Below are 72,089 nucleotides of genomic sequence, written 5' to 3' on the forward strand. Positions count from 1 at the left end.
CACCCCTGTCCATCTGCCAGACATCCCAAACAAGTCCCTTAGCCATTAGACAGGCAGTCAGGAAGCCAAAGGTTTGGGTTTATCAGACTTGCTAAATAATTGTGGCTGTCACACATCTCCCTTCAACCCACTGCAGGAGATGTTTATTTACACCTCAAGCTCTTCTGCACAGGACCTTTCCTTTGTTGCTCAGTGGGTTCATAGAATCATAGACTATCCTGAGCTGGAAGGAGCCCACAAGGATCATCAAGTTCTGCTCCTAGATCTGCACAGGAGGATGACCCCAAGGATCACATTATGTTCCTGAAAGAATTGTCCAAATGCTTCATGAATTCTGTCAAGCTTGTGCTGTGACCATTTCCCTGGGGATCCTGTTCCAGTGCCCAACCACTCCCTGGATTTCTGATCTATAGATGGGGACCAAGGTCTTGCTTTGGCCTCTCACCACCACTGCCCCACAAAAGACTATGTATATTTTGATTAATCTCTTCCCAGTGTTCTGCTTCTGGCAGCACTTGGCTCTAGGATCATTCTCATTTAAACTTCTCATGATACTGATTACAATTTATTTTCTTCATTTTTCCCCATTTTGACCAGCGAGCACATCAGTCTGGTAAGTGTGTATTAGTGTTTGTGGAGAACAGGTTTCTGGCAGTGGTGTCCCCTCTGTGCACACAGCAGTTCCCACATGCAACAAGGTCTGGAAAAGTACAAGGAGAGGGAGTGCTCTCAGGACCGATGGGACAACAGGGGTCTCCTCATTCCCTCAGAATTCATAGCTTTTTGTCCCTTTTGTGGTGTTCCTGCCAAGTGGCTATGTTCACAGTCTTTTCTTCAGCTTTTCTTCATCAGTTTTCTTCATTCAGCTTCTGTAGGTAAAGGTTTGACAAGTTTTGCTTCCACTCTTGTGCATAAGTGCTCCAGAAACAGGGACTTTCAGATGTTCTGGAGCACTGTCTGTAGCACCCATTAACAATATGAGCCTGATGTGTGTGCTGCCAGCTTCCAGGCAGCCTCTGCACAAAGCAGGGAATTCTCTTATCCCTGAGAAGCCACATGCCATTTCAGTGTGGGCTTCTCAGAGCCCATCTGACAGCCTCTCTCAGCCCTGGCTGTGTGCTTCCCCTGCAGCAAATGCACTGACTGGTGATGGGGAAGAACAAGCAAGGCTGTGAGGAGTGGAAGGAGTGAAGTCCAACTCCCTGCTGGTTTGTGCTGCCTGGTTGTTCCCTCTGACACCTAGCAAAATCTGAGCTCAGATCTTAGCAGTTCCCCTCTGCTAGGGCAGTCAAAACATTGCTTTTCTGAGCATAATCTGGTGTCTAATAAAGCCTGATTAAGAGAACAGCCTGCTTCTCAGCTGGGTGCACACGTAAGTTGTATCTATACTAATAAATTAAACAATACTCAGGAAAGTTCCCAAGCACTGGAACTTTACCAACTATGCTGTTAAATTGTGAGAATGTTGGCTGGCATAGTTTTGACCAGACAAAACTAGCACTCTTTTAAACAATTCCCAGGAACTGCTTAAGAGTTAGAAGAGGGCAAGGTCCACCAAAATAGGCACTTGGACACAGACATTCTCTCTGGGAGGGTAAGAGTTTAATAGCATGCAAACTGTGTGTTCTGTGCCAGTTGGCTTCAGGAGCAGAGAACAGTATGAGGCATGATTAATTCACCACTGTAGATGTAGCCATGGTGTATTTTTGCTCCACCCAGTTACTGATTTTCATAACACTTGTGGGAATATAATGTCTTTGAAATTACCCTGCTTTTGTTACACTGGATTCAACTGACTGGTAGAGAGATGTGCACCTGCATCCATAAGCACATCTACACCAACTCATGCACACACCCAGACACACTTAAATATCTGCTTGCATATGCTCCTCTGCATGTGCATAGCTAAACACATATTTACAGAATGGATTTACAGAATTGTGCATGTCAGTTCTTTTTTTACTTAAAGACTCACAAAATCTTACCACAGCTCCCTACAGATATGTGGCTGAGAAACCATGTCCCAGTTCACAAGGGCAGTGATTGACAGTATTTCAGGGGAAGATCTATCCTTTTCTACACTGGATTTATTTCCTAGGATCTGTAGGACTCTTCCATTTAACAAATTTCAAGTCAGCCCAGGCATTGCTGAGATGCCCTTTGACTGTTTGCAGGACGTTAGAGTTTTGTCTTGGGCTCCTTGGAGCTGGAGGAGCCATTGATGTGAAGGTTTTTGGGCTAATGAGTCATGTCAGGGACACTGGTGGATCTGAGCCTGGCCTGTGCAGTGCAGAGCCCTGTACATCACCGTGCAGAGAGCTCTGCACTGACAAGTGATTCACCAGCAGCCAGAAGGAGCCCAGAGCAATGCCATATGCCTCTTTTCAGCTGGGCAGGTTCATACAAGGCTGCAAAAATAACAGCCTTGTATTTGCAGACCTGAAATCAGGCGATGATACCATGCCCATAGAAGAAGCAGAAACTTCATGTCCCAGTCAGCTTCCAAAGGGATAAGTGAGCTAAACCCACTGAAACTCACTGGGCTCATTTTCCATGACTTTCTCTGTTCTAGCTGTATCAGGAGTTACTTTGGGAATCCTGTGTCACACTGATTCAGTTCGGAGGCCACAAGCTCATGCTTGGTTATGTTATGTTATGTTATGTTGTGTTATGTTATGTTATGTTATGTTATGTTATGTTATGTTATGTTTGTTATGTTTGTTATGTTATGTTATGTTGTGTTATGTTATGTTATGTTATGTTATGTTATGTTATGTTATGTTTGTTATGTTTGTTATGTTATGTTATGTTGTGTTATGTTATGTTATGTTATGTTATGTTATGTTATGTTATGTTATGTTTGTTATGTTTGTTATGTTATGTTATGTTATGTTATGTTATGTTATGTTTGTTATGTTTGTTATGTTATGTTATGTTATGTTATGTTATGTTATGTTATGTTATGTTGTGTTGTGTTATGTTGTGTTGTGTTGTGTTGTCTTGTGTTGTGTAGTGTTCTCTGAAGTCCACAAACCTGCCAAACACCCCTCAGTCAACTTGTGTGCATATCATCACTTTGAAAACCCCAGGTCTGTCTGTGGTTTGAGGGGATCCTCAGAGCCTGCATCAGCGATCAGCCTGACCCAAAATGGAAGGAAAGTTTTATGGGATTTAGATTGCTCAAGCTCCACAGGCTGCAGAGAGGATTTTGTCCCAAGTTATTTATTGTTATAGGAGGGGTAATAACCTGCCCTGTGAGTAAAATGCAATTAATTCCCTTAGTTACTATTTTTATAAGCAAATCAAGTTTTTTAAGGTGAGTTAATGATGACCTTTCCTCTACAGCTCTCAGCCCTGAAGACACCAAGTTGGAACAGATGGGTAACACACTGGTATTTCACAATATGTTCAGAGTAAAAGCTGAACCCAGAAATTAAAATAAGGCTTTAGGTGCCAAATAGCAGAGAAGTTGTTGTTTTTGTTTTTTTTTAAAGCATATGTTCTCGTAAGCAAGCAGAAGAATTCCGGCAGCAGCCTGAAGGGGAGAAACGCCGTCTGTCAGGCAATTCCTCCGACATGCAAAAGCCAGGGATTTAGCACGTGAGCAGCACAGAGTGAACTTCCAAAGGCCTGCAGCTCCTGAGAGGTTTTGCATATGTCTTGCAGTGCCAAACGGCAGCTCCAGACTCTGGGCAAAACATCTGCACCCTGCCCACACAGGAGGAATGCTGGAGGTGACCTGGAAACAGGCAAGTGCAGAAAATTGCTTCCATTCACTTCACTACCAGGAGGTCTGAATTCCTGTCACCATTCTGGTCACCAATCTTCATTTTTCCCTTTAAAAATCTCGTGTTTGGGAGATCCCTTTTTCTTTCTTTTGATTCATCTATGATATGAAGTATTTTTTAACCAATGAATGAAGATTTTTGAGCCTTAGTTGCTAAACTGGATATGAGAATGTTTCACAGAATTCCCTTTTCCCAGTCCTTGGTCAGATATCTGAATTAATCATGAATCACTTTGATGTGAATTAATAAACACTGGAACAGGTCTTTGTTATTTGTTCTTTTGTTCTTGAATTTTTTATGAAATGCTGTGTAGACAAGTTTATAATCTTTGCTATCAAGACAAGATGTGTAATGTAAAATGAAGCAGATGTGTTCAGAGAGGGGAGCAACATTTTCTTGTTTTTATATATAGTTTTTTGAAGAAAGCAGAATACACATTGAAGCTATTTATGCCACTTCAAAGGTCACTATTTTTAAAAGTTGATCAAAAAATAACAGGAAAAGAAACTGGTTGAGACAAAAATGAGAAATTGGATTTCAAGCACCTTCATGAACCTCAGGTGATCTACACTAATATAAGCAGTTTGTGCAAAAGGGAAAAATGACAGATATGTCTTTTGAACATATCAGCTAAAAAGTGCATAAAGAAACAGTAGCAGCTACAATTTGTCAGAGTTTCTAAAAGTCTCAGAAGAATCTTTGCAGGAGAGTTTTTAAAGAATTGAAATAGTCATACATGAGATGTCAGGCTCTTTCATGAATTTGGAACTGTCAAAAAAAGCTGGAAACAAAGAATAATGATTTCTCTTTTTTTTTCAGCATAGCATAAAGTAAAGCACTAGAAAGCCGAAGGGGCTGTTGCACTCATGATAGTTGTTAGGTGTACTGGAAAGTTGAAAGAAGCAACATGTAGTGATCAAAGAAGGAGCAAATCTGGAAGGTAATACAAGTATTTACAGAAGTTGTGCTATTAGCCAACACCAAAGAGCTTTATAGAGACCTAGGAAAGACAAGTGAGTGGTCATTTATGATGACCAAAGAGTTTCTGTGCTTTGATAAAGGCAAATTTAATTCATTCTAGAAGAAATAATTTGAACTGTGTTTGCTGTGAGAGTCTTACCCATTCAGGAATGAGATTTTATATGGCACTAGGCTCTGGAAATTTTTATAAGAATGATTAAAGAATCTCTATCTCTAAGATATTTAAGATCAAATATGAGATATATCTCCTAAAGATTACCTGATCGAAATTCAAAGCCTGGGGAGAGACAGAACTATCTCCTATGTCTCTTCCCATTAAAATATGATCAGGAAGGTCAATGTAAATATTTGCTGTATAAATAGCATAATTCAGAAGAGTAATTCAGTACATTAATGATTTTACATATATTTCAATACTCTCACACACTCATATATATACATATATGTATAGAATATATATATATATAACTTACCTGGAAAGAGGCACAGGCACACACAGCTCAGCACATTATTGCTTCATTATTGCTTCATTGTAATCAAGCCCTTGTACCTCACATGCAAAAGAGCTTTATGCATAGCTACCATTTCTTGGAAACATAGCTGGAAATTCTCCCAACCCCACCAAAATGTGGAAAAATGTAAGCTCATTTCTGGCCAAAGCATGTTCTTCAGTGTCTGTCCTCACTCACTGCAAGCTCCCTGGTTGCATCAGCCTCAACACAGCTTTACCCTGCTGAAATGCCTCTGCAGATCACAGGGCAAAGAAAAAACTGGTTGCTTTTACCCTCCTTTACCAATGTGGGTTTTCAGAGGAGGAAATTCCCAATCAGTACTGACCTCCAGGGGAGTAATGGCGTTACTTGTAACATTATAAACAACACAAAATTGGTGACATTGTATTTTGGGGTCTTACCAGGATCTTTTTCATGCTACAGATAGAGGTCAAATTGCTAAGTCTTGATCTTTAACCATAATTTTGCATGTTAAATATGTTATTAATGTGCACAGATTTGTAGGGATTTTTGTTCTAGGTACATTAGAAGTGCCAGTAAATATTGAGAGACACAGTTCTTGCACTACTTCAGAAAGCAGGACAAGCAAACACTTTAATATGCACATTAATAGTTAAATCCTACTCCAGTGCTATCAATATTTCCAGATTTTATTAAGAAATAAGCCTGCTCATCAGTCAAAAGGGTGTAGGTCAGCAGTTCTGTTAACTCTGATGCAGGTCTGCCTACGTTAACTAAGCTGCAGCAGGGTGTACCAGCTGAGCAACCACCTTCTATAAATGTGTTTTCTTACCTTGAGCTCAAGCTGTTAGGAAAAGGACTAACTAGTTCTAGATATACTTATTCCCAGAGTGGATTTTTTTTATATTTGATTTGCTTTCTCCATCAGTTACATGATTTTTTTTTTTTTTCTTTGGAAGGAGAAAGTTTTAGGATTTTTTAAAAACCTCCTTAGTTTTTAAGCATACAAAACCTCATTCCTAAAGCAGCAGTGAATTTACAAAAGCATATATAAACTCTATCAACCAATGGCAGAAAAAAAGACTAGGAAAACATAAAAGACATGGAGCAAGGCTTCTGTAACCTACTTTAAATGCATGAAATGCTTCAGATTATTTTGAATGTTGGTAGAAAGATATCAAAAGTATTTTGTCACCATATGTGTGTTTTAGTGTTTTGATGGAACCCTCTGCTGTGATGTCTGGTGTATAGTGGATTGTTATTGAGGTTGTGCTGGAAGTAGACTGGAGTGGAAACATCCACTCAGATGAACTCAGGTACTGTCCTCTGGCTCACAGCCACTTGAAACACACAAAATTAGGAGGAAAAAGCAAGGCTGATCCTTTTCTAGGTGAGGATTCCATTCTCTAGTCTCTTCATGAGGATAAGTAATGAAATGTTCACTGGTTTTGATGTGTGAAAAAAAGACTGAAGCCCTACTGAAGAAAAGTTCCATGATTATTGCTCTGCTATACTGGCATAATGCCCCTTCTTTTTATTTTCTTCACTGTGTTTTCATTTCTTATCTTCTTGTAATTACCTAGCAGTCAAGAACACTGGAGCATGCTCAGAGCAGGTTTCAGGGGCTACAGAGGAGTGACTGCAGAAAAACCTCCCACAGAAATCATGGGTTTAAACAGAGTGAGGACTGTGGCATGGAATTATGTTTTTGAAAAGCACAGGATAATCTGATTTTCATGGTGTATAGCCCTACCCTTAAATTCTTTGCCAAAGGGTGCTTTCTGGCCATTAGGACTTTATTGTGGTTACTATTAAATCATTAGAATGGCTTCTGGGATCACTTGTCCCAAAATTGCCAACTCCATAACAGATCTTTGATATAATTTGGATGTTGGCACAGGTCAGAGGTCATTTCCAGCAGACTTTTGCATGTAGCCATCACATATTGACAAGGAAGGGGATTTAACAGTATGGACACAGATTCTGCTTCCAGGAGATCTTGGTCCTCAAGAATGGTCCAAGATGTAGCTGTTGAGAGTAGAAACTTATATCCAACCTGCACAAACACTCAATATCTTTGTTCTACTGATTGGTTAACACAGAACTGAATTAACTTTGAGTGAGGCTCACCCATCTGCATGTCTACCCAAACATACCAAAGCTCTCTAGAAACTCACTTAGTGTCCTATGTAATCTTCCTCAGAACCATGCTTTCATAGCCTCCATCAGTTTCTTTCAGAATTTCCACCTGAAGCAGAGAGAACAGGCTGATAGAGAGCCAGAGGAGGGCTGCTGAGTAGACCTTAGACAAAGCACCACAGGGCTGCTTGCTCCTGATTTTCATTGGGAAGCTTGGGTCCTGACTCTGAGGCAGCTCACCTCTTCAGCTTCAAGCTCCTAATTTCAATTCTTTCCTTCTAGCTGGTTTGAAAGGAGAAATCTTTGATAACAACTCACCCCAATGACTGTTTTTTGTTTTGTTTTGAAAGCTGAACTAAATGATCTTTATTTACCCTTAAATTTTCCAGGAATTCAGCAAAGGATATACAGTCTGTGAACATGATGTTTTTTTCCCAGAAGTTTTATTTTCAAGGCAAAAACACACAACTGTAAGAGCCCTGTCTTTTTGTTGGTGGTGGTGGTGGATTTTTTTGCATGCTCCAAAATGGGAGGACAGCCAGTCCTTAAATGAGAAAATCACCAGTACTCAATATAGTGCCATTTTGCATCCACTTGAAATTCACAACTCTCCAATGACTTACTCCTCAAAGAGGTAGCAGAAGAAATAACAAGTGATCTACTCAATGCTGGTTTATACCTAAAATCTATAGATCCTTCCTAGAGAAGGTAATCTGTTTTGTGTCAACTTCTGAATGAAAAAAAATAACCCTAACACTTTCTTTATGATCTCCTTCCATTAGGAAAGGAAATAATTGTTTCTCCTTGTATCAGGTTCCCATTTTATTTATGGCAGTCTTGCTGATTTGAAGGTGCCAAATAATCTTCTGAAAAAAACTTGAAGAAAATTTGACTAAACAACTTTTTTTAGTTGGATAGGAAAATAATTGCACAAGGCATATTTGTCAGATTATATAAAAAGAGGTCATTTTGTTCACTTGAGCAGTATCTTCACAGACCAGAGCACTGTGGCTTTGGCTCTTACACAGTGTAAGGAACAAATCACAAAGCAAGTGCCTACATCATATTTTTTGAGCATCAAAACTCAGGTTGCTGGTCTGACAGTGCATGTCTAGCTCCAAATCACATCTGTTTACTTGCTGTGCTCCAGCCCTGAACTCTGACAGGACAGCCTGGAAAATAATCTGTGCAACTCCAAATGCTTCTGATTTACTGTGGTCTGCCAGAAAACTGACAGGACACGTAAAAGATAAAGAGTAGTAACTTAGCACAGGCATCATTGCTGTTTTTGAAGAGATGTCTGCCAAACTGTTCCCACTGAAAAACAAAGTCCCAGTATATAAATGCCTCACTTTTTTTGTAGGGTGAAGGAGCCTGCACCATGAACCTTGGAGAATGAAGTCTCATGACATGCAGAGAAGGTGAAGAAGTTACAGAAAGTTGAGGCCAGGTGTGGTGCAGATAGACCAGAGTTCATGCCAAGCTGGAAAAGGAACTGCAAGTTCTAACTCTCCATTTCTACCTCTAGGCATTCATCTTTCAGTAGGGTAACCCAAGGAGAGCTTTGTTATTCACCACATCTCTGATGAGATCAGAGGAGCCATCCAATTCCTCTGGGAAAAGTGAGGAATCCTGGAAAGACCCTTTCAAAGAAGTGCAATATAATCCCTTCCCCCTTTGTTTTCCAAAATGACTTTTTTTTTTTTAAAAAAAAAAAACCAAACACATTGCTTTGTAATTGGCATAATGCTTTAAAGAGTAGTAGACTTGGAATCAACATTATTTATAGGAGTTTTTAAGTCCATTATGGAGTATGAGGTATGTATGAGATAAAGAGAGATTGTAAACTTTCACCCCTGTTAGTTAAGAAGATGTACATTTGTGTCAGTTTCTTTTCTTATTTAAGGAGGAGTTTGATTATCCCAAGGATCCTATTGCCTGGGCTCCTTCCATTAATTCTTCCTCTTGATCTCTTTCTTTTTCAAATTTATTTCAAAAGTCATGTTCCACATCAGAAATAAAAGGCTAAATATGTAAAAAAATGTCTATGAGAGACATATTTTTTCTTGACACTGATATCAGCCTAGGACAGAGCCATGTTTCCATCTCTGCTGACTGGAACCACATTAAAGGTTTTGACTTTATTTCTGCATCCCAGCTGGCAGATCTATTCATGTAAGCAGGAATGCTTTTTATTTCCTGATTCTAAAGGTCTTGTGCTAAGGTATAAAGGGTCCAAACAAGCAATTGAGTATTTCCTACTTACAGTGAAAGTGCTGTTTCAGACTCATATATAGACTCTTGGTTATTCTTTTACTGCTTCTTAGTTATCCTGTAGATTGTCTGTTCTTATTATGCTCTTGGCATTTTTGCCAGACAGTGGTTTCTGGCCCCATCAGGCTGCTGTGTTTGTGAGTAAGCAATTACCTAGTGAGATGTGCTAATGGAACATGAGTTTAAAGAGTGTGTTCTCCCTCCCTGTATCAGGAAGGGAAGGAAGGGCAGGAAGATGCACCAGGCATAAAGACTTATTATAATTTATTTTCTCAAATAGCCATAGAATCACAGTTTTCAATTAAAAATTGCATTAGTATTGAACTCATCACATACCTATGCATTTTTGATGATCTGTTAATTCATATCATATAGTCAGACCTCTTCCTTATTAACTAAATTTTTCATTTCACATTCTGTAATGTTTCTAAGCTCACCACTTAATGAATCAACCACAGATTATGATGTCAGTAACATTCTTGTGTCCAGAAAGCTTCGCAGATGATGTAAAAAATGCACTTAAGTCCTACAAAGACTTAATTGATTTTAAATAACATCACACCATTTGACAGGAGAGGCTTGAATAAGTGATCTTTCCAGAGAACACATGCGAAGCTCAGGCAAATAAGTCAGAGGCAATTTTATGAATCCTAACTGTATGAGGCTCAAACTCCAAAAGATCTTTCCATTCCTGGACCATCTACAATGCTGTGGTTTCTGTTCTGCCATGTTACACCCATTTTTTAGTTCTGTTTAGAGACCCTCCTGGCTTCTAGGGATCAGTGTTTAGGCAAGCTGTTCCTTCAGATTAAGGAAGTGTGTTTTATGAATTCTACCTTTCATTGAACTGCCTATAATATCTGCAGCTGCTGGATTCGTCTTTGAATTCTAGCAAGCAAGACCATGAGGAGGGCAGGAGACTTGAGAAGTTATTCTGTTCATGTTTGGGTTTCTGTGAAGGAAAGAAATTATAGTTCCTTGATCTCTGTATGGTTCTTCATATACTCTGTCCTTGTCTTGTCATATTTAAGTGTTTCAAAATCACTTCTCATGTAAGATAATCTAACTTTATCTTCTGTAAGCATCTGCTTCTCTCCTTTGTTTGAAAAGGGCTGATTGAAGCACAAAGAATGAGCTTAGCCCAAATGCTCTTTTTTCAGATGGTTAAAATGAAGCAAAATCCATCCTTCTTGTCTAAATTAATCCTTATTCTCTAAATCCAGGTTTCTGTCCCTTTCCTCCTTTTTACAGACTCCACCTCCTGAGCCATTAAAAGGCAATTTAATTAATGATACTCATTGTTAGTGCTTAGTCTAGTGTTGCAGTAGGAGGAATTTTGAGCAAGAGTTGAAGGAGAAATAGGTTTATGTAAGTGTTTTATCTACTGTTGACTTTACTTAGAAACTGGTGGGGCTGTGCTCAGTGGAGAGGCTGCATAATTGAACTTGTCCCTAAGACTGTAGAACTTATGGATGTGCCTCTGCATCCAAGTTGTCCAGCAGTATGGAGGTGACCTTCCTCTGTCCTTTTATGTTGCAGTGTAACTTGGTAAGAGGCAGAACTTGGCACATTGGCTTGTTCAGAGATCAGTTAAATCATTATCCATTCTGTAGCTGACTGAGGACAATGATGGGAAGTGGTGAAATAAATAAATAAATCCGCCATCCAAGAATTTAATATTTGGCAATCTTCCATTAGGGAGGAGTTTTTGATGCTCTGTCAGACACATGGTAGCATAGAATGTTAAATTTTCTGTGAGGCCTTCTCACCTCAGCTCCTATCCTTGCTAGTGACTGGGGCCTGGGAAGTACACGGGATGGATTTGTCGGAAAGAAGTTCCCAGGCTCTGTTGTTCCACAAAGATATTTTGCCAGCTTCCTGAAAAATAGTGCTAGAGACACAACAGAAAGCACTGTGCTAACCAAGAAGTTTCTGTTTCAGATTTTATATAGCAATGGACCCATGAGAGACCTCAGATTTTCTGGATTGTCTCACTTATTGATTATTGCTACTTGGCAAAATGACAAGCGTGCCTGTTCCTGCTTAGGTGAGGAATGTATTCCTGTAATGGTCAGGAATCTGTCACAAATGTCCACAGAAACACCTTGGGCACATTCTCAGCAGGTGTGAACACTTCAGCTCCAAGTCAACTTTTTAAATACATTCCAGCTACTAAGATGAAGTGCACGATCACTGACTAAAAATAAGGACACAAAGGCAGGAGAGAATGTGAAAACAGAGTATTACAAATTCCAAAAGCAATGGCAGAATCCTTCCCATTATTTGCCAGCATCTAGGCAGTATGGACACTGGTTAGGGTTTGATCTAGTGCACATTAATAAGCTCTCTTTCCAGTGCCTTGAATTACATTGTTTCTGAGCAGAATATAAGGTAAAACATCCCGTTTCAGGTAATGCACACCCTTGGAGTGTCGTTCTCCAAAGCAGTTGTCTTGAGAGTGAAGCCTGCACACAGAAATTGCTCCCTTGGGCCATAAACAGGGCATAAATGGACAGCAGATTGGCAGCAGATGTACAGAGCTGTGTGAAGCCAGTATCAGTGTGATGTTTCATTGGATCTTGTTCTGATGATTGCGTTAGTTGGCACTTTAGGATGATGGAATATACATTTCTCAGTGGCAGAGCCATTTTCTTCAGAGTGATTTTCCCATCTGTGTCTCTGCCAGCCCAGCTAGCAATGCAAACAGAGCAAGATAGGTTTGCTGAATGAGTGTGTTCCTCGTCAGCTTCACAAGTTTCGGGAGGATGCAGTAAATACGCTTTAATTGCATACTGTGTTTCAATTATTGCAGTAAAGCCATTTAGGGCGAATACAGTATTGCTGTCCTGAAAGGCTTCAGCCTGTGTTTGCCCAGTGTCAGTGGCAACCAACTGTATTTCATTAACTTCTAACACTCAGCACATTTGCTCACTGTGCAGGTTGTTCCTGCCTTGTTCACTCTCCTGCTGTAATCTCTGTGATCCAAATGGCAACAACACACAAACTTCACAGCTTTGTCCTTTGTTATTGTCAGTAGACAGCAAGGAACATCATTGGGATATCTGCTGAGGAAAAGCAAATTTCTTTGGGATCATTCTCTTCCAGGTGCTCAGGAAAATACATTTAGGGAATGGACACTTTACTCAGTGAATGACTCCCACTGCAGTTCAAGGGGATGCTGAGCCTAAGATGTAAATCCAAACCAATAGATGACACAGCTGCACTGTCACCCATAAGCAAGCAGGACTTTCACACTGAGTTTAGCAAATAGAGATAGTCAGGAGAAAGAGTGGACTGATGGCTCTTCCACGGTTCCCATTTTATGCTGTATGTCACCATCCTTACCAATCCCAAACACTGGACTTGGTCACCAGCTGGTCATACTGACCTGTTTACTGACCAAGAATTGATGGGGCAGAAAAAGTCAAGACAGACCTTCCCCTCTGCTTTGGAGTACTTTGAGAATAATAAAATCAACACTTCTGCTCAAATGCTTAATCTTACACATTGGCTGGTAGCCAGAAAAAAAGGGGCTTTAAGTGCCTGTCTTAACACCACAGTAATTTCTGTGGGCAGTGTGGATGTCCCTTCTGACTCTATCATCTCACACAAGGTGACACCATAGGTGAGCCAAAACCAAGGCCAGCTGGGGGCACGCCTAGAGAGGCAGTGAAGTGGAGTCAGCTTTGCTCTCAACAATGTGTAACTTCTCACAGCTTTTCTCCAGTTCTGTCTAAAGCATAGCTTTACATCCAAAAAATGTGAGTATGAGTGGCTCAATTATATATAAACCAGATGGCGTATATTTTTGCAGTCTAAAATTATACCACTCCCCAAAAGAGTCTGAGAAATGGAAAGAAATAGATTATGAGGAGCTGTACCAGTAATTCATTTGTCACTAAAAATAAAATAGAAATTAGAGACCAGGAATGCTATTACGTTTGAAATGAAGTAAAGAATTTTTGCCAAAGCTTTTGCTGTGGATTTGCTTATTTTCTTGTAATTCCTATGCCTCAATTGAGTTTCCAGAGCATCACTGATGTAATTTTTTATTGAAGATGTGCCAACTAGCTCTACAGTCATTGGGACAGTGGGGAATTCTGAGCGTTCACCAGCAGCCCAGAGTCTAAACATTCTTGTTTTCTGTGTGTGTGTTCGCCTGATAAATTCAAAGCAGACACAGTCTGTCTGATTTTCCCAAGCAGGCCTCTATATATGAGAACCAGAAAGCAAAACGAACCCCAAGCAGGGAGCAGACCTTGTCTGGAGAACTTTCATATGCCTCCAGATTAGAGACTTGTTTATCTAGATTAGGTTTTTTTTTTGGTTGGAACAGCTGTCTGATGTGGAACTTGCCCCTCCTACTGCAGAGATCCTGCCATGATACGGAATAAAACCAAACAAAAGCAAATAATTAAGGAGAGAAAGAAAATTCCTCGTAAACCAGGGTAAGGAATAAATGCAAGTTAAGTTCAAAGCTATGTAAAGTGATTTGCATAAACTACAATTTGGTTAAACATGTTTGTTGGTTCCACAGAGAGTTCAGCTCAGCTAACTGATAGGTTTGTGTGATACCATGGATAGCTTTCAACATTGCATTTAAGGTATTTATTTACTCAAAGAAGCCAGACCCTTCTGTTCTCTCATAGGTTTTATTCTACCTTCATTCACGGAATGATCCTGCTGGTGATCCCTTTCAGCCTGATCTTTTTTAGCAGCATTATACTAGATCAAAAATCTAACTAAATTCAGAATTTAGACATCAGGAAATTACACACATATATATATATAAAATCCACTCATGAAAACAAAAAGAAAATCTATTCCCAACCACCCTTCTGAAAGTGAGATGGGGAAAACTGAGATATCAAAGATTGCCTATCAGATGCCATGAAACACCAAGTGTTGCAGAACACCTTCAGCAAGTCTATGCTTGACCTGTTCCTAGAAAGTAGGACATGAGACACTGCACCATGAATGTCCTCACCCAAAGCAGCTTAGCTGGAATGTCATCTCTGAGGGAAGGATGAGAAAAAGGGATCAGAGATGAGTACAGTTACCTTGGACCTCTCCAAAGCACAGGCAGAGAAGCTGAAGGTCAGTAGAAAAGATGAGTTCCTCTTTGTGCACGTGGCAGGGCAAAAATTCTTCCATCTAAATGCTTCTAAGGGATTTGAAAAATCCTATTTCAGATCATGTAGGTGATGGGACTTTTCCCATTTCCTTAAAAATTTAATTCATTGAAGCATTTTGAGGCTTGTGAGGGGTATGTTGTAGGTATTAATAATGATAATAATGCCAGACATATGTAAATTTTAACCTTTCAGTCAGTACCTTTTCAAAGTCTTTTTTTACTTCTGCAAAGTGGCATCTTTAGAAAATTTAATGAAATAAGCTAAAATAATTTGGTTTAGAGTTTTGGATTCATCTAGAACTTCTGGAAGGAGAATTATGGGCCAAATTCAGCAGTCCATGTATGAAGAAAACTCCTATAGATTCAAAGGACCTTAAGATAAAGAGATGAACAGTGCTGGTTTAAGTTTTCTTTAGCGTCAGAAAGTTCACTCAGTGTCTATGACTGCTTCTGTTTTCTTTCTGTGAATGTTTGCTGCACTGAGGTTTCATTCACAGAAATATTCATGAAAATAAGGCATGAGAGATATTTGCTGGTGTGTATGCAGGGATGTGCTTGGGTGTGCTTGGAATGTTTACACTGGCAGCTTTGACATAGGCACCATGAAGGTGTAGGGTAGATAAGAGGAAATCCACCTTGGGAACACATGCAACGATGTGGGGCCTCTGTGCCTGAGCCAGTAGCTGCTGGAGGTTTTGTCTGCACAGCAGCAGTTGGAAAAACTTTCCAGATCCTGGATAAAGAAAGCGCTTTTCAAGACTGTGTTGCGATGAGATGCCCATATTTGCAAGCATATCATCACCTTTCCAAAGCTTGGTTCCCATGGGAAGGGAGTGCTGCAGGCTGGAAGGGGCACAGAGCACATCTGTTGGCTCCTAACCTGGGGAGCAGAGCCCACTGTGAGCTCCTGGCACTATACATCATTAGCTAACCCAGGCTCTTTATCCTTCTGTTGAATCTTCATAGCACTACTGCTGCTGGGTGATTTTCAGGGATTCTCTAGAGCAAAAAGGTGTAACTTCAAACTTTTCATTGGAAATGCACATTCATAAAAATTAAAAGGATTATTAAAAAAAAAAAAGCAGCTAATTTTTTTTTTTCTAACTGCAATAGCAAATGAGCCTTGAACCACCTCTGTGGTAAGAAAGGTGATACAAAATGTCTGAGTTTTCCCTCTTGGGATTCCCCTGAGGTTTTGCCCATGTGTTACCCAGAGAGGACTTTCTCCCCACAGTCTCCATGGAAAAGCCTGTGCCTCCTAACCATAAACCTGGCAGGTTTCCCAGGAATCATCCTGAGTAAACACCAAGCAGAACAGCTGGGCTTTTACCTTTACTCTGAGCCCACAAACCCTGAGCCCTGTGCCTGCACATGACTCTGCTCCCAGCTGGAGTGTCTGGGTGAGAGCTCTGGGCTGTGCACAACATGGGCAATGCTTCCTCCCATTGATCAAAAAGTTTTGGCATTAAGTGACACTGATCAAAATTGCTGTATTAAAAACCCTAATTCAACAAAGTTCCTAAGAGTTTTTCTCAAATTTTTGGTAGCTGGACTGTACTGCCTTATTTCTTACATATATTTCTTACATATGATATGATATGAGATGATATGATATATAATATACTATATATATATATATATATATTTCCTTGTTATCTTTTTGAAAATTTGTCTCCAGGGACAACAACCATTTTATTCTGAGCCTCAGCAGCTACAAGATGTTTTCAGGGAATCTTATTTACAGAGTAAAATCACCAGTCTCAGTGAATTGACAATGAACAATATGTGTGAACATGTGCAACCAGTATGTTTGCATAAACCTGCAGCTTATGAGTTGTTTCTATTAAAACACTTTTTCCTCACTCAACAGCAGAGCACAATTCTTCATTAAAAATGCAATTTTTTGAAAGCATGCACTAAAAGAAACAGATTGTAAATGTAATCAATCAGACTAATTCACTAAGAACACATTTTCTTGTCTCCTTGAATATTTATTTCTTCCTGCTAATTGAACAAATCTTTCTGAAGAATTCACCAGAAAACAGACACATCATGTAAAAGAGATAACTCTCGTGGGCTTTCAACTGTTGTTTTGTAATAATTGCTTTGTATTATGTTTTTTAATGTTGATGCCTTGGAAGCCAAGACCCTCTTTTTTCTGTACAAGCCAATACAGCTAATACTGGATATGGCCCCCTCTTGATCTCATTCTTCCAAATGTGTACCTATCACAGGCATGGAGATTCAGTTCAGTATTTTTTTGATGCTAGACTCCAGACTTCCTCTTTTTCAGTGGCTATGAAATAGCAATCCATCAACTCCCACAGACTCCTTTTACTCAGGGTGCAGCCCCTGCAGTGACTTCCTACAGCAGTTCCTTCTATTCTTCCCACTCTGTCACAGCCCCAGCTTACCTCAGATTTTCCTTCACTGTTTTAATTTCTTTTTTTGGAGATCTTGATATTGTCTGTATCATAGAGTAGGAATAAATCTCTAATTTTACTCAGTCTGTTCAACTCCTACACATATCTTTATACAAACACCCCCTTTACTTGCTTTTAATTTTGTCCTGCCTTGGACACTTAGTGAAACAGATGCAATTTGGAGTCTCTTATCCATGTTGTTTCCTTCACTGGTACAATGGCACAACTTTGAGGTAGGAAGCTCACTCTGTATTGAATAATTCTGCCTGATGGTGAGGAATCTCTATGTGTACTTGAGATGAATCTGACTTGGACTTGGCCAGTCTTTTCTTGAATGTAGAATGGTTCAAAATGCAGATGAAGAAGGAAAGCAGGGTGAGGAATGTAGTCCATCACAGCAGCTGGGATCATAAATCTTGGTCCTGTTCCTAGTTTTCTAACCATGTAGTAATTGCCTCACCCAGTCCCTGTTCCTGGTGCTGTGTTCTGTCCTTGGTGTCCTGCAGGAACTTCTTCATGTTCACTTCTTTCTCCATTTCTCAGATCACTTCTCTTTCTCTGTTTTTCCCTGGACATTTTGACTGTTGATTTAATATCTCTTAATTCAGAAATTACCCTAAGTTTGGCCCAAATCCTCCACCCATGTAAGTGAGAGTGAGCCTGCTGCAGTCAGTAGCACTGTTGACAGCAAAGGACCTGAAAAAATAAAACTGGTGGGAAAAAACCCCACAGCACCAGGACATCTGCCAGCTGCTACAAAGAAGTGTTGAGAAAAATTGACTGTATTAGTCAAAACTAAAAAAATATGATGTTAATATTGTTACATGAGGTCTTCTCCAAAAAAGGTCATATTTTATTTTAGCTTTTATGTTTTATAATACCTACAACTTCTAAAGGAACTAATAGTGGTTTTCTGCAACATTTCATAAAGTTCATACAAAATTAATAGTTAGATATTGGGTACTTCTGTGTGTCCCACATTTACCCTTTAGTTTAGCTTTGGAAGTAGTCAGTGATTATACTACACATGTATTTCAAGCAAAAAAGATAATTATGACATATATCTATCTAATCCTTAAAAATGGTTCTGATCTCACTCTCACTAATGGTGGAACTTTGACATATATTTTAATATATATATATTCAGATATGTGCATAAGGATGGCCACTGGCAGAAGAAATGTAGGGAATTACCTCAATTTTAAGCTATTTGTGACTAAGACATTCAGACATTTGCTATTAAAGTTGTTTTATTTTATTCTTTTTACTTCTTGTGTAGCTCTCACTTCTTGTCTGGATGTCTTAGGACTGACTGCAGTGTAAATGCTGAATAATAATAATAATAATAATAATAATAATAATAATAATAATAATAATAATAATAATAATAATAATAATTTTTTTCAGCACCTGATTAAGCTTTTGTTAGTTTACAAATTATGTGAGACTTTTAATCAGATGCCCTAACAAATGAAGCCCATTATGTCATTTAGAGACCTGCTGCCTTGCCTCTGCAAATATAAACACTGGCATGTTTTTTTTTCTCAAAGCCATTAAGCTGTCATATGTGTTTTCTGCCTTTTTGTGCTTCTTGTCAACCTTTTTGTGTATCTATATCTTGGAGAGCAGTGACAATGAGAACGGAAGCACAGGAAAGAGGCCTGGCAGTTTAACGAGGCCTGGGTAACTTATGCCTCACCAAGGGAATCCCAGACACTTTCATTGGAGTCAGTCCTTCCCCTGCCTGCCCCCAAGGCCAGGGCACAGTCTGAGCACACTTGGATTGTGAACACATCCTCAAGACAAGAATGGGCCAAAAGGTGGAATAAGTGGGGCAAGAAATAGATGTGCCAGTATACTTCTATGCTTGCCCCTTGTAAATGGGGATTGGAGGTATTTGTAAATTGGAATGGGTCACATCTTACCAATTCTCACCCTCCTCACACCTGAAGAGTAGTGCTGGGGGTGAACTTTTCACTACACACAAGATTTCTTCTGTAGAGAAGGAGTTAGTTTACTTGAAAATTAAGTAATGTATGTTTAGTGTAGGTGGTGAAGATGCCAAGATCTAAGAATGAACCAGTCAGATAAAATATTTGACAGAAATAGACACACCCAGTGAACATGTGCTTTCTATAGTGGGAGATATTCCTGCAATACAAAAGGTCTGCCTCAAACCCATCTGTACCCATCTTTCAGTTAAATCCATTGATTGCTGTGTTTGGACCCAGACACTGGGCTGGAGCTGGAGCTTAACTCCCAGATTAAGAAACACAAATCACAGTCCAGGTGCTTATGTGATTCACTCAGTCAGTACACAAGGAATCATTAAAAATGGCTTGCAGAATAGTTCAGTCCCTGGACCTGAAGTTACAGACATAAAATGTCTGGACGGATAGATAAAATACTCATTGAAATGCATTAAAGTTACACAAAAGTAAGGTGGTCATTTTTTTCTTGAGCATACTGTGCTACATAAAATCCCTGTATGTATTCACTATTATAGCTCTAGTAATGTGGTTTATTTTGCCACCAGAAGCCTTGTGTTAAGATGCTGCAGTGAGGCACATCACACAACTACATCTGCTTATTCCGTATGTTAAATAAATGGCCTTTCAGCTCCAGGGTGTTTGATGCCTGTAATTATATTTGATAGCAGTGAATAATCTTTTTTATTATTAATAGGCTTTCAATTGGGGAGGCTCCACAGGCTCTGCACTTGAGTTTCCTGACCTTCTGGTTTGCAGACAACTGAATCCTGTCTCTTACTGACTGCAAGATACCCTTGGTGTCCTTTTTCTGATTTAAGGAGCATGAAAGAACCATTGCTCCTTGAAACTGTGTGCTGTTTAAAGACACCTTTGTCTGCTATTGTGAGCCAACTTGTCTGTTGGTGGGGTTTTGGGAGGTTTTATTTTTGCTTTGTTTTGTTTAGTTGTTTTTTTTTTTAATGTTCTTTAAGATTTCATTTATGAAAGGGAGGGAGACATGCTAAGAAAGGTTTGTACTGATAGGACCTGGCTGATGTGGCACTGAAACCAGCTGTAGCAGCAATGTTAACTCCACCACCAGACCTTTATGCCTGTTGATCAGGATTGTCAGCTCCTCGGGTCATATTGTCTTTTCCTATTTTAAAGAATTTAATGTACTAGCAAGGTATTGGTACTACAATTAGAAAGACATCTATCCAAGATTTTTCAAAATTGCTGGTGAGACTGTAATCCTCATGTCTGGGAAATTCAGAGTGAAACACCTCAAATTTTCAAGCCAGCTCGACACCAGCACAGTGCATGTGTCAGCCAGTATCATCAATGCTATAAAAGTTTTTCTGTAAACCTCTGCCCACTTTGAAGCTAATACAGACACAATTTTTCAGAGGTAAGTAAACCTATTTTCCACTATTAGTCAGTAGACTGGCAAAGGCAAAACACCATTTGAGATGCGAGTTCCTAAACTTCAAGGAGGCTCTTGAACCTCTCTATGTGGCCAGTGCAAAAATCGAACTGATAACCGATAACAGTCACATTCCACTTTTGTACTATCATGAAACACCCACAGTATATAGTCACTATATAATAATGCAAATATTTATCAGCGCAGGAGTTCAGAATTTAACCCAGTCACAGAAGAATTTAAGTCACAGAAGGGGTGCTGAGCACTCAGTTCTTCCATTCTTGGAACATGCTGTCTCTGTGTCTCATGGGAGGTCTGTAAAATAACAGCTGCATTTGTGAAAAAGAGCACAAATAATATCACTGGGACTTGTTGAATTCCATGATCAAAGTTTTCTGCACTCTATCATTAAGGAGACTATAGCTGTGGGTTAGATAAATGGGACAAGAATTACTTTGACCATTTTATGTTCAGTAAAGCTAGACATCCAGCTGTTTCAAAGGTACCTGGAGACTTTCCATGTCTCAGCTTTTATGTGCTCAGTTTGGGGTATTTTATGCTGAAAAGTGCCATCAAGTGAGAAGTTCAGCTAAGTGAGAGCTGATAGCACTGAGCATCTGGGGCATCAGAGCCAGTCTCAGGGGTCTGCATTCCATCAGCCCAGCCTGCAAGACACAGCCTGATGAGCTATGAAATCATACATTGTGTGACTCATCCTAGGTGGGTGCCCAACAGGCAGACTTGTAGTCTGTGGGATTCCCTACAACCATTGGCTTTTGGATCCAGTACACAGCATTGCTTTTTCCATAGAAATCCCATCACCCCACTGTGCACAGATGCATGGAGCTGTCTTAGAGCAGCTGCAGCTTCTCCACATACGAGCTGTGCAGGTGGTGAAACCGAAGCTATTTGTTTCCCAAATGTCATGGCTACTCCCTTCCAGGAACTGCAGAACAACTCTTAAATCTTTGCCATAATGAAGTGGTAAACACCATTGTCAAACCTCATGAATATTCACATCAGAATAATTCAACTGAAATCCCAAGGGACCAGGGAGCCAATTGAAAGCTCATATATACAGTTGTCTGGTTAAATGATGGGTCTGAACAATAATTCACCATCCAAATGACTCAACATGACATGTAAATAATTGCTCTTGATTGCAACATGCACCAAAGGTTTAGTTATTGATTCTTTAGCTTGCCTGTCATCGTTGGCTAAATATTACAGGAAGCTGTCAAAACAGATTTCATAGAGTGTGTCAGTGCATATGTAGGTGTAAAAGAGCTCAGTTTTTGGCTTCCTTCAATAAGACAGACTAAAATTGGATTTTTGCAAAATAAGTGCAATTTGAGTTGCTGCTGAATGTATGAAATGGCTAAAAACCAATTTGTTACAACTTTAATTAGTGTTGCATGATTGTTCTCATATATCAGTACTGACTGTTTTTGTTTAATTAGTCAGTATATCCCAGTCTGCCAAAGATACTGGATTAGGGTATGATCTGGTCATTAATGAAGTTGAGACTGACATCATCAAAGAACACTTCTATTCAATTTTTAATTAAAGATTAAAAAGACCCTCCTTCCTTGTAGCAACTGCATTGATTTTTGTTTTCCAATACATGGTATAATAGGAATACGTAATTTGTGAACATGCAAATAACATTCTAGGAAGCATCTACATTTAAAGGCACAGCACATACACATTTCCCTGTGCAATATTCATGCAAATTAATTCAGTGAAAAATTCAGTGCACACTGTAACACGTATCTTACCTTCAGGCAGAATTATACCGCTGCCATATCTTTTCTATTTCCCCATTTCTTCTAACAACCTGAATTTTTTTTTTTTCATTTTCTATCTCTGTTATAGGAAAACAGATTTCATTCAAAAAGAAAGAGCTAGCAACTCAGCCTCTTTTGTTGCCTCCTCTTTAAGGACATTTTTTTGCAAAGCTCTGAGAAGGGGCACCAGAAACATGTGGGATGATTTTTCCCTTGGAATTTTTCTACAGCACTACTACTTTTCTACAGTACTATTGAGACTACCTCCCTACCCTCTGAAGAAAGCCTAGATGACTCAGAATAGCCACATTAGCTTCCAGAGAGTAATAGAGAAGTGCTATGGATGTCACTACTTAAACACCTCCATTTCATGGTGGTGTGTGTGGTTTTCTGTCATCTGAGTGGTCCAACACACCTGTAAGTAAACCAGAAAAATAAAACAGTGCAGAAAGATAAAAGCTTAAGAAATAAAAGGAAACAAGCCAAAAATAAACTGTTCTATTGTAAGCAAAATCTGCCTTAGATGTAGTTGTCTGCTATGGTTATATCCCTTTCTCCATCCAGGTCTGTAACTCCAAAGCAGTAAAAACTAGATTTACTTATATCAGCTCCTATATGTCATGGCCCAAATTGGGCCATAAAAGGGGTTCCTCAATCTAAAGATTCAGTGTAAATATATATTTTCCTAGAAAAAAAGATATTACAATTACACTGCCAGTGGCATAGGGTATCTTTTATAACAAAATATTATGATTGCCTAAAAATGCATGTTGATGTTGATCAAAATAATTTGTGAATGGTTTAAAAAGAAGTAATGTGATGTGACATTCTTTTCCTGCCTTTTAAAGAGATTTGTTACAGCAAATGGCAGAGTGGGTTTGAGTCTATTGGTAAATACTATACACCATATTTACACCATGCAAAAAAAGGGGGAAGTAGTAATTTCCTTATAATCTTGCACCTCTGTGAGTGTCAAATGGGTAACAAAAAAGGGAGGGTCAAACTCACTGGTCTAGATTCAGCTTTTGTAAGTGCTTAGTTCAGATGTTTCCTGAATAGCCAAGGATGAGACACACTGATCAAAGGAACTTGTCTCAGGAAGTGTCCATTTCTCCTTTTACAGGAAGCCTTCCAGCATAAACATGCAGATGTTTAACATAAGAGAGATGGATCTCTGCCTTGGTGATTTAATTCAGTAAGTCCTTAGCTAACTTATCTTCAAAGTTGTAAAATGTTTGGCCGTCCATTAACACCACCTCAGCACCTCTGGTTTGCTAAATTAAAGCTACTGGTTTAGTGATAATCCCCTCCTAACATCACAGAAGGGTTGTCTTCATCCATTTTGCAATAAGCAATCAAAAATGCACCGTGAAGTGTGCAGCCCCTCTATCTGATCTGTTTGTGCAGCACACCTCAACCATCAGGCTGCATTTTTGTTTCATGTTGCCCCAGATCAGCACCTCTTTTCCTCTCTCCCCACACCTGGTCGGTTTTCATGTTTGCTAAGACTGCAGTGCACAGAAGTAATTAAATACACCTTACATAGTGTCAAATGCTGGAGAGTGCTGTTGGAGACAGGTGGAGACACACAGCATTCCAACAGATTATTGAGTCCATTCTATGAAATGCACTCACCAATATTGCCATGACTTCTACAATAATTTTTTTAACGCATTTCAGGATAATGAATAATGCTATTTAGCAAAGAGGCTTTATAAATTGTAGCATTTTGCAGAATACCATTTGGCAGGTCTGAGTTAGACATGGCAGTTATAATACTTGGTTCTGGCTAGTCTGGTTTAACTTTATCACCATTACAAGTACAGATTGTACAGCTGGTGTCTATCCAGTACAATTTGTTCTATCACTTGTCTTTACTTTTTAAAAGTGAGGCAACTTACTGACTCAAAACAGACAAAAGTAATGCAACTAAGATGTTATGAAAGACTTATCATAAACATGTCACGACTTGAAAGGGGTGTTTTCCTCCTTTGCTTATTTTCTTTTTTTGCATCCATTCATTTTTGAATCACTGAAGTTAAAATGTAGAGCTAAAATACATTCTTCTTTTAAATTATGCTACAGGAATATTTTTCTTTTCTACTCCTGTGTTATCAGATACACCTGGACTCTTCTTTCAGCTTTTTGCATATGACAATAATTTGAAGAAAACTTTATGCTAATTTCCTAGTGAAAATGGACCAGATGTCTACAATATATTAAAAACCCCTTGGTTCCTTATTTTGTTTGGAGCTCACACTTCTATTGCAAATATCTATGGCAAACTGTCCTCATGGACCAATCTATCATTTTAAAGAGAGGACCAAAGAAAATAGATTAATCAAAAGGCCTGCAGTTATTGTCTCCCCTGTTAGCTCCAATTCATATATCATTAGAGAAAAAAGCCTGTCAGCACTGTGGGATGTTATCTCTTTGGAAAAAAAAAATAATCTTCAGCATAATAATTCATTTTTTAAAAATCTCATAAGAATACACAGTATTAAAATACTGGCTTTCCTGACATTTCTGTCAAGGAAAGCCAAGTCAAACAGTACAATAGAGCACTTTCAGACATCACAAATATTTTGCCTAAGCAAGGCTACAGCACTTGCATACAGTGCTGATAGTTTCATACAGCACTGTTCATTTTAATGTAATGTCAGAACAAGCACAATATAGACTATACTATAGATACCCCAAGGGGTTTGATAAAGTGCAACCAAAATGGTAAAATTTAGGAGGAGGAGCACAGAAAATAGCTTTTGGAGGAGCCCTGGCATTGAATTTCAATCATTTTTGCCATAAGTGTATTCTCACTCAACACTTGATCTAAGCCCTTTGAAGTCACTGGCAAGAGAAGTGGTCTTTGTTTCATGTAGCATGTTCATTAACATAAGAGATTGCACATTCCTAAAATTCCTAAAATGAAGAAGTTTCTGACTCTTTCTTAGAAGAACTAGGTAGGAAATGCTGGACTTTCAGCTATGTGCAACACACAAACCTCGTTTCAGCTAGATCCATCTCAGTGAACCTCAGACACCAAATAAACTGCACCCCAAGCATATCTGTGCAGGGCAACTGCTGCTTCAGTAATTCCATCCAACTTTTCTACTTATTTGGGACAGAGGTCTACAACTACACCACACAGAAATGGGATGACTGTTTTCCATCTTCATGCCATCTTCTTCACAGATAGTGAACATATTTGTCCAGCATTTTCCAGAGCTGTTTAGGATTTTAAGTGGCTTTTTAAGTACAGGAAAATTTTGGACAACTTATTCTATTTAATTTATGTCCCCAGTAAGAGTTTGGGTTTTTTTTACTGGCCAGCAGAATATGCTTTAGCTCATCTCAAGCTTGGTTTTTACTGTGGTGTTTTTCATTTTTATGACACCTGCTTTTCTTTTTGCTGACATTACTGCTGGGTTGCTTTAAACATGGTGATCTTTCACCCATGTGCCATTTCATATAGAAGGTTACCTCCTATGGCAGTCTTCACTTTCATTTTGGATATTACCAGCTTATAAACTACCATTAGCCTGCTCTCCAGCAGCTGCCAGACGCTTGGCAGTTCTCTAGGGAGAGGCTCAGTTTACATATAAACACATTTGTAACCAGGCTGATGCTTTTAAGTTTTAGACCAAGGGTTCTGTGGAATTCTGGCCACTTGACTGAATAGCTCATGTAACTCAGTATGCCAAAAAATGGTTTTGGTGTTAAAATTAGAATTTTTGCTTTAGTAAATCTGTCCTCAGTCAACAGTAGTGGGAACTTATTTTTTTACCTGTTTCCTACTATATAGTGCAACTTTCCAAGATGTTGTTGCTATGACTACTATTGGACCACTCCCTCCCTTTGAAAAAGGGTCCAACATTGGTTCATATCTTTGCAGCCTCTCTACTCCCATTTTTTTTCAAGTGGAATACTGCATTTCAGTAATCTAGTGAGATAGCATAGGGCTCACTCTCTTTTCAGTGTTCCTCCAAGCTCCATTGCCTGTTAGCCATTGTAGAACTGCTAGAACAAAACCCACTGAGAAAGTTTTATCTCCTCTGGTCAAAAGAGGGCAAATGTGTGATGCCAGATGCTGCATTTGCGTTTCCTTGTTGCTTTTGATTGTGTGCATGTGAACTCTCAACTATAACATTCAACACTTGACTGTCATTGGTCCAAACTCAGTTTTACAGAGCACCTTCCCTAAAAGGGATGCTTGTCACTGGTGGTGCACTCATTCCACAGTTCAGATGCAAATCAAATTGGTTGTTGTTGCAACAGTTTAGCTGTCCATTACAAGTACTGACATCCTTTTCATCAGACTGGGCATCTGGCCTCTTCTTTCACTAGAAACCATCATAAGAATTCCATTGTTTTTCTTTCTTAGCTCCTGTTTCCCAATTGTTTTTGCACTGCTGGTAAAATTTGGGTTATTTGAGTTTTCCCATTTATTCTGTTTTCCACAGTTGTGTTAATGGACTTTTGTACTCCCACACAGCCCAGCTTTCCTCAGTGGGATATGATTCCTTATGATTGCTGTAGGATTCTCTGCCCCCCTAAGTGCCTGACCCAGTTTACCTTGTTTTCTGGATATGTTTTCCCTGTCACCCCCAGGCACTTTTTCTAGAGTAAGATGAGTGTCTCTGTTCTCTGTGCTATATGCAGGCAGCAATCCTGCAGCGATCTTGTCTCTAATGAGGACATCTTTTCTATTTCCAGAACTGCACGGTATCCTTTGAAATCCTTTGTAAAACTTATTGAGATGCAGCATTGAAAAGTGCTGTGAAGGGTGCTTTGAGCTCTCCTGTTGTTCTGTTGGGTGGTGGGGATTTTCACACAGTCAATGTTCACATTTCAGTTGGGGGATTGGTAGAATCCAGCTGGGGATGTCTTAACTTAAACTGTTATCACTTGATCATTTGTGATGGTCTATCCTTCCCCTTCAGTTTTTACAGCTGTGCTACTATTTGCTATTATGTTGAGCTACAAAATTACATTTGCTTCTTATTCTTTCCCTCTCATGAGGTAGTGAAACAAAAATTTTACTTTTATTTTCTTATTTTGATCCCCTTAGGCAGTCCTCTATACCAATTAAATTCTTTTTTCCAATACTCCAAAGCTTTTGTTATACTATTTTGCCTGAATTTTTTCATTCCCATTGATCTAGATTTTTATTTTTCCCCTTTTCTAGGTACTACTTTATTCATCTGCCCATCACCTGCCTTCCTCTGCTGGTTGAATAGATAATCACCTGCCAAGTGCAAAAGCTGGACAATAACATGTGGCAGACTCTTGCTTCTAAAACTGAGGTGGATTTTTACTGCATGTTTCCTGTATCTGCAGGTACCATTCTCACCATCTGCACAGACTGGCTTCCTGGAATACACCTTAAAACAAACAACCTACCTACGCCCTCTGTTTATCTCTGAAAGGTCAATGCAGGTTACTGGAAACCAGCTCTAAGGCTGAAATGGGAAGTACTCAAATTTTGAAGTACTCAAATTTTAAGAAAAGTTCTTTGCTTATTTCAATCTGCAACTCTCCTGTTTTAGTAATAAACAAAAAGCTATATGAGAACTATTGATTATGTATCCTGAGCGAGCTCATGGGTGAAGTGTCCATATCATGGACATGAGTCGTAATTGGCACTGTGGGTTTGTTTTCAGTCTCTGTGTGGAGGAAGTGTGGGGGGAAGGCAAAATCAGAAAGCAAAGATTGAAGACATTTTTGGACTGCTTCAGCCTTCTACTGGGAATCTTCTTTTGCTCATTTTATCATTTGTGGCAGGGGTGCAAATCAGGAATCTGAACAGTTTCTCTCAGAGAGAGCAGGGCAGGATGTGAAAGAATAACTGCTACCCTCTGCCTGCAGCTCTTCTACTCATCACAGCCCCTCTATCTCCAGGCTTCAGCTCTGGCATTTTCCCTCTTTGAAGAAATAACAAGAATTTCACAGTTCAGATTTTGGTCAATCTGGAGCTGGAAGCACATGAAATCCAGGGGTATATCTTTTTCTTTTATTACAAAACAATAAATTGGCTTCAATTCATTCATAAGTAGCCTCAGGTTTAATCAAAAGATTCAAGCCTTTTGACAAAACATGGGCTGGATACCACATCTGTAGGAAAAGCTGCAAACAGCTGATTTTTACTTTGCTTCGGGTTTCCTAGCAAACATTTCACATTGCTCCAAAGCAGACTTTTCATGAGTTGAAGGCATCATCCTGAATAAAGGTTAAGGGGAAAGAGATTATATGACAAGCTTTGTTACCTCCTGCCATTTCTATTTCTGTTTGTATTCAAAGGCTAGAAAGAAAGGAATAAATGATATAGTCAGACCATAGGGTTTCCAAAAGGAATCCTTTTGGAAAATAATGTATTAGTTAAATAGTACTGCATCTTGCCAAAATGACATTATTATAATATCATCCCTTACAATTACTAGCACAGCTGAATCAATAATGTGGATAGTATAAAGAAAAACTGGCTACAATGGCACTATAAATTCTGCAGAAATTATTGTAGCAATTTTCTAGTGGTTTGGAATAAGCTTCCTAAACCTCTCAACCATTTCAGCAGATTGTTTGCCCCATGCAACAATTCTGTTAAAACTATCATTTGCTTGTGGCAATATTTTTTAGCTGGTACGCATGAGCTAGAGGAATTTGCATCTCATGGAAATATAGCTGTGTCAGGAAAAGGTCACTTTTGCCTGCAACTTCTATCTACTGGCTTAGAGTATCCTAATAGATTTGATCTTGTTTTTCTAGTTAACTGGATCAAATTTGCATTGTGTGACAGGCCTTAACTTACAGGAATTAGCAAAGAACAACTGAAATTAAAAAAGTGACATAATTTAACTCTAGATGAGGAACTATTCCTTGTTTTCAGCTAAGTGCTATTTCATTTCCATTCTGTATGCAACAATGAATAAAATTTGGAACATATTAAAATTAATTGCATGAATATATTTTGTCTGTAAAGTTAGACTGACACTATAGTAATTCTTTCCAACACTTCCTGCTGTTAATTAATGTGCCCATAGCTCAAAGAAATAGTACTTTGCTGCATTTACTTCTTATGTAGATAAAACCCAAATAAAAAGGATTAAACAATACTCAGTTTAAAAAAAAATTGATGTTTTTAAAGAAACTGATTTTCTTTACAAGATTGTATTGGGCTGGTTCAACTAATGGCAGCACACACTGGCCAATAGCTAATTGTGGACTGAAAAGAATGAGAAGATTTTCAGCTAGAGCAGAACTCCACCCTGTGCTTCAGTGGAGTTGAAAATGCTCAGCACCTGTTTCATCAAGCCAACAGATGGTGACAATTTAAGGAAACCCATAGGCAACACAACTTTCATTTACTTCAGGCTCTCATGATGTTCACGTTTCTGTGGTTGCCTTAAATGTTTTGTGGATGAAGAAATTGTGTTATATAAAATAAGCAATGTATTCTTCATTAACAGATCAGAACACACAGATTCTCTACACTTGTCATGGGCCTAATTAAAAATCTGTTAAAACTAATAGAGAGATTTCCAGGGGCTTTAACTTAACTTGGATCATAGCTAACAGAGATATCAAGCTCTGTTATCTAGTTCAATATGTCCCTCCTCTTTGTAGAGGGGGTAGACTAGATGATATTTAAAGGTCTCTTCCAATACAAACTCTTTTATTTTTCTATAATATTGGTCCTTTTAGTCTATGGGCTTCATGATACTGATCTTTTTGTTGAAATAATAACTGATGTCTGGGTACCAACCTCCTTCTGCTTGGTTGTGCTCATACAAGCACAAGCACCTGTCCTTGGTGTGCATAAACGATTCAGGTGATCTAACCTAAAAGCAACAGCATTTGTTTTTTGCTTTATTTGTTTTTGTTGTTTGGGGGTGGTTCTTATTGTTAGTTTGTTGGGGTTTTTTTAAGATCATGTCCTGATCTTCATCACAGTGCAGGTACAAAAACACTTTCCAGTAAAAGAGCAGGAATGAGTAAAATAGAAAGAGCTGGGAACAGAAATCAGCTGGAAATGAAACCATATATTATATAATCTTTCACTGTCCTTCTCAGTTTCCCAATGCAACAAATTTATTCAGAAGTATAAACTTTACTCAGAGAGGTGATTCTATCTGCTGACATATGGCTATCCCATAATGACATACAAATACCATATTTTCCATTTCTTTATTTAATGCTGTGAGTAATTATTTACATTATATCACCTAAAATCTAAATCAAGGATATCTATTGCATGATTATGTGTGAAGCTTAGAAGACATAACTCTTAAGAATACAAGTCCTATTTATAATTCAGCTGAACACGGGCTGTCATTAATTGTCAAGGTTGAGTTCTTCTTGCTTCTTTCATGATGTTTAATTGACATGACTTTTGACATTGTGGTAAAATAATGCTCATATTTTGGGACTGAAACAAAAAGGACAGTGGATGTAGAGGGTGGAGGAAAAGCCAGTGGAGCAAGTTTCAGGATTCATTACACTCTATAAACAGTGACATTTCCGGATCAGCTGCACAGGAATGTTAGGGCATATCGTACATTTGGCTGTTGACATGAAAAGATTAGGCTCAACAATCATAATAAAGAATTGTCAGTGCCACAGTTCTCTGTTATCCATGGATATAATTGTTTCTTTTCTTACACACTTTCTCCTAAGCCATCCATCTGAATACAGCAGAAAGATTCAAACACACTTTTCCCCAATAAAATACAAACATGTAAGTAAACAGTACAATGTTCCACATTGTTTGATATTGATTTGTTTTGGTACTAGTGGGAATTCATACTTGAGAAAGAGTATTGAAAACTTCCTTGTACTTATGGAAGTCAACAGCGTCTTCACCTCAGGCAAAGGAGTTAGATTGGTGAAATGACATGTTATGCAGCAGGACAGATCTCTGCTTGCTTTACAAGACATCCTGGGAGTCCCAGTCAAGATAAGGATCCAGATACTGGTGTGATATGTCCTGGGTCAGAGACAGCAGGACACAACCCACGCAGGTCAGAGCTGGTGGAAAGGAGGTGTCTGAGGATGTTGCAGGAAATCTACTTCTCATATTAGAGATTTTCTCTCATGATATCCAACAGCTGTTGTAAAAGGTAAAAGCGTTTCAGTCCCACTGATGGAGGAGGGAAAATGACTGGTAGGTGTGAGAAGACTTTAAAAAAGAACTGAACTGAAGGAAAACATTGAACTGAAAGCTCCTTCAAGGGCAGGGCATCTACATTTTCTGTTAGGGACCAAGGAAACACCTTTGACTGATATTAGGAAAACAGGGTCCAATGAAGCAGAGGCTAAGATGTTTCAAGGATATCACTGCACAGGTAATGTTCCTACAAACATAATTGTGACAGAAGGAGTCAATGTTTAAAATGCCTTTTTTTTTGTTCAGGATTTTTGTTTTTGCGGGGTTTTTTTGTTTGTTTTTGGGTTTGGTTTTGTTTGTTTGTTTGGGTCTTTTTAGGTTTTGGTTTTTTGTTTGTTTTTTGTTTGGGGTTTTGTTGGGTTTTTTTTTCATGATGAAAGCTGTTCTTTATTGCTTTTAAAAATAAAATTTTATAATTCTTTAGAAGCTAGCAGTTGTGGACCTCTTGGCCACTATGGGACAGACATGAATTAAATTTCTACATGAGTTGCTTGGTGGAAAAGGACCTGGGAGAGCTGATCAGTGGTGGCTGAACATGACCAGCATGTTCCCAAGTTTCCAAGAAGACCAAGGGCATCCTGACCTGCTTCAGAAACAGAATGGCCAGCAGGTCTAGGGAAGGGATTATCCCTCTGTACTCAGCACTGGTGAGACCACACCTCAAATACTGTGGTCAGTTTTGAGCCCCTCACGTCAAGAAGGACACTGAGGTGCTGGAGAGTGTCCAGAGAAGAGCAGTGGACCTGGGAAGGAGCCTAGAGGGTCAGTCACATGAGGAGCAGTTGTGGGAGCACTGGAATGGGCTCCCAGGGAAGGGATCACAAGGCCAAGCCTGAGTTCAAGCAGTGCTCAGGTAACACTCTCAGGCACAGGGTGGGATTCTTCATTAACAGATCAGAACACAGATTCCCTACAGCTGTCCTGTGCAGGGTCAGGAGTTGGATATGATGATCCTACTGGGTCCTTTCCAACTCAGCATGGTCTGTGATTCTATAATTCTATAGAATCCTGGCTTAGCCTGGAGAAAAGGAGGTTCAGGGGGAACCTTATCACTCTTTACAACTGCCTGAAAGGAGGCTGTGGCCAGATTGGGGTCGGTCTCATCTCACAGGCAGACAGAGACAGGATAAGAGGCAATGGTGGCAAGCTGTGCCAGGGAAGGTAATTTCTTCACAGAAAGGGTGGATAAGCATTGGAATGGACTGTTGAGGGAATTGGTGGAGTCAACATCCCTAAAAGTGCTCAAGAAACTATTGGGTGTGGCACTTAGTGCTGTGGTTTAGTTGACAAGGTGATGTTCCATCAAAGGTTGGACTCAATGACCGTGGAGGTCTTTTCCAACCTTAATAATTCTGTGAGGCTATGATTCTATGATTGCTGATTTAGCACTGTGATGACAATGGGAATATCTGTCTTTTAAAAGCAGAGTTCTCAAAGATGGGTACCAGTGCTGTGTAAGACTAAAACTGATGTGATATTTTCCCATGAGAAGGTCTCAATCAGCCTCCTTACGAGATGTTCTTAGTGAATCCTGAATCTTAGCAGGTGACCCATAGCCAAACCTATGTACTAAGTATCTATCTCTTGGCTAAAGTCTCCTTGTGGTTTTCAATTAAAAATATATTTCAGCCTTGTTCATACTCAGATGAATCAGGTGTTTTGCTGAAATTATCTTCTGAACTGTTTTACACTGGCACAGAATTAACATAGAATATCTGTTAGGATTTACTATATGCTCTTTCAAAACAGATCATAATAATAGAAATCCTGTGTAGACCAGGAAACTTGTAGCAATGTTTCCTTCCTGTCACATGTGTACCCAGAATAACACTTAGTTCCCTCTATGAAAGCAATCAAATACTTTGATAAAACTAAAAAAATGGTGTAGAAAACTAAGGTACTAATAAACAATAAATACTGATTCTATCAGGGATTACAACATAATTGAGGAAGCTATATAAAGGCATCTTTTCAAGACTGAGATACAATATCAGCTAAGTTAATAAGAAATAAAATCGTGTTGACTTCAGTGTGCATGGGACCAGACTGTGGATATTTGATCAATGAGTCCTCAATGGTAGAAAATGTTATAGACATAAGTGGAAAGTGAGGGACTGATCAGGTGGTCTCCCTGAAAGCTTGCTGGCACTTTTGGGGATCTGAGCATTTCCAGCAGAGCTATTGTGATTTTCAAATTGGACAATATTTCTTCTTTTCTCTAGGTTTGCATTTCTCATGTGCTTGTCCATGAAATAAGTTTTTCTTTTATTTGAAAGGTTAGGAATCTTCTCCTTCAAGATACTCCTAAACCTTTTCTCATCCTGATTAGATTATTAGATAAGAATATTTCATAAGGACAGAGGGAGTGCTATGACCAGCTATTGTGACATTATGAATAATACAGGAGAAACAATATTTATTCTGCATTTCCTGCATAGACCTCCTGTGATAATTCTTGCAAACTTGTCTCTACTCAGTTTTTTCTTGTATGACTTTCAAGGAGAGGCAGAAGGCTAAAATACATCTTCTATAAGTTATGTCTAGTGCATGTAGACACAATAAAGATGTATCCCTAATCATGTCCTATGTGTCAAGAAGGAATTTCACCCAGGAAAATGCTTCCAACAAAATAATTTTATCTATTAAAATATGCCTTGGAAGTTAATAATTTTTTTCTCCATCATTGATGGTTGAAATTATATGAATTCACTGTACTCACTTGTATATCAATTTAGTAAAAGAGTATATCAGTTCCTGTCCTTCCTGGCCTTTTATTGAAGTAAAATTAAACAATTTCAGGATTCAATTATTAATACCTTCCATCTATAAACCATGTCTTCATCTATAAACCATATTGACATTCAGTCTAGACATCTCAAGAGGGAATTCACTTCATGAATATCAATAAACAGGTTGTAAGGAGACTGGGAATATTAAATTATTTCAAAGCGTTTGACAGTTGACAATGTTAATACAATAATTAAAAGCTCACATCCCTTAAAAAAAAAAAAAAAAACCTTCTCAGCATTTCCATGTATAAAGCTGCAAAGTCCTTAGAAGGTGAAAATCAATGCTGCTGTGCTGTTAGTACTGGATCTGTATGCATTTCCAGCAACCCCCACAGTACCTTCACAAATAAGGAAATCTTTTTGCCCCAAAGATGGCTTCAAGACCTGGCTTAATCTCAATTTATGACCAGTTTGGCATTAACTTTTTAGCCAGAAGGTAGTAAAAAATCATTTGAAAATGCAAATCCTAGCCTGCATTAGATCACTGCTTTGAAAAGGAAGCAGCAGATAACCCAAGACATGGCAGACCTGGCTCCCCAAGAAACAGTTTGCAAAGCATTGAGTTGGAGATAAAATGGTAAAAAATCCACAGTAGATTCATTCTGCCTCTCTCAGTGCAGCTTGTGTAAAACCTCCCTGGGTAGGAATCCATCAACTCAGAAAAATCTAATGATGAAAGACAGCAGATTTCTGTCAGGCATTTGTCTTAGCAATGACCTTCTGTGAGAAAATAGAACAATTGACCACTGGTACACAAATCATGTCAGGAGCTTCTTCGAAATTACTTCTTGAGGTGGCTGGAACCTGATATCAATACTCCTTGTGTGTGAAAATCAGGAAAGCAAAAAAAAAAAAAAAAGAAGCAGCATTTAGGGTTCCTAGAAATAAAAAGCAAATGCAGTAATTATAATGCAGTCCTGTTGATTAGTATCACACAATGTTTTAGTTTATTTTACTTAGAAACTGCTACTTTAACATGTATATAGATTTTCTTGTGTAATGGACTGCTGAGTTGATCACTCAACTTTCCTTGCTTGGACTGGAGACGGGCTAATAATTTGGTTATAATTTCAGATAGGAATTGGGCAATGTGCTGCTTTTGGCTGGGGTAGAGTTAATTTTCTCTGTAGCAGCTGGTTTGGGACTATATTTTGGATTTTTGCTGAAAACACTGGTAATAACAAAGAGATGATTAGCTATTTCTGAGCAGTGGTGACACAGAGTCAAGGCCTTTTCTGCTCCTCATCATCAGTTTTCCCAGCAAGGAGGCTGGAGGTGCACAAGGACTTGGGAGGGGACACAAGGGGACACACCCAGAACAGCTGGCCCAAAACTGACAGAAGAGATACATACACAAGAGTGTGTTGATCTGCTGGAGAGCAGGAAGGATCTGCAGAGAGTTCTGAACAAGCAGAGAGGATGGGCTGAAGCCAGTGGTATGAAGTTCAACAAGGTGAAGTGCTGGGTAATGCACTTGGATCACAAGAGCCCCAGGCAGCACTACAGGCTGGGGCTAGAAGAACTCCCAGAGGAAAAGGACCTGAGGGGGCTGGTCAACAGTGGCTGAACCTGAGCCAGTGTGTGCCCAGGTGACCAAGAAGGCCAGTGGCACCTGGCTTGTATCAGAATTAATGTGGCCAGCAGGACCAGGGCAGTGATTGTCCCCTTATACTCAGCACTGGGTGGGTGCACCTTGAATCAGGGTCCAGTTCTGGGTCCCTCATTACAAGAAAGACATTGAGGGGCTGGAGTGAGTCCAAAGTAGGGCAACAGAGCTGGGGACGAGTCTGGAGCACAAGTCTGATGAGGAGTGGTTAAGGCAGCTGAGGGTGTTTAGCCTGGAGAAAAGGAGGTTCAGAGGGGACCTTATTACTCTACAACCACCTGAAAGGAGGCTGTAGCCAGGTGGGGATTGGTCCCTTCTCCTAGGTAACAAGCAAAAGGACAAGAGGAAACGGCCTCAAGCTGTACATGGGAAGATGTGGGTTGGATACCAGGAACATGTTCCTCATGGAAAGGCTTACCAAACATGGAACAGGCTGTCCAGGGAAGTGGGAGTCACCCTCCCTACAGGTAAAAGACGTGTAGATGTGGCACTTGGTACAGGATTTAGTGCTGGCCTTGGCAGTGAAGGGGTTAATTGATGGACCCAAGGATCTTTGACTTATTTTCCAACTGAAACAATTCTATGACTCTGTTTCTATGATATTCCATACTATATGGCATAATGCTCAGCATATAAATCTGGAGGAAGAAGAAGAAAAAGGGATATGTTGGAGTGATGGTGTTTGTCTTTTCAAGTCACTGTTATGCAGGATGGGGCCCTGGAGACAACGAAACACCAGTCCATGGGAAGTAGTGAATTAATTCCCTGTTTTGCTTTGCTTGAATACACAACTTTTGCTTTATTAATTAAAATATCTTTATCAAAACCCATGAGTTTTCTCACTTTCTCACATTTCTGATTCTCTCCAGTCCCCCCAGGGTAAGGCAGTGAGAGAGCAGCTGTGTGGAGCTTACTTGCTGGTCAGGGTTAAACCACAGCAGGCAATTATATGGATAACATGGACTCAGAATTACTATTGTTATACTAAATAAATCTTGGGAGAAATATTCAGACTTAGGTATGGGTTAAGATGTTACTCACTTCAGTGAAATTAAATCATGGTGACATTTAATTTGAGTGAACTGAGAGCTTTTCAGTGCTTACTGCTGTAACCTAAACTTTCCATTGTATATGTTAATTAAAATTAGCTCTAAGTTTTGCCTTTTGGAACATGACTAACAAGTATTGAAAACAATGCCATGTGTGCTTATTTTGCATGTAACCCACATCTCCTACAGAAGATCACTGGTAATTTCAGCTGTAATCTGTGGGTGCACAAAAATGAGCTGGGTTGTATGCCTAAGATGATGAGACTTTAATAATATATGGAAACAGCCTGCAGTGTGAACTTGACTTCATGAGGCAGACAGCTCAAACCCAGGTCAAAAGGTGTGCTCAGGCTCACCTGTGCTGTGCAGTCAGTGCAATCTGGGCTCCCACTGGCCATCCACCACTGCCCCCCTGATACTTCCCTCCTTATCCTCCTTTTCTGCCACACTTCCACATCCCCATCAGCAACTTCAGGACTGCCAATACAGAGCCCAACCCAACTGACAGCAGTTTGGGCTCTGCCCAGACCCCTGTTGATGAACTTACTGTGTTCTGCAAATGCAGGATGTCTCTCCCTGATCCAGCCAAGTAGTTGCACTCCTTTAAGAATAAAACTCTGGCAGTCAGTTCCTAGAAGGAATAGCAGGGGAGTAGTCCTGGGATGTTGGTGGTACCCCTAGATCTTGCCTGGGGTGCTGGTCTATCCTTAGGAATGGGATGCTGAGGATGGACACTGAAGCTGTTTGTAAATGAAGGACTGTATCTGTCTTCATCCAAACTCTTAAGGAGATTGATTCAGATTTCAGTTGTATCTGGGGTGATTTTGAAGAATTATTGGTCCTGTCTAGTTGAAACATACTAATTATTGTTCTGACATCTGTCTTCACTGAAGACAAATTGTTTTTCATTGTGAGGGAAATGCTGCCCTCCAGCTGTCAGGGCAAGTTATTTGTAATCCTGACCAATTTTGTGCTTTAACAAATGTACTTTATTAAAAAAAAAAAAAAGTATTAGGAAAAATAATGATCAATCAGGATTAAAAATTATTTTTATTAAAATATTTAGGGGGTGGTATTGGCTTTTGAGGTGGCTGCAAGACGTCATATCTGAGTACACTGCTTTTCCACCAGACAGTGAATGCAAATGACTCAAAAGTTTCATTGTAAAAAAGGGATAAAGTGCATTTAAGATAATATTACAATAAGTTGGACAGGACTGGCTTCCATTTTATTCTGGCTGGGGCTGTTTTTCATTCTGGTTTTATCAGAATTTAGGTGAAATAATGGTATATTTTCCTTTAAGGAACAGTGTCTTGTGGAACATTGACATAACATATGGGTGTGTGTTTCTTGCAAATAAGTCTGCATCTGCACATTTATTTAATGATCTGATTGACTTAAAAAGTACCCCTTTGCTTGGTGCTGCTAAATGTAGGTGGGGGCACAGATGATTCTGAGCAAGGTCACAGGCTACTAAAATGCACCACTGTATTAAGAACACATGTAGAGTGTTTCCTGGTTCCTTACTATTTCCTCTACACCACTTCCCTTTCCTTTTGTAAGTGCTCATTGAATTAGGCATGGAAAAACATATCCTGGGAGGTATTTTAATGATTTAGGAACTTTAGTACCACCCTAAAAATTTTTAGCCTTGTTTTTCCTATTTTGCATTTCCACATAAGACAACAAGTTTAATAATAATTTGCACACTTAATTCTTTTCCCCTCTAATTTACATTTCCACTTAAACAAGGCTGATAAATAGCTTTGCAACCAATAGTCAGAGTAGCTGTCTTCTGCCATCAGGCTCTCATGTAACTCTCCTATGCTAACAAAACCAGTATGTCAAGGTGCCTGTCACTCCTCATGGCTGCTGTAGTATATTGACAGCACCCAAATGTCTCCTTGGATTTGATGGCTGGCACATGTGGGGCTGGTGAAGGGATTTGCTCAGGATCACAGGGCTTTCCAAAAATCTTTTTGGGAGCCTATTACAATTCTCTCCTTTTGCAGTGTAGAGAAAATCCTTCTACAGTGTAGATCAGGACGCTTTTCTTCAAGTCGGTAAAAAACTATCAGCTGACTTCAGGTTTGAATCTGAACCATGGTGTTTATGAGTTTTTTTAGAAGGAGGAAGGATGGTGCTCAGTGATGTTGGAGGTAGTGAAGTTCCCAGGTATTGTACTGTTAAAACTGAGCAGAGTTACACTCTTTTTATACACAGAGTGCTGTGTGAGGACACAGAGTTTTCTATGTGCCCCTAATATTTTGAAGGACATTGTTGAAACCTTAGAAGATTATTTCTTAATTTATTTCTGATAACTTCATACCAATAAATAAAGCCCCAAACAGGCAGAAATTCCCTGTTAGTTTACATATCTTGTACTCCCTGATTTGCCATATTTGCTTTAAATAGTACACAAAATGAATACAAGTAACTTAGGTATTAGTGATCCAAAATAGTATTTACCTGGTTTCTTCCTTGAAAAAGCACCTCTGGAACCAATATGGGATGATATCAGAGAGAACACATAATTTTGGCATCTTAAACCCTATGTCCCCATTAAACATAAAATTAGAACCTAATACCTTGAAATTAGGAATTAGACAGTAAGGGAAGCACATTACTTTGGTATGAAGTAGAATTTTTAAAAAAATGTTCTAATTCCCAATGCATTTCAGAAAAGTCTGAGTTGTATCCTAATCCCAGCTCCACAGGGAGCAGCTGGACCAGTAGACTTTGTATGTGACTAAGTTTTTTGGAACTCATAAACTTTCCAAGACATTTTTAATTGCTCAAAAGAGGAAGAGCAGTAATTGGGAGAGAGAATGCTGGCTCATATTTTCTGAAGGCTTATGTTTTCTGGATGTAAGTGTATTCTCTCTGTCTCAGCAAATCAGTATCTATTTTTTTGTTTGTCTGTTCAAACATCCTGCCTTGGTTGGGAACAAGACAGTCAATTAGGGTAGGTAGGTAATCACCAGGGATTAGATCCACTTGTAATTGGTAGCGTTAATTTGACAGGAAACACTTTCTTTAGGGAAGAAAGAAAAAAAAAAAAAAAAAAAGATAAAGAAAGAGAGAACTGTGCTGAGCTTTCCAGTGCCTGGAGCAGAACATGTCAGTGTCTCAGTTCCAAGGGTGGGGAAGTCCGTAAATCAGAGGGATTGCTGCTTTCTGTGGGAATACTGAACCTGTGCTTCGGTGATGCATGTGAGAATTAAAGGTTCCCAGAAGACTTGAAACTGTTTTCAAAAGGTGCAGAGCTTAATTACTAGAGGGGTTGTTAATTATCAACACCGAAAGGCTCTGTGTGGATCTTTTTGCTGGCTATGATGTGAATATTGTGTCTGACACCCTGAATATCAGACTGCCAGACCTTCTGGGCAAAACAAGCTGCTTTTTAGCAAGATGTCTCATTGTAGGCAGGTTCTGCTTCACAGTTTACACTTACTGTGGGGTACCTGCTACCAGCTGAACTTCCACACTGTTCACGTGCATTTTCACTCCAGGGCTCATCTCCAGAAGTTACTGGGCTGAAGGGTAAGGTGGGCATCTATAAGCCACAGTCTGGAAGAAGAGTTACCTCACACTTTCTGTACACTAAGAGCATCTCCACAGAGTGTAAGAGAATTGTAACTGACATGTGGCAAATCCACCCCCAAAGTGCTGCACCAATCTACAAGACTGTCGCTAAAGGACATGAAATGGTTCACACAAACACTCTCAGTGTCAGAACAAAAAAAACGTCTTTTATTCTCTGACTCCAGTATTTATAGATTCTCGACAATGACCAGGGATTGGATAATTAAGTTACCACCTTCCCAAGCACACTGGTCATGAGAAACATCTTTCAAAAGACATTTCTTAGAAGGAATGTGATAAACAACTTATGTTTATAGGATTTTCATGGGAAAGTAAATAAAACTATGAAAACATTATCAGAAGGTTTAATTTACAGGGCAACACAAGACCCCTTTAAGAAGACAGGTTTGCAGTGATGTATTTGCACAAAGGCTTGAGATCCAAGTGATGCAAATTTTGCCACTCTGCTATAGGTCAAGGACAATTGGAAACATAAGAGTGGGCAGCAGACACAAAATGCCCAAAATACAGTGACCTTCTCATTTAAAGATACTCTTTATTTTTTCTGCCCATGAAGCCCAGCAGAGCTCAGAAGCATGGCTCAGGGCCTGTTCTCCAGGGTAGCATTAAGCAGAGCATTGCCAGCAGGTGGAGGGAGATGATCCTGCCCCTCTGCCCTGCCCTGGTGAGGGATATCTGGGTGCCATGGGCAGAGCTTGACCACTCACAAAAGAAGAGATATAGATATATTGGAGATCAGAAAGATGAATAATAGAATGAGAATCATAGAATATATCAAATCAGAAGGGACTCATAAAAATGATCAAGTCCAACTCCCTGCTCCTTGCAGGACTACTTCAACCTTAACCAGATGACTGGAAACATCACTCCTTGAACTCTGGCAGGTTTGGTGCCATGACCACTTCCCTGGTGAGCCTCTTCTAGTGACCTTCTCACCTAAGAACCTTTTCCCAGTGTCCTATATGAAGTTCCTCTGATGCAGCTTTATACTACATCCTTATGCCTTACCATAGGTCACCAGAGAGAGAACAGCACCTCACTCTCCACTGGCACCCTTGAGCCTTCAGGTTAGACTGTGACAAGAGAACCCTTCGGCCTTCTCTCCTCCAAGATGAAGAAGGCAAGTGACCTCAGCTGCTCCTTGTAAGCCTTGATCTGGATACCTTTTATCAGCTTGGACATCCTTCTCAGTAGGATGAACAAGATCAGAGTCAGCTGTGAGTATACAATTCCCCCAGCCATGATCTTCCAATACAAGGTTCACGGTGTATCAGGGCCCATCATTGGTGCTAAAGGCAGAGGTGGAGCAGATAATAAATGTCCCCATTTGTCTACATCCCTATTTTTGAGGTGATTGACCTCATCAAGGTGTGAGAAATGTTATCATTGTCCTTCTTTTGCTGTTGATGTATTTTAGGAAGTGTCCCTTGCTATGCTTGTCTTTATCTCTAACTGACCTTTGTCCTGTAGTCTCCCTGAGTCACCTGTTCTTTCATCCAATGTCTATGTACCTTTCTTTCATGTTTGAGTTCTAGAAGATCCCTGCTCATCCAAGCTGGTCTTCTGTACAACTTTGGGCATCAATCACACAAAGGGAAGTTGAGAGATCTGTTCAGCTGTTCAGCCTGAAGAGGAGAAGGCTCCAGTGGAATCTTTTCTGTGTGGATAAACAGTTGATGGGAGGGAATGAAGACAAGGGAGCAATATTCTTCTCACTGATGTCCATTGACAGGAGAAAAAGCTATGGTCACAAACTAAAAAAATAGGAGATCATGTTTAAAATAAGAAAAACAGGTTTCATAGTGAGGGTACTAAAACACTGGTGCAGGTTGCCCACAGAGATTGTAGTCTCTGTCCTTGGAGGTATTTAAACCCAATAGCACGGTCAAACAACTCAAGGTCACCCTGCTTGAGAAGAAGGGTTAGACCAGAATACCCCCAGAGGTCCCTGCTAACCTCAGCTATTGATTTTGCAATTGTGTATCATGATTGAAAGGAAGCTGCATCTCCTGTTCCCAGATGTCAAGGGCTGGATTATTCCTGATTTTCACATCTTTTGCTACCACAGGCCCTGTCAACGTTATGTTTTCCCAATGCCACTACCACAACATCATCTCAGGTACTGCCACATGCTATCAGGGGTGCTGATGTGCCCTATCTTGCTCTGTCCTGCCAACTCACTGGACTCTTTTCATATTCCAACAGGGTCTCAGAAGCTGAGTGAAATGAAAACAGTGGCCCAGCCCCAGCCTGCTCTTATAATCCTGTGCTTGATCTTAACTGAATTTAAAAGACTCATGGCAATAATAAAAGGAAGAGGCACTACTTCCCCCCCATTCTCTGTGATGAGGGGGAGAGAAATCATTTTCCCTAAAGATAATTTAGATGTGCATTACGCTGATGCAATGCTGAAACTACCGTATTTCCTTGTGCTGGAGGTGCAGGATGTGATGATAACAGTGCTTAACTTCCAAAGTTAAAAAATGTGCATCTCTGCAGGTGATAAATGCCTGTGTGCCTGTCTGGTCATATGACTGGTTTCTGCTTGCTTCCTGGAGAGCTGTGACTCAGAGCTGGGAGGGACAGGGAAATAGTGGATCTCTGGGGAAGAAATGCACTTTTTAGGCAGGAGCTCCAGCCTAACCAAAGGAAGAACATGGCAGGTGAGGGAACAGCAGCCATAGAGAGCTCAGAGAAGGAGACCATCCTGTTGATTTCAAAAATATGACAGCAAGGGTCATGCACTTTCTCTGAGGCTGATATTGGAATTGAGTCAAGGGATGACGCCAGCAGAAGCCCTTTGATCAGAATCCTTGTGCAAAAAGACTCAGCCAGGTCCAATAACACAGAGGTATATATTTCACTCACTCTGATTCTGTTAGCAGTGTGCAATGCTAGAAGTGTCTTCATTTCTGCTCTGGTCCCATAACTACCCAGTAAACAATGAGTACAAGATGCACAGACAATAAACAGGCACTTGAAAGAGTTGTCCAAAATGTACCCAGAGCAGGGATCATGACTGCTGAAACCCCCACACAGCCTGGAACATGAGTGTCTGTGGCTTGCACTGGCTCTACAATTTTGAGTTTTCAAAAAAAAACAATTTTGGGGAGCACTGATGGCAGGAGGAATGTTCTAGGGCAGGATTACTTTGCTCGATTGCTTCACATTGATTCAAAACATTTGGCATGAAACACAGTGAATCACTAAGCTTGTTTCTGTGTAAGAATTACACTGACATGATTATGCCTGATGGTTCTTGATGCTATTTTTCCTTTGTAAAAAAGTCTCCTCCCCATATCAAATACAAAGAGACCAAATCCATGGTGCACCAAATGCAATGAAAGTGAGGACTGGAAAGCGATGTCTTAAGAATGAGGAAAGGTTTTTTCAGCAGTGGAGTCTGTTCCCTCAGGAAAATCCTGTGTTGCAACACAGGTTTATCTCTTTCTCCAGATGCTTCTCAGCACAAAACACAACCTGTCCCTAGTGTGCACAGCATTTGCTTAACTGAGCGCAAACTATTCCAAAGGTGTAGTTAAAATCTGAGGGAGAGGAAATGTGGTTTAAAGCCTGAAGCCAGGAGAATTAAAGTTCATATTCTTTGGTGCTACAAAGAAAGGGGAATTCTTGGTGGGAACAATCTACAGGTTTCCATAAAACAGGATAATTTCCTCTTGAAACCTCAGTAATTCAACTCCTGTCTAGTAAAATCAAAACATTTCTAGTAAGATTTCCCTGATTAAAATGTTTTTAATAAATTGTTTAACCTATCAGGATGTTTTTTTAATAAGCCAAATATTTTATTTCGTTTTAGTGCAATAAATCATTATCCTTCATTTTCCTATTAGCATACTGATTTATATGAGGTCTAATCTAGGTACTCCTTCAATCCTGCATCTTGGGCTCCCAGGAATAACCTATTTCTCACAACAGGCTGTGGACTTCATGTGGCTCATTGATGGTTACTCAGATTTCAAAGAATGAAAAATTAAGATTTCCAAGCACAAGGTTCTCCAAAGCATCTTGCTGCTGTGGGAAGACAGTGGTGAACATAATAGTTTAAAAAAATAAAGCAGTTATTGTTCATTAAGTAAAAGGAAGACATTTTATGAACGGTAATATATTTCTTCTAAACTAAAATATCTCAACAAAATAGCTGCAGTTGCCAGTAGAAATGCAAAAATGTTATAGCCATGATTTTTAAAGATTTTAAAGTTTTGCTCTGATTAGAGGCAAAACAAATTAGAAACTCATGTCTCACAGGACTGGTGTGCAGTTGCTCCTTGTCCTATTTGCTGACTTAAATACTGGTTCAGGTAAAGATCACTGCTTACTTATGAAGTAGAATAATTGCAAAACGTATGTGTCTAGAATAAGGTGCATTTAAACTTGATATATTTTCAATAAAATTATAGTCTATAAATCTATCTACTAATGAGATAATTAATTTCTTTCAAAATCTTTGGGTGAAAAAGATATATCTTAACCTATAAATCAGAACATGGAATATTCTGAATTGAAAGAGATCCACAAGGATCAGGTTCAACTCTTCAGGTGAATGGCTCATATGGGGATTGAACCCACAACCTTGGCATTATTAACAACATGCTCTACCCAATCTATCATTACAGTCCAAAATCTTTCTCAATATTTTTTTCAGGAATAAAACAACTTGCTTTCTCAAAGTTTTCCACTTACTCTTAAATGGCTTTTCCCATTGCTTTACCAGAGACAATGACCTCCTTTGCTAAACTCTACCATCTGCCACATTTACAAATAATTTTAATTTGGCCAGGGTTTAGTTATACTAGCAGACACAATTTGGGTTTTGCCTGTATAAACAAGATCAAAATAATTTCATAACTCATTAGGGAAGTATATGACAGCTTTAAACAATTGCAATTGTAGAACAGTTCCTTTGGTCATGATGTTAATATGATCTGGCCTGCTACACACAAGAAAGAAAGAACATCTGGAGAGGGTGCATTGTAATTTGGATTGTAATTATGGTACAGGCAAAGCCAAGAGGAGCAGAGCAGGAGCAGTGTTCGTGCTGGTTATGGGGTGCCATCCACCACAGAGGAAATTCTGGGTGAGGCTAAGGTGAACTTAGGACACCTTCAAGTACCCATTTTACATGTTACTACTTGCTCTTTGTTGTATGAGAACACTCAGTACCCAACTCCTGGTGCTCTTTGTGTGAGTGAACACAGCCACGGCGCCAAAAAAACATCCTGAATACAAAGGACATAAAATTGTCAAGACATTCAAGAAGTCATCTTCCTGCCTTGTTGAACTAGAAAATCATCTTGTAAGAGGACCAGAATAGTAAATCTAATAGAAAATATCTTAAGATCTTTCTGAATTATGAAATTCAGGCTCAGCTATTCCTACCATGTGACGTCTGTTTTGTTTGACTAAGAGAAAATGCGGATTGGAGGAACACACACATTTAGAAAAATAAGAACAAATCCTGTAGACATTTGAAATGTCCTCATTCTTGTTCTAGGTCAAGGTTTAACATTAAAAGCACAGGCTGACAAGGTTGGCATTGTCAGTGTAGAAACGTTAGGGGAACAATTGAGAAAACAGCAGAAGGGACAAGATAATTGTGTCCCAGATAATTTTCTATCTCATTTACTGTATGAATGCATTATGATGAAAGTTCACTCATTCTGTCCAAGAAATTGGTATATCTTATACGGACAATTAACCAGGCTCCATGTTACCTGCTAAAAATCAAGTACTCTTGGAGAAGAATATGCTCCTACAAGAAGAATGTGCTGCCTTCAAAAAGATGTTTTCTTTATGTGTACTGGTTGTCATAAGACTTACTCTTTTCAGTACATCAGTTGGCTCCATTATAGTGTTCTTGATAGTATATTGTGATTAAGGTGAAGGATCCACAAGTGGTTCACCAGCAGGGTTATAGAATACTAAATTATGAAGGACTCAGCATTAAATCTATCAAAAAATACTCCTATAAAGGAGTAAAAAATATCCTTTCATTATAAATAAACAATGAGATGTTAAACATTAGAACTTCCTAGAAAAGCAAATCAGGAATTTTAGGAAGCATATTCAATAGATTTAGCCCACTTTTATACTGTCCTGAAACAATGGCAACTCATTGCACCTTCTTTTACTTGGTAGGGAGTCTGGATAACAAATATAAATGAAAAAAATTATACATTTGCTGTAGAACTAGGAGCTGGATTTTTAAATGAGGTTTAGAGAAGATAATGTTATTTTTAAACTAGGTAATATTTAATTTAATTTTAATATTTTAATTTTTCATAATTATTGAATTTTCATTTCCAGCAATGGGTACTGATTACAGACTGTAGGTGTCATATCTGCATCAGCTAGGATTTCAAAGCAAGATAAAACAGTTATGCCTCTCACTCTGCAAATACTCACACACAGGAATAAGCCCAGTCTTATTCATGCCAGGGAAATTCTTACACTTGATTGATAATCAGTAAGATCTTCATTAAAAAGATATAATGTCATGCAATCTCATCTGGAAAAACAAACATTGTAGGTAAATCTTTCAGAGGAATGCCTGAAATGTGTGACCACAGTGGAAAATGCCCCTAAAAGCAATTATTTTTTGTTGATATGACTACTAATTATTGTTGTTAAGCACTACAGGAGATCCAAAGGTTAGAGAGTTTAGAGAGATTCTGGTCTGAAAGATTGGCCCTTACTTAACAGCAGGGATAAAAATGTTATATAGGATATTTATTCAAGAGGTTTTGGTTTGTGAGAGTTAATATATATGTGGTGTTATGAAAAACATATGCAGCAATACAACAGGATACAGCCTTGGAAAGTTTGTGTCCAAAACCAAATGTTATCTATGGGTAGAAAATTTCCTGTCACAGTATTTTTCACTCTTTATCTGACTATTTCATTGTAACAAGAGTTGTATGAACAAAAACAATCACATATTTCAAAAAATATGTTATTATAGCTTCACCCACGCACATAATTAGACCTCACTTTATAGAGATAGACAATTTGGCTACTCCAAACAGATTGTATTTTTCCCAAGGGAAAAGAAGTTTCTATAGATTTATATAATTGTTTCTAAATTAACCCAGTCATTTTGCAGTCTATAGCATTAAGATTTTCAGGATAAGTTTTTTTAAATTCTGGTTTGCACTGGCAACAATACTTCTAGGGGTACAAAAAGTGTAGGGTGCTTAATAATTTTTTTTTTTAAAAATGTTGGTTTTCTAACTAATATGTAACACTTATGATGGACCTATTTCCAGACCAGTTTACAATTTCTCTTGGTCCTGGAAAAATTCCAGCCTAACATCCACTTCCTTTAAACAGTTTGAAAAGGGCCCAAGAAAATTTTTGAAATTCAGTGCTTTGAAAAGATCTGTTCATTTACCTCTTCCACACCAAAATTTCCGAGGATTAACCAGATACACACATTGAGTTGTATTAGTGGTGGGTTATACACAAAAAGACCAATAAAATTTTTAATTTACAAGACATTTATGGAAGTTCAGACCTCGCCCAGGTGGCTTGTTTTGATGACATCAAATTCACCATTCCACTTCTGCCTTATCAAAATGAGATCTCATTAGAGTTTAAATCATGATAGTTCACACTGGAAATCCATTGGCAATGAGCAGACTGAACTGTCTCAACAAGCAAACAGGACAAAGAAAATAAATTCTGTTTTGTATAAAATAGGTGATTTTTTCTTTGCAGAAAGGGAGATTTTCAACCAAATTTTTAACAAAGAAAACAAAAGCAAAGTAATTTTCTTGTGGAAGTGGATTCTTGTGGATGTTTTTTTCTTTCTAAAGTAAAAAAAAACCAAAACAAACAATAAAGCTCATCCATATCAGCTTCACACAAACAGAAGCTTTAGTGTGGGCTTCTACAACCTCAATACTAATGGATTCCACAGGTAAAAGACCATTATTTAAACAGGAGAGTGAATGTGTATGAAGTGTGGAAGCAGATGAAGGGTGTTGTGGGGGAAGGAGAACTAAAATAACTAAGGAGTAATTTCATTAATCTTTTCAGTACCAAAACTTTATAAAGATCCTAACAAATATACTTAGGTATCAACCATCAGCCTCTGAAAATACCTTAAAAGGATACGTTAATAATATCTTGCATTTCAAATTTATAATAGCCTCTGTACCATATCTGGCTACCAGGGTTTCTAAGAGAGAGGAGACTTGCAAAGACAAGAATAAAAATTAAATTGCTATAAGAACTTAACCCATCAGCAGGTCCACTCCCCAGACTTGGAAGTTGGTGCAAAGGGATGCAGAGGTATCACTTGTTTCCCTAAGTGGGAGAGTGACTCTGGCTAGTGCTAATGGCACACAGAACTTTGCTTCATGCTGGGCTGAAATCGGAAGTTTTTTAATATTTTTGAATAAATTCCATTCACACTAGTGGCTAACAGGACATGCAGAGATGCTCTGTTGAATGTTCTTGCATTTTCATTTTTGGGGGAAATGTGAGGGATCAAATCTCTGTGGAAGATACTTTAACTAATTCTCATACATAATTGCATATGCATAGAGTGAGTGAGAATCCCTCTTGCAGAGCAGAAATTGAATTGAGGGGACCACCTAATAAAATTACATGTGATTATTGCAATCTGGAGTATTTAATTACAATTTTTAACCCATGGGCTCTCAGAGTCCCCCAGTGGAGCTATAATCAAACTGTGTCTGTATTGGGAGAAAAAATCCATTGTTCATAATAAAAACCAAAATGATGGCAGAACATGGCAGTGGTTGTTACAAGAAATGCCAACATGAACCTGCTTGAGGCTGCTATGGCAAGAGATAAATATCTTGCAAAATCAGGATGAATAAATGCTTTAACTATGTCTTTGCTACAAGGTATGCTACTTTGTCACACTCTGGTAAAATTTTGTTCTGGCACCATTCAGATTGCAGGGTTTGTCAGACCTGCAGTCTGATATCAAAGTCTTAGCCAGGCAACCTTGTCTGGTTTTGGGTGCAAGTGGTAGGGCTCAGATTCTCTGGAATTCCTGGGGTGTGGAGCCAATCTGCTCTTTCATTTTCCAGGCTGATACCATACAGACTCTCAATACTGAAACAGGAGAAAAGATCAACCATTTTCCCCAGTCTCCCAAAAAAATTGGAAACAGGTGAATGTCCTTCCAGAAAGAGCAGCTATGTGGCAGATTTTGAACAGTATTGTGCTCTCCAGTGAGAAAGAGACAGTGTGGGGAATGTTCTGGAAGGGAAAAGGAAGCTAGACTTATACTGGGAAAAATATCCTCAGGCAAGTGCTAGGAAGACAAAGGAGAAATTAAACAGAGATGGGATAAATAGGAAATCCAATGCCAGCACTTCTCAGTTCTGAGGTATTTTGGGAGGGCAGGGGAGCAGAGAAATTAAAAATCACTGCATCTTCATATCTCTGAACTTTGTTAGAAAAGCTCTTGTGTTATGGAGGTACTGTTTGTAGCTGTCTTCCACAGCTTCTCCTTTCCAGCTCCTTTCCTGCGTAGGATATGATGATGCACAAAACATGCTTGCAGTACCAAAGTGGGGAGGATACCAATCACACAGCAAAGCCTTCACCTGCAGCATCACAGACTTTTTGGAACCCTTTTTCTTTATTCTTAAAACTACAGGAACAGCCAACACAAGTCAGCCTAAGTCAGTTCAGTTGCCTGATCTCTTCTCCTGGCACTGCCTCAGAAAGAATACAGAAAGCATATCCAGAAATACTTCACTGCACATATTCCAGCATCCAGTAATCTCCAGCTCAGGCACCTGCTGAAGCAGTGCTGATGCCTCTGGGTAACTGTCCTTGCTGAATTTTCCAGTTAAGTCTCCACAATTTACATGAACCCTTTTTCCCCACACCTTTTCCTTCTCACTGGAGAGCACAATACTGTTCAAAATCTGCCACATAGCGTGGCATGTATCCAGAGGATAAAACCAGCTTTTCTTTCATCCTTGAGGCTGATCAAATTACAATAGTTTTCCACCTTCTAGACCCTACACACTGTTTTAGTTGCCTGAAGCAGACAATGTATTCCCTCCATGAAGAGAAACTTCAAGAAGATCATGTGAAGTAATCTCAATAGAAAAATATTTGATAAAAAAATGTCTAAAAAAAGAAACAACACTCCTTGCACAAAGAAGTTCTAATGAATACTTTTGCAAAAAAAAAATTATTATTTCTAAATTACCACATGTTGTCTGATGAAAGTAGGATTGTGAAAAAGAAAAAAAAATCAGTTTGACATGTGAACACATTCAATCCATAGAGAGATAGGGACTTAAACAGAGTCAGGATTGCTTCCTACACCAAGGATATTTATGCTGGCAGTAATCTTCCTAGCCATCTGAAAGTTAGAATATTTTACTAGCTGTCTTCTTTACATACATCACTTAACCATAAAAGTTGTGTTTGCTCTTTCCTTTAAAATGTATGCTTGCTTTCCTTCCCCTCTTTCCATTAGACAAGAAAAAAATACCAGTTGGGGGAGTCTTTTTACTTGAAGTACACAAAGACCTTTCCTGATCAATATTTCTATTGACATATCTACAGCCATTAACATTTTGTGTTTGTTGTTCTCATAGCCTTCACTTGTTTGTATGTGAAAGAAAGCATGTTTTCCCCCTAAGACTGTTAAGTTTGTGCAATGTGTGTTATAGTCTGGTAGCAACTGCATTCAAACCAGACTGTGACATTAGATGACCACCAGATAAAATGTAATTATCTGTGCTGTGTGTGTGTTTTCATTTAAAAAAAAAAAAACAGTCAAAATATTTACTAGAAAGTAAAGGGACCATTTCAGTAGATGGAGATAGTCTGAGTATTTTAAAGTAGGGGGAAATGCACATATTAGAAAAGAATAAATTATTGGGGCGGTCAAAAAGTATTTGCATTTGAATCCAATGTTAAACCTAATTTGCCTTTTCGTTGTATGTGCTTCTGAACTGAGGCTTGACAAAAATGCAGACTTCTGACACTGGAAAATTGTGCCTCTACACATTTTGCACACCAATGGACATTCTCATGTTACAGTTACTTATAACACCCCTCACTTAAAAAAAAGTACCATGAAAAGAAAGAAATGTTCACTGTATACTACCTGTTAACATGAAAGCTTTTCATTTGCCTGAAACCTACAATTCCTTTCTTAATGGACTGGTTTATACTGTGGGTTTACTCACAAATTTTTAAATTTGTCTTTCAACACCACTGCCCGTATATATCCATATATATCCATAAATATCTACATATATCTGCATATACTCCCCACCAGGATTCCTGTGTCCAGCTCTGGGCTCTCCAACATGAGAAGGACATGGACCCAGTGGAGAGTCACAAAGATGATCAGAGGGCTGGAGCACCTCTCCTGTAAGGACAGGCTGAGGGAGTCACAGCTCTCCAGCCTCGAGAAGGGAAGGCTCTGGGAAGACTTCACAGCACCTTCAGTACCTGAAGGGGCTACAAGAAAACCGAAGAGGGATTGCTCACAAGGACAAGGAGTGATAGGACTAGGTGGGATGGCTTTAAAATCAAAGAAGGTAGGGTTAGGTTAGCTGCAAGAAATTATTTACTGTGAGGGTAAAGAATTTTACAAGTGTCCCAGAGAAGCTGTGGATGCCCCATCCCTGGAAGTGTTCAAGGCCAGGTTGGATGGGGCTTTGACCAAAATGTTCTAGAAAAAGTGTCCCTGCCCATGGCAAAGGGATTGGAGCAAGATGATCTTTAAGGTCCTTTACAACCCAAACAATTCTATGATTGTACAGACCTGTGAACATAAGATGGTGATACCTTCTCTGTGAGAACAAATAGAGCTTAGATTTGATCAGAGACAAATGTCCCAAAACAGCCACCAAGAGCATTTAAAATGGCCTTTTCCTCAACATATTTCTATCTTCTAAAAAAGACAAGATGGATGATATAATGTGCATACTAAATCCTTATGTTCATGCACTTACATCAAAATTTATTGGTTTAATAAAATGGAAAATATCTTAAAAATAAGAAATACATTTAATTACTTTCTTTAGGCAATCACTTAGAATTAGTAGGATTATTTCTCAGACTTACTGGGAGTCTTCCACACATAAACACAACACAACAAAGTCTGATTTGCTAAATCAGACCTGTTTACAGCACACAGACAATACAATGCACTAACCAGAAGGAGGCAAATCACTGTAGCTGATTAAAAAAAGGCATCAGAGGACAACCTGAAACTATTGTTGGATACTTCTGTTCTGTGTTTTTGCTCTGCTTGTTCTGATTTGTCACACTATAATAATAGTAATAAGTAACCTGGCATTTCCATAATGTTATTCTTCCTTAGCTCAGAATGGTTACTTCCAGGTTCACTTCAGATAAAACAGGTCAATACCCAGCAGACCAAGGGCAATCAGGCCAGAACTGCTCATTCAAGACTACATTTTCAAGTGTGTTCTCGACGTCATCAGCTGTGCACAACCTTACCTTCACCTGTTTTTAACTCATCTGAGTAAATGTAGAAAGAGGAAGTCTCTGGACTGGATATGAAATAATTCTGGGAGAATATACTTCTGACCTTTAGTTGATAATGTCTTTAATTTGTCATTTACTACCAACTAATCCTGCAGGTCAACAACTGAGCAAAGAGAAAGCCAGTTAAAAAGTGGAATGTGAAGATAAACTAGGTTATAAGAATATAAACTATTGCTTGCCCATGCAAATAATACATGTGCATCAACTGCCTCATGCTTAGGCTGAAAAACCTTCTGCAGCACAAGTGAAAATCAATCAGATTATTACCTATTATGTCTGATTTAATTATTTTCATGAGTTCAAAGTTTGTGTAAGGCAATTGTGTGTTACTACAATCTGTGTCTTACAAAGTTTCTCTTGAACCTAGTGACAAAAATTTCATTTGGCCCTGTGGGAAGAGGACTGAGACCTACACTGAGGGCTTTGGAAAACCTAGTAATCTGGGGATTGCATACCAGTCTGCTATAAGCATACAATTAAGTCTATGACTACTGAAACAAATAAGGTTGGGCTTACTGTGAATTTGTGCCATGGTCAGACAGATCCTCAGGGGTTCCTGGCAGCGTAGGCTCAGACTGAAGGTTTTGGCAGAGAAATTAATGTTGAAGCATTTTCCTTAACTGTCACATCAACAGGCTCTCTCCTATGTGGCCTCACATCCTCCCACTGCTATTAATCCTGTAGAGACATAAAATGTCTCAGAGTTCTAACTGCTGACAAACTCAGAAAAAACCAATAGGGCCTCTAAAACAAAAGGAAGCATCCCACAAGCCTTGTTTCTTTAGGAAACCAGGGGTTAAGACCATATCTATGGAATTTGTTTATGTCTTGATTCCTTGTATTTTTGTCAGGAGGCTAAGGACAAAACACAGACAATCCAGATAAGCTGTGTTCTATCAATTGAATTGTTATTCCCTGTGTAGCAATTCTTGCTTAGAGACTCACACTTGTGATTCATCAGCTGGAAAATTCCAATTTCATCTTACCTAGCAACATAAGTCCTTAGGACACAGCTGATGTGCTTGGATTTACCTGCAGAAAAGGATCTGATGCCCTGCAGCCTTTGCAAGAGCCGTGCTGCCAACAGGGGAAGCCAGCAGAGGAGGAAAGAGTCTTGGGAAGGAAATCTGGAGTTGAGACACATCTCTTGCTTTATCAGGGTGAACCCATAGGAATTTCAATAGAGCAGCAAAACCTGTTGCCCGCAGTGAGATAACTTTGAAGAAACAGTTGTGAATGAAACCCATGGGAATTTCTTGTCCTTTAAGCAGGTTTTTCCTGTATATGGAATAGCCTGACCCCTTATTACTACTCTCTTTCTTATTATCTCCCATGCTCACAGAGGACATAAATATTGTTGAAATGTCAGTCTTGATCATCATCAGCTGTTCACTCTGTCTGAGCTACATACTGCATTTTCACATGCAGCCCCTTCTGATATCCCAGGACATTTCATTGAACTTAAATGTGTCATCTAATAACATCACAGAACAGACAGAATTTAGGATTAAAGGCAGAACAGTTGAAAAAATTGTATTTTCTAAAAAAAAGTTTTTGGTTTTTTTTTTTTTTAAATGTATATCCCTATTGATTTGATTGACTCTCATTTAGGTCCCAAATAGAAATAAATTGATATTAAATAATATTGTTATTTCTACTGAGCTGAAAAAGAAATAAGGTTTATGGCATTAAAAAAAGCAGCATCTTTCCTTTGTGCATTATTATCCTAAGCCACGCATGGAATATAAATCTTTCTAATTTGGAAATTCCTCTTTCTGTCCATGACACTTGGAAATTTTGAAATAAAATAACATAGCTACCATCTTTTTCCTGAATATTTTTGTTTTGAAGCAGTTACCAGTGTTACCTGTGCCTCTAGCTAAATCTATTCTAGAAAAAGGGATTTTCTGATTAAAAACAAAACACCAGTCATCACTCCACTCCCTTCAAAGGATGTCATTTGGAATGTAAGATCAACCAGAATCTCATCTCAGATTTAGACCAATCCAGTACCAAGAGCTTCACTGAATTTTATGTTATAGGGGTTTGGCATATAAAATCAAAGTTTTGAGTCCAGTGTAACCTTTGATCACTGGTGACCCCCAAATGCTGGAGTAATCAATTGCAGATGTGAAACTTCAGAACTTCACTCAGTTCCAGTTAAGTGAATAAGTTCAGTTTTCAGATCTGCTTTTCATGAGAATCTGTTCTTTTGTTATTTAGTATCATTCTGTACTTTCTTATAAAGAATTCAGATTAAAATTGATTCTAAGAAAGAATACAGAATAAATTTAGCTAAAGGATTAGGAGGAAACATTATATAAGATTTATAAAATATAGTCAGAATTGATACACTATAAAATTATTGTTTTGCAAGTTTATGCCCCTTTCTACTAAGATCTTTAAATATAATTAATTGAAATTCAAAAAACCTGATGGTTTTGGCTGGGATAAAGTTAATTTTCTCTTTAGTATGTGGCATGGGGCTGTGTTTTGGATTTGTGCTGGAAAGAGTGTGGTAATACAGGGATGTTTCATTACTCCTGAGCAGGGCTTAAACAGAGTCAAGGTCTTTTCTGCTCCTCACCCCAGCAGTGAGGAGCTGGGGGTGCACAAGGAGCTGGGAGGGGACACAGGCAGGACAGCTGATCCCAGCTGACCCAAGGGACATCCCACACCATATGGTGTCATGCTCAGCTCATAAAGCTGTGGTGAGAAGAAGGAAGTGGAGAATGTTCTGAGTGATGGTGCTTGTCTTCCCAAGTCTCTGTTATGGGTGATGGAGCCCTGCTTTCCTGGGGGTGGCTGAACACTTGCCTGCCCATGGGAAGTGGTGAATGAATTCCTAGTTTGGGTTTGCTGGCATGTGTGGCTTTTGCTTTACATGTTAGATCATCTTTATCTCAACCCATGATTTTTCTGTTTTACCATTATGATTCCCTCCTCCATCCCACCAGGGCAAAGTGAGTGAGCAGCTATGTGGGGTTGGCGTGATAACAGGGGCTAAACTACAACAATCTTCAATATTCAAAATTAACACCCCTCATCCTCATGTAGAGACTTACATCCCCAGACATATTTTCAAAGACTTTTTTCCAAGTAGTAATACAGAAGTACTGAACTAAAACTCTGCCAGGAGAAGAACTGGAAGAACACATTTCTGTTCTTCAGACTCAGTCATACTTCAGTGACTTCAAGAAAATGATAAGCCATTTTTTGCAGTAAATTTAGTTGATGACTCTTATTAAAAAACAGTTTCAATATCTTATTACACTGGTTTAGAAAATGTTTCAATTCTAGCCTATATGTATTTAAAGATAACATCAATTTTTCTGATGTGACTACTTCTTTCAGAATAAACAGCTCTTCACAGTGCTCATGCTGACTCCCAACACATACTTATGACCTTCCATCTCATCATAGTGCTCATTCTGTGAGGAAAAATAATCCTTACTAAGTATGATCAGATTTTTCCTACAAAACTGAAGTTAGAGTCTGCTCCCTAGGGGGACTATGACTTGGTTGGATGGCTGAATTGCTCTATTATTACCATTTGATAATTTAAGAATAACTAAATATTGAGTATGTATGGAAACTTAAGGACATAATATGATGTATTTTCTTGGAGATGAAGAGTATCTTTGTTGTCCAGTGCAAAAATGTCCCCTTCATTTTTCTCTCTCTTCCCTCCTGCCATAACATCATAATCAGCTGACCTTTGTATTCAAAAGCCAAAAACGTTAGTGACCAAAAGAACTAAAGGTTGTCATCTGTTAGGATGATAGTCACAGGGATAAATTTTGAATATTCCACATAAATTAACATAATTTCTACAATTACTATTGTTTTTTTTATGCTGTAAAAGTAATAACTTCTTTGTCTTTTGTGTGGAGTGTACAGTAAATCTTATCCCAGGTACTGACATGACACAGCAAACTTAGGCCTCTTCATTGATTTCAACCACTTCTAAATAGGAAAATAACTGGATTTGGAGAGGTGTATTCCTTGTACTGATGAATAGTGTTGGTATGTATTATTGGTAGGAGTAGTCTCATTTTTGTGATCTCTAGAGGAAGACTATAGTCTCAGCATGGTAAATCAGCAATTTTACTTTTTAGACAAAGGAGATTTTGGAATGCATTATTACTTAATGTCCACTTGATGTATCTTTGACATACATTTGACAGGTCATACACCTGGTGAATACCTCCATGTTTCATTCCTATGTCTTTAGCTCATTCTCATCTACCTTGGTGGAAGTGGTGTGACAACATTTACAGCAGTGGGGCTCTACCCAAGCAAAACCTGAATAAGAAACCTGCAAGGTGGATCTTCAGACTGTTGCTTCTTAATTTAAATTTGAAATGTGGTCTGAAAAATTCAAACTTAATATTACATTTCATAAAACTTCTGTTCAAAAGAACATACTACAAACTGTATGCATTTTCAACACAAATCCTGCATTAGTTCCATCCATGTCCGTTTCCAAAAAATCACTGTAAACTTTTTGAAGTTTTCAAGGTTGAAGGAATTTTTATCAGAATAAAAATGTTGAGTTTTAATCAGTGTGAGTTTTGTGCAATGCCCATTAGGTGGAATGTGTCTCACAGTTCCTAGAAAAAGTCCTGCAAGTCCTACTCAAATATGATCCCAACAGCAATCTCAGCACATTGTCCTGTTGGGTTGTTTGATTCAATGAAAATCATGTCAGGAAAGGGTTTAGATTTCCTAGTTGCTAAGCAGGACCCATAGGAGATGGTCACAAATTCCATTCTAATGGTTTATAATTCTACCTAATTTGTATAGTGAGGCTGTATCTTGAAAGTCTTATGTCTGAGACAGAGCTCTCCCATGGTATTAACATTTATCCAGCTGACCAAAATGTCTGTAAGAACATCTACAGCTCTCACAGAAGAAACTGAGAAATGAAATTCAAAGGTTCTCTCCATCCCTGTGTATTCATGTGGGTCTTGGAATCCAGGCCAAGGATTTGGCTCATTATTGACTATAGCCCTATTACTGATTTCTTTATCTGAGAATGACAAGCATTCTAAGCACACCAAAATCCATCCTCCTCTTGCCCTGAAGGTAGCTTATTCTCTTCTTAAACTTGTCTTTGGATAGTTTGAACAAATAGTAGCTCAGACTAGTTGTGACCTGTTTTTGCCCTGTTTTAATTGTCTTGACAATTACCTAGGCTTCTAAAATTTTTCTCACATGATTCACATATGTCTTTCTTCTGCCCAGCATGGCAATTGTATGTGTGTGAAAGAAAGTGCAAGGCAGGTTGTAGTCTGTAGTTGTAGGTTGTAGTTAAGGTTTTCCCTTAACATAAAATGATACTATTTCAAGACACCTGTCTTTACTACATGGTACACAGCAGTTGGTTTTCTTTCTTATTTCATATTTATGTCTTTTGCATGAACAGTGCAGCTGTTGCATATATTTGGTGGGGAATTCAGTAGTGTGACAATTTCAGATGGCATACCTTCTTCACCCAGGGCAGCTGGTATCTTACTGAAAATAAGTGGTAGTTTTCAAAAGGGAGCATTTTACTGAGTGAAAAGCAATTAAAATGGAACTATAGCTCTAAAAGAAATCTAAGTCTAAAATTTAACAGTAATGATGATTTTGTTAATAATGGTGTATTAAATTCAAGAAATGAGCAATCAGCATGATCATGGACCCCTAAGAGGATTTTATTAGTGATGCCAGGTACAGAGGACCCATCTGAAAAGCTGACATATCATTTTTAATACTGTGCTAAGCATCAGAGTTCTTAAACCTATCTGCAGCCTAGATGGAATAATCAGAGGCTGATAAGTGATTTCTCTGACAAAAGTCATATGAGAAGTCTGTGGCAGACCCAAGAAAAAACCCCAGATGTCCTAGATCCTCTGCCAGTGGTTCACACACTGGGCTGCACTGTCTTTATGTAACTTCTAAGAGGGTTTCCAGACCCTTTCATACTGTGCACAGACACCTCTATGCTGTAAGCACTTCATGTGCCATCCCTGGAATGCAGCATGGCTGTGTAAAACAACACAAAAGCAGCATGCCAGGTAGAGTGTTAGAAATGAAGTACATGTTATTCAGCTGGCATTGGAAAATCCTCCACTTTTTCAAATAGTAAGCTAAAAATTACATGGTAAAAATGCCATATTCCTAGTGCATCATTCTGCAGAATATTAGTCACAAAGATTTGGAAGGGGGTATGAACTGTTCAGTATGGACTATTGCTATTACACAAACACAACAGAGTTGAATTAATGTAACAGGAGTATCTGGAAGCAACAAATAATGCAACATATTCTCTCTCACATCATTCCATTATCCACTTAAAAATTTGGGAAGAATCAGTGGAATAGTGTCAGGTTTACAGAATTTTTAAATATCTCCTCCTGACCTGTTTCTCTGTAGTAAAATAGGGTGTCTTATCTGAACAATGTTCAAGAATGGAGTTGCCATTAGCTTCAGGATCAAGCATTCATTAACCTTGTTCAAAGGCAACAGTCATCTCTACAGGACCGTTCTAGGAGAAGTAAGAAGGATCTGATATGGCTATGTGTATGTCTGAGGCTTGCATGAAAACAGTCTGTGTGTCAGTAGATAATTATTTTGTATGAGTTCTGGATGTTGGCCCACATAAACAAAGGCATTTAGTAGTCAAAGCTATGGTTGTTTAATGCTGAAATGTTTTGCAAAGCCTTTCCAAGAGCTGTCAACTCCTTCAGGCTGACCTGTGGCAAGCTGAAAAAAAAGATGGTGCATGTTTTATTTATGGTGTTTCATATTTTTCTGTTCACATATTCACTGTTTTGACAGACAGTACAATCTTAAAATGACTTCTGTGGAAAGATGCCTTTCCATTAGCAAACTTCTTTTTGAGATGCAATCTGCAGCAACAGTCAGGTATTGAGCCCATTCAGGACAGTACCCAAGGAGTGAAAAAACTCTGCAGTCTCTAACATTTGGGTATGACTGTATTTTAGCCTCTCTGTGTTATCCCAAGAGGAGGGGTGAAGATTTTCTTAATGATGTCTGTATAATACTAAACACAAAAGAGAAAGTACTGAAAATCCATTCTGTCACACAGAAGTAGGGCAGATGGTCCAAGAGAAGCCTCTGTGTCAAAGAATTATTCCTTATGGGGAATGAGATGCGAGAGGTTAAAGATTCTGATGAAGAGGGAAAGGTACTGCAGACCTCAGAGCCTGGAGAGAAGTACAGCACCTCTGTACGACCACCCTGACATGACAGCAATCTGACATCAGGTCCAGAGGGACAATTCTTAAAAATATCTAGCATAATGTGTCACTGAAAAAGATTTCAGGCACCTCTAAGAGATTTGTTCCTACACTACACTCACAAATACATTCATAGTACTTCCAACCTAGATCTGCTAACTTCAACCAAACCTTTTAAAGCTGGGAGTCCTTCACTCCATTACTTAGGTGAGAAACAGAAGTGCTGCATTCCTTCCCTGCTGGGAGACACATGGGGCAGGCCTGGGTGCAGCAGTCAGGGTCAGGTAAACACAATTCAGCACACAGCAAGAAGGGCATACCTTGCCCCATGCATAGGGTAGTTAAAAGGAAGCAGGCTGTCTCCCTTCAGCTAAACTTCAGATGGACCTGACTCCTCAGCAATGAAATTCCTACTGTTCCTAGCATAGAATCCATCCTTTAAGGAATTACTCAGTCCTTAAGGTAGAGAAATGCAGTTTTTTGGCCAGAACCACAATGAGTTTGCAGCTAGCTCAGAACTATTGTGTCTTAGCTCATAAAGCAAAAGAATTGGGGTTTATGCTTCTTGTCAATGCAGCATTTAGAGGGTCAGAGGAGAGATAGGACCTCAAGTTTCCTGTCATGCCTGTCAGTCCTCAGACTGCATGGGAAGGAGTCCAAGAGGTACCGATGGACACATCTTTGCTTGGATGTCTTCAGGACAGTCAAAGAGCGATAAGGAACAGGGCAAAGTTAATGTGAAAATTTACAGCTTTGTAATGTGATCATCTTTGTGGCTTCCCCTCTCCCCTGTGTCAAGCCATATTCACTTCTTAATTATCATGGTGAAACTCCAGTGTAACATTAATGAAGTCCTTCATATTAAATCATATGCATTGGTAAGAATTAAATTCAAATACAGCTCTCAAAAATTAACATTTGCATATCTCACTAGAGCAAATGAATTGCACTGAGTCACCATGAAAATTGACTGGGTAAGCTAAACGCCTAGTTTGGCTAGAGTCAGCAAGCAGGATACTTTGTCTCCACTCCCACAGACAGAAATCCACACCAAGATTTTTTGGTGTGCAAATGAGCCTGATTTACTTTGATTATAAAACAGACTCATAGCTTAATAAAAGAAACCAAATTGCCTTAACTTGCATGTGCATGTGGAACCTCCATAAATTATGGTCATATATAATGAATGGAATAAAGCCACAAAAGTTACATGAAAGCAAATGTTCCAATCAAATTTTGCTATGGTGCAAATCTGAAGTGACTTCACCAAAGTCAGTGAAGTTTCCCTGAGTTTACATTGGCTTAGCTGAAAACAGATTCTCCTCATTAGCATTCAGCTGAAACTTTCACATGACAAGCAGCATCACAAGGCTGATTTTTAAAGTGCAGCTTTCTTCACATTACATGTAAGATTCCTGCTCCTTGTGCAGCCAGAAAATAACATCTTGGAAAAAATTAATTTCTGAAGGAGACTTGTCAGTATTTAACATTTTGTGTCATCATATACATCTATATGTGTGTTTTACAACAGTCCTCTTTTCCTAGGTACCACGTGCCAAACATCCAAGTATTGGTAAAGATCAGATTTCACTTGGTTTCTGCTTCCAGTGTTTGTTTCAGAGAAGGCATATAATATCTTCACCAAATCACAAGTGTTTTTTCTACCAAGAGTTGGGAGCATGTCTTTCAAACTTCCTAAGAAAATATGTCTGGATCAAATGCATAGCCCTGTTTTAAAATTCATCATTCATCACATCCATTGTTCAAAGTCTCAGACTGACAAAGAGGACAGAAAATCTGTGAAATTCCAGCCACCCCATATTTAATATGCCAAGGGGCTGGAACTGCAGCCGTGTCCCACAGGTTTGCTTCCCCGAGTGAGCATCCCCTTTACAGGCAGACAGGAGCTGGTGTAAGCCCACCCCTCCAGCAGGCAGAGTTGGGAAATAACCCCAGAGATCATCACTTGAGCTGATACCCTTTTCAGTGACTGTGGCACTGCAACAGCTCCAGCTGCCACCAACACGTTCACCGGTGTATGAATCACTGGGATGGTTTTCAAAAGGTGTTTATGTGCCTGGCACAGAAATTATTTCTGTTGTTGACTTGTGAATTAAGTGAACTCACCAGCACACACCATGTTCCTCTCCTACCCACAACTTTTGATTCTGACATTTTGAGCCCTTTTGACAGAAGAATATAAATCTTAACTCCAGTTTCACGTTTACCTCTGAGCAATGGCTATGCGTGGGAGTAACTGCTGGCAGAAGTTTTGACCAGAGTTAGACCAAGTAAAGTGACTTCAGATTCACTTTTCTCTTTCTCACGCACAGGAATTCTTCTATAGAAGGATGTTGTAATGAGGGTGTGACACACAGGAATGTCAGGGAAAAAAAAAAACCCTGCTTTTTTTTCTGGAATTCAGAGATCTAGGGTAAGGGTTTAAAAAGTTATTGCACTTTCCTGATGCTAGAGGTGGAGAAAATTATTTTTGGGGACCTCGATAACCTCAGAAGAAGCCCCCCCAGCTCTCATACCTCATAGGAAACATTAATTGCTGCCATGAAAACTTGTCTTGGATCCCAGCAGCTGTCTTTTAGAGAGGTGAAATTCTCACCTCACACAGAGCAGGAAATTTTAACAGGAGGCAGAAGCATAGCATGAACTTGACAGACTCAGCCTCTTAAATAACCAAGATGCTTTGTAGGAAACACGGGAGATCCTGGAGCCAGAAACACCTGCCCACTGCTGCCAAAAAAGGGCTGCCACGTTCCCTCTGTGTCACGTCTGCAGTGGGCAGTCGAGCCAGCAGCAGCTGACTGCCCTTCAGGAAAAGCATTGTGAGCCATGGTTGTTCACACTCCTTTTTACTCTGAAAAGCATCTATTTACTGATGTTTAGAAACACACAGTCGAAGTTATGAATGACTGCCACATCCTGCTCCTCTCTGAGTACTGCTTTTATCACAACAGGGGCTGGGTTGAGGCTGCCATTGCATGGTGGGGAGTGCAGGGCTCCATTCTTTAGAATAGCTTTATTAGGAAAAACACAAACAAACACCTCCCTGGAAGTGGCATGCTTTCTGTTTACTGTCTCCCCAGAGCTTCCAGCTGAGAAGCAACTTGAACATTACTCTGTCTTGTGGTTTTATTGCTATTTTCAGTGAGCTTAGCATCATGAAGGCAGGTTTGAAGCTGTTCTGCTCTCCCCTGAAGATTGAGACCTTTTTCCAGTGCTAAGCTTAACTTAAGCTGTGTTGTAGATGCCTAATGATTGTGACCTCCCTTTGTGCCCACTCTTGACAGAAGACACACATGGATGGATAAAACCATCTCCATCTCAAAACCATGCCCAAACTTTTCCTGGGCAAAGGGAGCTAGGGAGGGACTGTGTCGTAAGCTGAGACAGTTGAAGCAGGTTTGATAAAATTAATTTCGGATGTCAGGCCAAAACATGAGCCAAGTATAGGCTAATGTTGAAATGAAGGACAACTTCCAGCAGCTTCTGGGACTTCTTGGTATTGTGCCAGGGAGGAGTTTGGAGTCTCAGAGCCAGCTCTGCTCTCTTCTTGACAGAGGGCAGCAGTTCACTGTGAACTGGTCAAGGGATTATATCCTACTGTTTCAGAGTGTGAAGCATTTGGAAGCTGCTGAACAGGGCCAAAATAAGATCATAGGTGCAATGAGACATATGACCTAATACTGCAGATTTACTCCAGCAAAACTACCTCGTTCACAAGAATAAGGAGGATAGCCCATCATAGCAGCCTTTTACACCTTCTGGAAAGTCGAGATTCCCGGTGATAAAACATTTCATTTGCTCCAGTTAGGGTCCTCTGATGATCAGATCAGATTTCATATGGATAAATTGCAGCCAGCTAGATAGAAAACACTAAAATACTTCACTCAACACTTCCAATTTCAAGTTCATCTCAATGTCACAGAAATAGCCTTGCTTAGAAAGCATCTGTGAATCAAGATGTTTAGTGCTTCAAGTACATCCAACAAGATCTATCTAAACAGCAGCATTAACAAAATGATAGTGTGTCCAGCCTCAAAGTGCAATAAAGGAGAAAGCACTGAGATTTTCTGCATGGCTGTGTTTAAATTTTTGGTAAAATTTTTCATCTGTATTTCTAGACTTTAGGATTTTTCTCTTTAAGTGGGCAGCAAACTCTGCCTCTAAAAGTAGAAATTTCTGCAGCAGTTTTAGCGTGTTGCCAAAATTGGGTTTTGAAACATAACAAAGAAAAGCAGTGAGTCTCTGTGGACAGGACCCAAACTTTCTGTTTAAAGGCAAGTAGAGAAAGCCCCTCATGATGGAAAAGATACAGCAACAACAAAATTTTCATTTAAACAAACACCAGATATTAACAAGCTCACTCATTCAGATAACATCTGTGACTTACTGAACTGTTGCAAAAACATAGTCATTGTGTTGCTAAAAGAAAGTGAATGTTTGGTTTAAACACAGCTGCAAAAATACCTGGGAAGAAACCTTGAGTCTGACATCATTGTGAGAACGAAGTGCAATGACAAGGACCTACCAAATTAAATACTTTTACATTATTCTCAATCATAATTTGCATTGTACAAGTAAACAATCATGAGACTTCCTGTTTTGTAGCTAATTCTTAACAAACTAATCATCCATAAATTTACAATGTAGAAACCATTCAAATGAGTTTCTGAATCAAGCTGCTAGTGAAGTTTGCCTTTCTGCAAAACAAAGCCCTCAAAACTGCATAGCCATTCTCAGATTTTAACTGGGAGCCTGAGACACCCTTGTATAGTAAGAGATTCCGCAAAACCTTTTTTTTTTTTTTTTTTTTTTCCGTAATTCAAAGGCAAACAGAGTTTCTGCAGTAGAGTCTATGCAGAGACCTCAAAAAAGGAAAGATTTTCCATCTGTGTCTGTGCTGACCCCTGGGTTGAAAAAAAATGAAAACATAGAAACCCTATCACTCACACATTTTCTATCTGTATCAGTGGCTTGGGCTTGGCATTGAGTACTTGTGGCTTCCTTTTACATAAAGGATGTATGTCACGAATTGTAGGTGTCCCAAGTGAAGACATCTACATCTGTACAAGTCACCTTGGGCTGCTGTCACAGAGAATCACCCAATACAATTCCCATGTGATGCAGCCCAAGGATGGCTATGTCTGGACACTGCAGAGGCTTGGCCAAAGGGATGCCACCCAGAGGGACCTGCACAGGATTGAGAGGTGCCCCATGCAAACCTCACAAAGTTCAGCTAGGCCAAGTGTAAGATCTTGCACATGGGTCAGGGAAATCCTGAGTATCACACAGACAGGGTCATGGATGAACTGAGAAGGACTTGGGGATACAAGCACTCACATCCCAGAAAGCCAACCACATCCTGGTCTGCATAAAAAGCAGCATGGCCAGCAGGTCAAGAGAGGTGATCCTGCCCCTCTACTCCACTGTCATGAAGAAAGGATGAAGGAGTTTGGGTTCTTTAGCCTGAAGAAGGGAAGGCTTTGGGGACAGCTCCTTGAAGCCTTTCAATATAAAGAGGGACCTTACAAGAAACATAGAGACTTTTTACTGGGGCTTGTACTAAAAAGACATTAAAGAGTATTGGTGTCAAACTAAAACAACATGAAAAGGACATAAATAATTGTTTACAATGATAATTGTAAAAATAACGAGGCAGTGAAACAGTTTGCGAGGGAATCTGTGAATGTCTCATCCCTGCAAGTGTTCAAAGCCAGTTTCGATGGTCCATGGCAGTGCAGTGTGGCCTAGATGATCTTTGAAGGTCCCTTCCAATCCAAACCATTCTGTGATTTTGTGATAAGTAGCTTCAATGCAGGACCTACTCTTCTGTCCTCTACTGCTAGGAGAGATGGTTCCCTTCCATAACCTCTGTGCTGGGCTGGGAAATGTCAAGGTTGCGGTACCTGGCAGTGTATGGGTCTATAATGATCAAGATTGTTGAAGCCCAGGCTGTGAGTAAAAAAATAAACTTGAACGCATGTTAAGGTATTCAACATGTTTGGAATTTGCTCTTTTGATAGGCAGGTTTGGTCTGGGAAAGGCTTAGAGGTGCAGGTAAGTCCTGAAAGATTTGTTTTGTTAGTCCTGTCTTAAGCGACCAAGTACACATACCCTCATTATCTTCAGCACACTTTCTTTTTAGCAGATACCAGATTTACACAACCAGTCAAAATAAAATTACCTTCTTTCTTTTGTACCTTACCTAATGGATGTTTGCTATTCTATCTGTATTGTCTATGCCTGCATTAGCTTTAAAAGTCTGTTCTGATCTCTGTGCATGTGAAGACAACTACGTTTTTAACACAGCATCACTACGCATTATGGCTTCCAATGCCAAGAAACAGTGAAGCTTTGAGGAATGCTTGTCAACACATCTGTTCCACTCCTGTGAACATAATCACCATCTGCCATTACATCAGAATTAAAGGACAAAATTGCATTTGGTGGGAAAGGAAGTGTGTGGGTAACTACTGAAGTAGAAGTAGCTTCTGGTTATAGTGGGCAGGACAAGAATAATGAGTTCGGCTTCTGGCAAGGAAGATTTACGTCAGACATTAGGAAATATTTCTAATGATAAGAACAGCAAAGTACAGGAATTGCCTGAGGATGCTGTGACACCTCTACACTGGAGGTCTTTAAAAACAAGACAGATTCAGATTTGTCAGGAGTAGCCTGGGTACAGAAGATCCTGCCTTGGTTATCTGTACATACCAGGTAACCTCCTTCCAGCTCCATGTTGCCATCATCCACAATAATTCCCTATTGTTTTGGTCTTGTTTTGCGGTTGTGGAACTAAAAAGAGAAATTACTAACACTCTTTGGGTATTAGCAGGAAGGTTACCAGAAAACAGGGAACTTTCTAGGTAGATCTCAGGACCCTGAAGCCCTCAACAAGTCCCTCTAGCCAGCAGAAAATTATAATCATAATCCCTTGTGTACACAAATGAGACCCAAGAGGTGGTGGCCATGACCCTCGAGCCGTTCAGACACCTGTTTGAACTCTAGGAGATTATCAAGCAAGACACAACGGAAAAGAGTGGAAAAATCTCCCAGGCATATTCCAGACAACACACAGGCAGTGCAGTGAGCACTCATGACACACTGCTTTGTGAGGTACTAATATCCCAAACCTGATCCTGGCTGGGAAAATTAAATTCCCCAAAATGAAATGTCAGTGTTTTCACCCATGAACGGATGGCAGTTGTATAAGATAAAAGGCTTCATAAGCAGTACTGCACTTAGACATGTAGAGGCAACTACAGGAACATTTTATGTTACAAAAATATACATATATAAAATCTGATCAGCAGTAAATAATGTTTCAAGTGCTTTAGGTTTTCTCCTGTCATTTCTCTGACAGGCAGGAAGGACTTCTGGGATTGATACAGCTCAACCAGTCTCTGTGAGACAGAATTTATCTCTAGATTCTCTATTTCCTTTTGTGAAAGGATAAGGAACAGGCTTACATGTCTTCTAAATTTTTAAGTCTTGCTTATTTCCTACACACATATCTTTCTTCCTCCTCCTTCATGAGTAGATAATTTCTCACATCAAGTTTCTGGAGGGTCTGCAAATTAATAAAATTTTAAACCATTTTAAAATAAAATAAAAAAATAAATTAAAAAAAATTATACGCAGTTCCAGTGGCCAGGAAAACAACACACACTGATTTCTGATTATCAGGGTCTTTGGTCTTTACCTAATTGGTAAAGAGCCTTTGGTCTCACATTCACTTGCACAGTAAAATGATACTTTTGGATAAATTCAAGTAACACATAATGATCTAAATACCTGCTTGTTCCCAAAGTAGCCAGGTAAAATGGGAAACGGTCTCAGTTTTCTACCTCATTTATCAAAATGTCTAAAGCCATGTTTTAACCTGCTTTAAGATCTGGAATAATCCTATGAATGCCACACATAGTGAAAAAATTGCCAACAACTCTTGACTCCCTCTCAGATATTTATAAGGGGATTATGGAAAGCACTCAGCAGTGGCCAAATACTGTTTTACTGGAGTAAACAGAAGCAAAAACTCCCCACATAAAGGTTTGAAATGTCTCATATAATAGTTCTGTGAAGGAGAATTAAACTTAAGTGACATTTTAATTATCACAGTTTCACAGAGAAAGAGAGCTGCTCCCAGCGAGGCCCCCAGCCCAGTTTAGTGTCACCAGGAATAATAGAACAGGACCTTTTCCCTCCTACCATATGTAGTGCTTACAGCATGAATTACCCGTGTTTCTCCTTTGCCCCACACTTTGCATTTAACATGCACTATACAAACATAGGTGGAACCTTTTCTGAATAAAAGGCTGTTCGAAGGCAAATGGGCATAAGCAGTAAGGGAGAATCCAAAAGAATTGTCCATACTAGAGCTCCATCTAGCTATTAACTCATCTTCTTTATCAAACAGAAGGAGCAGCCTTGCAGATAGCTCACCTTGAAAATGCACACAGTTATGAACCTGCTGGACCAAAAGGAAACATATTCTTCTGTTAATGTGCAAATGAGCAGTGTCTAATAGTGCTAATCAATGTTTCCCAGGAAAAAAAATGTGTCCTTAAAAAGATAATGGTAAGTAGCTGATGTGCAAAATGGTTTTCTCGTGACTAGTTAGCCATTCCCTGTGCTGCCCACTGATGCTTCTGGACATTTGTTTCATTAGGAGAAGCTCCACATCAAGCCATGCTGCTTTTTCAAACAGAAAACTACCCAATTAAGAACCTTATTTCTTCTGAGCAGCCAACTATGTAGGCTTAACTGAACTCTTGATGATGACTAAATCTTTTTATCCTTTGTAATATATTTTTACTGTGTACCCCTGTGTGAAATGGAAATACTTAAACTGATAATGACAAGTGGGTGGGAAGGTATGTGTCAGGCAAAATGCTGTGACTAAACTCCCATTTGCAGTGAGGCAGCAAGCTCAGGCACTGGCAGGAAAAACATCTCATTGAATCAGCACTTCCCAAACCAGTGTGTGAAACAAACATGTAGCAGCATTGCCAAGTTTTGCAGCAGAGAACAAAGGATGCCTGGGAGTTGAATTGGATCCTAGTGCTTAAAATCTTTCAGTAGAGGATGCTGCCCTACTTCTGATTCTTTGGTTAGCCTATGTTGGATTGGCTTGGGTATCTCTCCACAGCATTACTCTACATAGTGCAGACAGGCAGACTCCTGCTTGTTTTATTCATCAATTCTCCCCACATTTTGCTATTCCTGCACTCTTTTATCCATTTTTAGGATAAGTAAATAGACTCTGCTTAGTTTCTATTGAGCAGCAATAATAGTCTAAGCCATGGGAGTGGGAACATTTCCTCATTTGTCTTGCCATGCTTTCCAAGGCGTGCTGCTGAAGGGGAAGGAGTTTTCAGGGAACTCAGTGATCTTTGATTTACCCAGGGAAAATTCCTTGCTCACTGGGGAGGTTTTAAGAAAAGAAATAATTCTGTGACCCTGTTACTGAAAAGCTTCAGGCTGGTGTAAAACTATATCTGCCAATCCTTTGCAAATGGCAGCCACTTTAATGCCATTTGAGAATATGCTTTAGATGTTCCTCTAGGACACTGCACATGTCCTGACTGGCGAAGCAATGCAGTTATTATAATTGACCTAGACTTAACCTTTGATCCTTGGAGAAGAGCTCTTAAGTCATTTTTTATTAGTCATCTCTTCTGGGTCATGCCTCTGCATCTTCCTCTGTCACAATCCTTTCCTAACTCACCTCCAGGACAGATGCTGGCTGGCTCCTGGCTGTATATGCCAAGAGAGAAATACACTCTACCTACTTCTGTTAATACCCCAAGGGCCCCACTTATCTTTCTAAAGGAAGCCTGGGAAAGTCTAGCAAAAGCAGGCAGGGTTTTATACCTCTGAAGCTTCTGATGAGAATACAGATTGCAGAACAGAGTTGACTCAAGGTACGCCACAAGGCAGACAACTCTGAGGGCAGTCTGAGTGAGTAAAGCACTGCTGGGCTTGTCTGTGGGGACACACAGCTCCTGCAGCAATTCCTGGCACAGGGATGTCCCCACACCTTGCAGAATGGGGTCCTTCCAGCCTGCGCTTGGAGATGCAGCTGATAAAACAGTCAGACAAGGGTAGCAAAGATACATCCATTGCCATGTTCTGCAGAAGATGCAGAAAGTACTACCCAAGCCCTGAGCCTGTCATCAGGAGAGCTAAGTCTCTTGTGTCTTTTTCCATGTTACTGCCAGCACTTCTTTACAAATTACAGCCTCAGGTACTGTTACTTTATTTTTGATTACAATAAAGACCCAGCTGGCTTTCCCAAGTTGTTTTCCTTCAAAAATATGCTTGGCATGGTACAAGGGTGAACAGCCTTCACAACTCTCTGATGTACCCACGTAGGTCTCCAAATAGCTGTGGTGGGTTGTCCCTGGCTGGACATCAGACATCCACCAAAGCTGGACTATCCACTACTTATCACTCCCCTACTCAGCTGGACATGGGAGAAAAAATATAACAAAAGTCTTGGGGATCAAGGTAAGGATAGAGAAAGATCATTCACCAGTTGCCATCAAGGCCAAAACACCCTCAGCTTAGGGAAGGTTGTTTGATTGATTCCAAATCAAATCAGAGCAGTATGAGAAATAAGACTTGAAACACCTTGCCCCACCCACCCCTTCTTCCTGGGCTCCACTGCACTTACCATTCTCTCTCTCTGTTCCTTCCCAGCAGTGCAAGGGAATGAGGAATGGAAGCTCACAAAAGTGGTCAGTTCACCACTCGTCTTCCTCCTTCCTTCTCAGGGGGACAACCCCTCACATTCTTCCATCTCCAGTGGCATCTCTCCTGTGGGGAGACAGTTCTCCATGAGCTTCCACATTGTGAGCCCATTGCAACCCAAAGGTTGCAGTTCTTAGTGTTCTTGCCAGCAATCCTGGTCTTGAATAGGGTCCTCTCTCTACAGTGCCATAGATCCTGCTCCAAGATCTCACCCTCCTTCAGGCATCTACCTGCTCTGGTGTGGAATACTCCATGGGCTGTAGGTGGATCTCTGCTCCCCTGTGAACCTCCATGGGCTGCAGGGGCACAGCTGCATCATCAGAGGCTGCATCATGGGCTGCTCTTAGAGCACCTCCTGCCTCCTTCTTCACCAGCTTGTATGTCTGCAGTGCTGTTTCCCTCACATATTCTCACTCTGGCTGCTGTTGAGCAGCAATTTTCCCCATCTTCTTAAATCTGGGATCCCAGAGGCATTACCACTGTCACTGTTGGGCTCAGCCTTGGCCAGCATGGGTCCACCCTGGGGCCAGCTGACATTGGCTCCGTCAGACATGGGGGAAATTTCTGTCACCTTTTACAGAAGCCACCCACTACCAAAACCTGGCCACAAAGCCCAATGCAAAAGCAGAGGGTCAGACATGGACATAGGATCTTTCAGAGCTGAAGGAAATTGGAACTTTGGGAATATCCCACAGGAGATCACAGCTCCTGAGCTGATAGAACTGTGCTAAAGTGCTGCAGAGAGCTTCAAGCTCCAGTAAACTTTATCAGTTTGCATCCTCCTGTGTTTTGGGATTGAGCAGAGCTCCATGCCATTGTCCTGACAAATTGGCCTAGCTCAGGAGCCCCAACGTGCTTCCTGACAGCAGGTAATCCATCACTGCCTGGCATGCTGTAGGCAGGCATTGCCTCGTGTGTCCTCACTTC

General features: G+C 39.5%; 2 long non-coding RNA genes across 4 annotated transcripts; both read left to right on the forward strand.

Moving 5' to 3' along the window:
- The first annotated feature begins 23,515 nt into the window (after window positions 1-23,515).
- Window positions 23,516-29,337, forward strand: LOC147655300 (uncharacterized). Its single transcript, XR_015278677.1, has 2 exons — window positions 23,516-23,587; window positions 27,578-29,337. It is a non-coding gene; the product is annotated as an uncharacterized LOC147655300 (long non-coding RNA).
- Window positions 29,338-36,308: 6,971 nt separating this feature from the next.
- LOC111925223 (uncharacterized) lies at window positions 36,309-45,032 on the forward strand. 3 transcript variants are annotated; one of them, XR_015283907.1, is made up of 6 exons: window positions 36,309-36,414; window positions 40,509-40,620; window positions 41,432-41,511; window positions 41,616-41,819; window positions 42,138-42,721; window positions 42,808-45,032. It is a non-coding gene; the product is annotated as an uncharacterized LOC111925223 (long non-coding RNA). The 3 variants fall into 3 exon arrangements; XR_015283905.1 differs by lacking the exon at window positions 40,509-40,620; XR_015283909.1 differs by lacking the exons at window positions 40,509-40,620; window positions 41,432-41,511.
- Window positions 45,033-72,089: the final 27,057 nt, after the last annotated feature.

The sequence above is a fragment of the Cyanistes caeruleus genome, chromosome 1, assembly GCF_971803275.1.
Source record: "Cyanistes caeruleus chromosome 1, bCyaCae1.hap1.1, whole genome shotgun sequence".
Classification (NCBI taxonomy): Eukaryota; Metazoa; Chordata; class Aves; order Passeriformes; family Paridae; genus Cyanistes; species Cyanistes caeruleus.